General features: G+C 46.8%; 3 protein-coding genes across 3 annotated transcripts; 2 read left to right on the forward strand and 1 right to left on the reverse strand.

Annotated features, from left to right (window-relative positions):
• Positions 1 to 1,016: 1,016 nt before the first annotated feature.
• LOC132330290 (rho guanine nucleotide exchange factor 17-like) lies at positions 1,017 to 46,624 on the forward strand. The gene is made up of 7 exons (XM_059852354.1): positions 1,017 to 1,023; positions 1,650 to 1,962; positions 40,933 to 41,107; positions 41,826 to 42,030; positions 42,447 to 43,069; positions 43,962 to 44,107; positions 44,928 to 46,624. Exons 1-7 carry the CDS (start codon positions 1,017 to 1,019, stop codon positions 45,721 to 45,723), a joined length of 2,265 nt encoding a protein of 754 aa, XP_059708337.1. The 3' UTR covers positions 45,724 to 46,624.
• Positions 46,625 to 51,906: 5,282 nt separating this feature from the next.
• Positions 51,907 to 58,313, reverse strand: TSN (translin). Its single transcript, XM_059852737.1, has 6 exons — positions 58,156 to 58,313; positions 57,982 to 58,075; positions 55,513 to 55,609; positions 54,569 to 54,684; positions 53,855 to 53,934; positions 51,907 to 53,521 (listed from the first exon to the last, which is right to left on the reverse strand). Exons 1-6 carry the CDS (start codon positions 58,219 to 58,221, stop codon positions 53,285 to 53,287), a joined length of 690 nt encoding a protein of 229 aa, XP_059708720.1. The 5' UTR covers positions 58,222 to 58,313; the 3' UTR covers positions 51,907 to 53,284.
• Positions 58,314 to 58,563: 250 nt separating this feature from the next.
• Positions 58,564 to 63,193, forward strand: NIFK (nucleolar protein interacting with the FHA domain of MKI67). Its single transcript, XM_059852739.1, is given in 7 exon segments — positions 58,564 to 58,729; positions 58,806 to 58,931; positions 59,604 to 59,712; positions 60,399 to 60,610; positions 61,306 to 61,386; positions 62,641 to 62,785; positions 62,788 to 63,193. Coding segments are annotated over 7 exon segments (861 nt in total). The 5' UTR covers positions 58,564 to 58,594; the 3' UTR covers positions 62,841 to 63,193.
• The last annotated feature ends 7,169 nt before the right edge of the window (positions 63,194 to 70,362 follow it).

Here is a 70,362-nt window from a genome sequence, read left to right on the forward strand (position 1 = left end):
AGCTCTGAGCTGAGGACAAGAGATAACCCTGATGCTATTTCACCCCTTGCCTCTGAGTCTTCTACTGCCCATTTCCATGGGAGCAGAATCTGGTACAAACATCTGCTCTCTGCTGCAGAGTATCATATATATCGAGTACCAGGAGAGACAAAAGCTTTCTCCGAGTAGCGGAATCTGGTCTATTTATAAATTAGCACGCAGCGGAAAAGGAGGCAGCTCATTGCAGGGGGAGCTGCAAAGACCATCACAATAGATCTCCAAGTTCTCCTTATCATCCTTCTTTACAGGACAATAACACCAGATCATCCTCCAAGCGTCCTTGTGTCCAGTGAAAAACCCTTTAAGGAGGAGATTGTTTACTGACACGAGCAATATATGGGCCCAGATTGACGAAGGGGAGCTAAAGGACAGCTGCCTGCTGTCCCCTCTCCCCTGCTCTCCCTGAAGGTAGGGCTTGGTTTACCCTAGGTGCCTTCTTGGGACAGAATGGCAAAGTCTGGTGGATGAAGACCAAGGACAAGACACCACAGCTCTGGCAGTTTTCCCCAGTTGAGCCAGAGAACATCTCTGCAACCTTGAGCACATTCTGTCTCTGTCTTTTCCTCTGACACATGAGGCTTACTAAAGAAGTTTCATATGTTTTATTCGTAATTTAAGAGCCTTCAGTGGAGGATGCCGTAAGCCCAGTGCCACTGAAATCCCTTTCTACTAAGGTTAAATAGGAGTTTGACAGACCCCAGAAAGAAAAAAAAAAATGTATAATCAGGCATTGAACACATAGAAAGAGTTCAGGGTTGCTATGCTATTTATTTCTCTCCACAATCAACTTTTCTCTGCAGAATTTAGGTTTTTTTCTAATTAATGTCTTCAAACAGAAACAATGCCTTTACTTAGTCTGGATCGCTTAAAAAAACTCATGAATGTGAGCAATTCTGATCAGCGACCTTCCTTTTAACACGTCTCACCAGTCCAGAGCCTGCCTGTTCAGAATGAGATGAACACAGGCACACGTGTACATGTCCGGTAACAAGACTCAGCTCAATCTAGCATTACATGATAGAGCCAGTGAACTGCAGTACATAATCCTAGAAACAATCAACATAACTATTAATTAGCCAAGTCCTTACTGACTGAAAGGGAAGAGGTTCAAGCTGTCATGGTTATCCCTAAAATGAATGGTAAATAGTTGTAAATTCAGGATACAATTCGTTCCTCGCCCAGGAACAGGGATAAACGAAGGCGTTACCATTGCCTTGGCTTTATTCTCACAGCAGCTCCCCTCTTTCCAGAGAGACTGCCCGTCACGTGTAGAGCCTGTAGCGGCTGATGCAGGAAGATAGTCAGGAGAGTCACCAGAGCCGTGCTTGCTGTAGGACAAAAGAACGTGCGATCTGTGACCGGAGATAGGGACTCCCGAGGTGGCCAGTCTAAAGAAAAGCTACCGGATATGGAAAATGAGGGATCCCAAGCACCGTAAGAGGAAGCCGAGGGCTAATCTAAGCCGCGCTCGGAACTGCCCGGCACTCTGGGGAAGGAGGGGCGCAGGGCTGGGGAGAAGGGCGGGCGCCAAGAGACGAGCGCCCTAAAGCCGAGGCTGCAGGGCCGTCTCCTCCCAGCCCCGCGGGGACCCCCCTGCCCTGTCTCCCCAGCACCGCCAGCTCCCGGCCCCGTGGGGACGCCCCGCTCCGTACCCTCAGCCCCGCTCGGGGCGGGCCCTGCGGGGACCCCCCGCTCCGTCCCCTCAGCACCGCCCGCTCTGTCCCCTCGGCCCTCTCGGGGCGGGGCGCTGGGGCCGGTACCTCGCCCGAGCCGCGCCCGCCGTTGCCGTGGCGACGGGCTAAGCCGGGCCTGCGAGCGGCGGGCGCCGAGGGGCCGGGCCGGAGCCGACCCGCGGCTCGGCGCTGCCGGGGCGGGCATGCACAACAAAGGCGGCGGGCGACGCGTCCCGGGCGGGCTCCGCAGGTAGGCAGGTGCGGGCGGCGGGCGGGCGGGTCCCTCTCGGCAGCCAGTCCCGCAGGACGTGTCCCCACCGCCCTGCTGTGAGGGGAGAGCGACCGGGGCGCGAGCTCCTTCTTCAGCCTCAGCCCCGGCCCCACCTCACCTTGCGGGCGCGGGGCTGCAACAAAGGCAAATGGCTGCGTGGCGGGGAGGGCTGCGGGACTGCTCATGGAGCGCTCTGTGGTTTATCGGTGCGCTGGGTCTCGTTCCCCGGGTCCAGCGGGGCCCCTCGGGTCCTACCGGCAGCTCGGCGCCCAGCGGGGGGACCCGGAGCGGGGCGATACACGCGCTTCCCAAGCCCTTCCACACCTGCCCCGGCTGACACCTGCTCGCTGCCGGGGTCCCGCATGTGTCCGCACCCCGCACTCGCTCGCTCCTCGCCCCAGCAGCGAGGGCTCCGCTGGCGCAGCACGGGCCGGAGCGCTCTGCCCGTGAGCTGGTCCGGGCGAGCCCGGCCGCAGCTCTCGGCTCCTTAAACTGCACCCGCAGGGACAGAGAGCTTTGCAGTCGGCAGCAGAGAGCCTCGGAGATGCCTGGGGGCTTTTAGTCCTGTGCAAGGTGGGATATCGTGTGCTGGTACGGTTCTAGGCTGAGTTAAATCGTTGGGAAGGGGTGGCTGGGCAGCACCTGGCTCTTTAAATCTGCGAAGTCCCAGTGAGTCATTTCTTAATTAATTTCCATGTGATTTCAGCTCCAAGACGCGTTCTCCCAAATTCATAATAGGTTTTGATACCTGAGATGTTAGCAGGAGCATCAGTTTGAATACAGAGAGGTAGAAGTTTTACTGCATTATTGAAAACAGAATTCCCTTGAGGAAAATCTCAAAAATCTGCTCCTACCATTTACATTTACACTGCAGCAAGGCAGCACTGGGTGCATCTACACTTTTGCCTTTCCTCATTTCATAGTCATTGTGGCACTGAAAAGCATTGTAAACAGCTCTGCTTGTTTGTTGGTATTATAGTAAGGCCTGAGGGCTTGGTAGTGGTTTCTTTCACTCATGCGTCTCAAAATGCTTCACAGACATCAATTAAGACTGGGAGCACTACTGCAAATCTGGGGAGGTTTTATTGATCTCATTTTACAGATGAAGGAGCAGATAAGAGACCTAGAAAGATTTAAGTCAAATCCAGAACCTAAGCACAGATTCAAAATTCCCTATTTAGGGTGCTGTTCCCCACCTTACTTTAAAAAATTTTCTCCTAATTTCACTGGCTGCTCCCTAAGATGGTTTAGGCAGTGTCAGCCACGTATGCTCTGGAATTCTGAGATACTGCTCTTGTATATTGCCAAAAGTGATGCACCTCTAGTGCCACACTGTTGAGAATAATGGTTTCTGAGTAAAACAAGTCTCTCTTATTTGGTTTATGCTGAGCTAGAACCCAAGAGCTCTGTTGTGAGCAAGGATGCATTAGCAAGGCAGTAAAGCTTACACAGAGCTGATGAGCCAGATACAGAAAGCCTGGGTGTCTGCTGTGGTTTCTTTGGTAGAATCCCTTAAAAAGAGACACAGTCTCTCCTCGCTAAGGCTCTTTGAAGGGTATATTGCCAAAAGCAAAATAAGTGATTCCTATTGTGCCTGAAACTGCAAAGACTCCTGATCCTAGCCTGGTTTTTGAGTCTGTCCACTTGCTTTCATGGCCCAGACGGGAGATGGACTGTGTTTGAGATCTGGTTCACATCCTTAGGCATTGCTTATATTGATCTGTTTTAAGGCCTTTAGCCAGAGAACCCCAGCTGTAGTCTCAGATTTAAGGCTTGCCTCTATCTGTAGAGCACTGTACAAGGTAACAACGGTAGCCCTGAAGCATTTATAAAGTTTTAAGCTCCTTAAGCTTCATCTGTGTAAGAAAAGCCTACTGTAGACTAGGTGATGATGCACAGCTCCCAGTAGTCAGTGAGAAAAGGGAAAGGATTGCTTTTATGGATTTTCTGAGTTTATTATCCATTGCGGGCTTGCTGAGTCTGATTTAGTCTCACAAGATAGTCTGGAAATCCTGATTTCTTAATATCTAAGTTTGTAGGAGATCACGTTGCACTTCAAATACAGCTTCCCCAACTAAACAGTTACCATCTAACCTCAAACACCTCAGTGATGCAGGTGCAAGAAGCTTTGCTTGCATTGCAACTCTGATTGATGGCAGGCAAGATATAGCATCACAGTTGGTTTCCTTTCCAGTGTTTCAGAGGACAGTTCTTTTAGAGGAGAGACAGCAAGCATAGCTCCAGGGCCTCCATGGCTGGGCATCAGCCAATTACTGTCATATCAGATTAGCTCTATGGCACATCAGTGCACATTTATGTTAATACAGATGCAACATGACTGTTCCATAGTATTGATGGAATTACTGTGTTTACAGCCCTATAACATGACTAATTGAAAGGGAGGTTCTGATGACAAAACCATGGACTTCGGAGGTGATTTCTTCTGTAGCTTTTGAATGGGCCAGTTTGGAGTTAAGAAATAAACTACTGGAGGACATAACCCAGCTTTTATTTTCCATTGATGCAGTTACCATTTTGGCAAGCTCTTGGAGGAAAAAAAAATCCTCTATCATAAAAGAAACAGGAAGATCTTAACGGGATTTTTTCCACCTTGCCAAGATCCTGTTGCAGTATAACCTGTGCTGCTGTTGCTGTTTCTTGGCCTACAACTAAAGATCTAACCTGCCTGTGCCCTGCAGGAGTGTAGCCCTTGGAACCAGCCTGGACATTTCCTCAGCTGCCACTGCAGTGAGCACATTCTCCTTGTCCAGAGCAGCTTGGCAGCAGCAGTCGTGGGTGTTAGTGAGATGAGGAGGCATCAGCACTCCATAGCCAGGATTGGAAAGCTGTCCACAGCTTGATGACTTTTCTGCTCCCATGTCACCTGCCAACATTCAAAGGAGGTACCTGTTTGTCTCTGGGAATAAACTGGGCACCTCTGCCCAGCATCTCCACAAGTTTTGTAGTCCCTGCTTCATAATTAGCCCAGTCTCATCTTCCATCTGTTTTTCAGTTTGCAGTGGCCCTCACAGCTGGTTCCTGGCAGCCATTATCACCTTCCAGCACAGGAACAGCTTTAGCTCTGAGTCTTGGGAGGATGGACAGGGTCGTCAGGATTAGTGAGATAAGGAAAAATAACAAAGAGGTAGAAAAACAGGTACATGGACACAGAGAGGGAAGGTGGGCTGAGAATGTGTATGACAGTGAGGACAAAATGAAGTGACAGGTGGGAGGCACTGCAGATCTTGAGTCTTTGTGGGAGTCACAGACAAAGTGGGATGTGGAGGGAGTCAGCTTGTAGGAACAGGGTGAGAGATCTCTGCTGCCAGAGACAGATTGCATTACAGCTGCCAGCCCCTGCCCAGGCTTCAGAATGTTCAGCCAGCCTGAGCCACTGCACAGGGCTGTGCAGCATTTGTTATTTTCCAGACATGCTCCTGTAAGTTACAGCACCAAAGGGTGAGTATTTCTGGGAACTGTGTGGGGGTCAGTAACCTTGTCCACAGCTCTGTCCCTGCTAGGGAAGGGCCCTGGGAAAACCGGTGGCACCACAGCAGGCACCAGCATCTGTTACATGAGGAGGAGTGATTTGCTGCTCAAGGACAGAAAGGACAGTGGAAAGTCTGTGATTTCAGGAATTAGTTGTGAAAAGCTGGGATCCTCGGGCTGAGGTAATAAGAATAGCTGGAGAATTAGGCAATTCCCATATTCATGAGCTGACTGCAGTTCCTTTGCCAAGGCTGTATTAAATACACCAAGGGGCAGAGGAGTTTTCTGGCTTTGCTGACAGCTGCTTCAAGGTGAAGCACAAGGGGAAAAAAATCTCCACTGTCTGCTGATATCCGCTTTGCCATGTAACATCTCAGGGCCCTTTGCAGATCTTTTGGAACCGGTGTTTATTTTCACATTCTAGAAATAACTTGTTTGGGAACTCAGTGGTACCTGTCCTAAGGATTTCTCTCCAGAAGGGGACTAAAGGTTCTAAAGCTTTTGAAAGAAACCCTGTCCTAAATGGGAAGTCAAGGAGCAGCAGTAAATTTTTTCTTACAAAGAAAAAACATGGCTTTGTGTTTTTAGCTAGAGAGAGTGTCTACGCCCTTGCCTTTTCTGCTGTTGAAATGCTTAAAGATACGTGTAAGCAAAAATCCATTTTTCCTTTGGGATATGAAGCTTCAGCAGATGGTGGTGGGAGTTTGCAGGCTCGGTTCTTTGTCAGTGCTTGCAGAAGCAGCCTGACACTGCACTAGCTGTGGATGCAATGCTAGAGCTGCTCCAGTCAGACACTGTGCAGCCCATCTTGTGGCTTCCCTGACGTCTGGGAGCAGTGCTGGCAGTCTCCTGTCAAAAGTCTCCTGTGGTAATTTGTTTACCACACAGCAATCCTACTGTTTCTGTAGGCATGTTTAGGAAGCCAGTTAGCAACTGAAAGATGACAGTGGCTTTGACCACAATCAAGTGATTCACAAGACTCAGAGTACACACAGCTGGACTTTTCATGCAAGGTTCTTCCCTGAGGAAAAAGGGAATTAAAGACCCTCAGACACTGAGCAGAGACAGCTCCATTCAGACCTAGCACAGAAATGATACACATTAATTTCTAATATCACAGCCTGTTGGAGCTGTTGTGTCAGATTTATTTGCTGGCTTCCTAGCTTATTGAAAGGACAACTTCCCTACCATTCCCTCTACTCAAGTCCTTGCTTATCTTAAGGATCATTACATCTCAAGCCTTTCTCAATGAACAGACCTTGCAGAGAGGTCTAGAGACAGAGCAGTGGTTCAGAGTTTGGCTGGAGCAGAATTAGCACTAGCCATGGCTGGTACTGGATTGAAGCTGAGCCCCCTTGACCAACAGGGTGTCAGTGCCTGGAGATATCACTCAGCTCTGTGCTGAAATACTGCTCTTGTTTGTGGTGGTGCTGTTTGTGGATCCTTCCAGCCTGCTTCTAGGAGTACACAGAAGCAACCCCTTTTAAAAGGAGGTCTGTCTTGAAAGAGCCTTTCCAAGAAAGTGCCTTGTAAGAACCTGGGAGGTAACTGCTTCTCATAAAGGATCAATAGAGTTTCACTGCTAATCTGTGCTGTGGTAGTTTAACATGAAAAAAACCCCTCAGGCCTGAGCTGGGACCTCTCAGTTACAGGCAGATGAGAGCACTCCCTCAGGAGTCTTGGTTTGCAGTGCTTAACTGTTTTGCACTGATGTGCCCCCTTTTTTACCACAGCTGTTGCAACAGCTCTGTTCTCTGTGGACAATCAGGGCTCAGGTTTCCACAACACAAGACAACCTGTCAGTAAGCCCCAGTGTGGCACTTCTCCTATTTAAGGGAGAAATAGCTTTGGAAATTGGTGCTTTATGATTGCAGAAGCCATACCTGCTGTGGGGAGACCACACAACACAGTACTTCAGCTTCCCTAAAAGCTTGGTATCACTGAAAAAAAGCATCAGCCAAAGTCACAGGAGAGAAAAAGAAAGAAAATCTGGTTTTGAAAGAGGAATGGGTAGGCCATGGACTCCTTTGCACTGATAAGCAGCCTCTGAGCTGATCAGCTTTTTAAGATTGAGGTGCAGAGCTCACTTGTTTGTGAGCTCTGATCTGCCTCTGGAGTTTTTGAGCACCTTCCAATAGGAAGAGTCGATGTCTCATTCCTGGCTCTGAGAACCAGATCTGCTAACTCAACCGCCAGTCCTGTCTCTCAGTGAGGATCTTCTACCCTTTATTCTGGGTTCTGTTCTTACCCGGGTACCACAGAGTTCCCAAGGGTGACAGTCATTGCTTGTCTACACAGTGCTGTGATATTTCTGGTCACATGCAGACAGTGGAGCAATAACTCTGCAACACTTTTTATTCTGGCTCTCAGCACACTACTCAGGCTATTCTTCATTACAGCAGTAGCATGAAGTAAATCCATAAAACAGAGCTAACCTGGCCAGAAGCAGCTGCAGGCACTAGCACAGCCCACAATCATATCAGCAATCCTGTTCATGCTTACAACAGTGCAGCATACATTAGTACATACCTTAGATGTTTTTTTCATTTAGGATGGCTTTTGACCTCCATAGGAAGAAGATCCCTACTCCCCCTGGCCTGTGCAGAGGGATGAGACTCAGAAACTTTATTTCCTCTTTGCCTAAAAGCTATTCTTCTACCTGTATCTCACCTCCTATAAAGACCATCAGAGCACAGTCCCTTTTGAGTGAAGTAATATTCAGATCAAAACTCCAGTTGTACCTCAAGCTAACACTACCTTAAAGAGCAATCCCTTTGAAGAATGTATAAATATCATACAAGTCAGCTCCAAGTTGTTGTAATAGGAAAGGCAGATGAGATTTATATATCTGGAGAGAAGGTCTGCTATTTTCAGGTGGAAATTAGAAAAATAAGGGAGGCTGGCCACTAGATAGGTGCTTATTAAGGGGCAGATTTCTGTTTGCTTTCCTTGCTGGATTGTTTTGAAAGATGCAAGCACCTGGTTTTGGTGAAATGTTGAAGCACATATTGTGATAATATGGCTGTGACTTTTAAGGTGCTGAAGACTTTTAAGAATGAGGCTTTTGTGCTGTTCATTGATGAATCTGAATATGGTTACAGATGTGGATATGTGTCAATAAAGTGGTTGAACTTCTGAAAGGCATACTAAGACCAGGTCAAGTGAGACCTCCACTTTTCCAGACAGTGAACAAGATCATGGTATATCTGGAAATACAACTCTTAGTCCATGGTTCCACCTGCAGGACCGTAGTACACCAATTTGTAAAACGGCATGAACGATTCACTTTGGATTATCTCTGTAGATTACCATAATTATTATATGGTAAACATGTCCATGTGGAAGAGCCCTCAGCAGCACTCTATGTGTGCAGACTGGTGTTTGCCACACATTGTATTTAGTAGCTGCATCATCCTGCTGACATTGGCATAGCTTCCATAGGTGGAAGCCACGCACAGGGTGGGGTGACGGGAGATAAGAGGTTCATAAAGGTGAAAGATGGACAAGCACACTGAGCTGAAATCTTTTGCTGCACACCATCTATAGGACTTCCCCAGACTGATTTTTTCCATCCAGTGCCTCTCTCTTTTAATGGAAGTTTTCAGCTCCTAAACCCCATGAACCAAACTTTGCATGTGCAGCCCCATGCCACTGGCTGTCACCATCAGTTGCCTCTGGGTGCCAGTGTGGCAGCTGCACTGCTGCTTCGTGCTGCACTGTTGGGTAGTTGGACACAGTGCTGTGTGCAGTGATGAGGAATGTGCTTCCTGTGCTTCTCACATCTCCTTCCACTCAATGGGAATCAGGTGCTCCACTGAGTCACGACAGTGCCTCGGCTGTGGGGCAGTAGGGCCTCGCACAGAGTCAAGGTATCAAAGTTTGGGCAGTGAATGCTGCTTCAAGTTGAATTCCTGTCTTATAGCACAGCTCCTGCTTATAATTAACACAGGACTAGAGCAGAGCTGTAATAGGAGTGCAAGTGGCTGTGGCTTTGGGGCAGGTGGTAGTCCTCCTTCAGCTTCTTCGTCAGGGATGTGTGTGGGTCAAAGGATAAGAAGTTTGTAGGAAAACACAGAAAGATGGGTTGAGAGTCTTATCAGGCAACAAGATAGCAGAATGTGCTCTGTGGCAGGAAAAGGCATTTCTTTAGCACCTAAGAGAGCATGTAGCACAGGTGGCTGTGCTTAGGAGTGGAGAGGAGAGAGGAGTGCGAAAGCAGCAGGATAATGCAGGGGAGCATGGAACAGACAGGATGAGGTGACAGCCAGAGTTGATGAATGGAGGTTGTATATTTGCTTGGGAAGTCCTTGAATGGGAGCCCCACATACAAATGCCTGGAGCTTTTGAAAGTCAGCACATCAAGCACCAAAGCAGCAGGTGTGCAACATGACTCCACATGAGGAAGAGCGAGCAGCAGAATGCCTGGCTCCTCAAGAGGTTGTGCTCTTACTCTACCCTGTCCACTCTGCCCATTTTACCATTTCTGCTGCTGTTGGAAATACATAGCATCTGGAAAAAGCAATGCCCTTGTACAGTGCCTTTGGCTTCAGGAGAGTTCCTACAGCGTTGAATTCGCCCCATAGATTTTAATTACTCTCCACTGTGTTAGTAATGAGAGCCAGTGGAATTGTACTGATTTTATTTCCTTTTAATTTGTTATGATGCTCTGGATGCAGATTAAGTTTCGCAGCTCGATACATATTATTGATTCGTCCTGCCTTGTGTTGCAGTAAATGGCTTGAAGAAGGGTGGGCTGATTTCACTGTAGCTTCTCCTGGTAGCTCTGTACCCCAAGCAGTGTCCTCCTCACACTGGCAGTAGCAAAAATCAAGTATCCTTGCTTGCTTCCAAGCAGGTTGTTTACATCTATGCAAATGAGGGTAAACACTAGCCTGTGGTTCTCTGTATGAAGTAGTCTGAGTCTCCCAGCTGCCTTTCTTTTTGGTGTACAGACTGCGAGGACAGATGAGTGGTCATCAAAGCTGCTTGTGTGGGACTACACCCTACTGAGGGATCCTCCTCCACTTTATTTGGAAAAAGACCCAGCACTCCTTGATGCAGAGTATTTAATGTCTTTTTTCCTCTACTCTTACATCACTGAAGTTGTAATGGGGATGAGAAATTGAGCCTGTTTTCCCTTAATACAAAACCCCAACAGAGGTTGAGATCAGGAGGCTGAGACAGTGTCTTGCTGCTTGTAACAGGGATGACTACAAGATGATCTGCAGTCTCATTAGCAGGAATTTGCTCCACAGATCAGTGACACCCCTGGCTCAGTGGAGCCAGGCTGGGCGTGCCCATGCACTGGTGCAAGTGCATGACCAGCCCCAGCCAGGAACCACCTGCTATCTCTCCACCACACAAACTGCTGCTCCTAGCTGCTGCTGGTTTTCTGGGCCTGGCTGCAAACCTGGTGCTCCACCTAATTGAGTCAGCTCACAGGGCAGTGCAGTGCTTGGAAGCAGTAGGGGTGTCTTCTGTCCCCCCTGTGGTGTTCCTATCCTACATCATCTTGGATGGGAGAGATTCAAAGGGGAAAGAAGTTGGACTCAGCAGTCCTGCATCCCTCCACATGCCAGCCCATTGGCACAGACTGCAGCAGGAAACCTGGTGTTCCATGGCTCATCTTAAAAAGCTTCCTTATCCTCAGCCATGCTCAAACCACTACTCTGTGGTGTTCTAACTCTGTGTGTCCTTAGAGCACGAGACCTCTGCGCCCCTCAGCAAGTCCAGAGGGACACTGACTGCATTGCCTGAGTGTCACATCACCAATCTGAGGCCATTGGGTGTCCAGATGCAGTCATTGCACTGCCAGTGAGTAGCCCAACAGGTCAGTGATTATTGTCTGGCTGCTGATGGTTATCAGTGCCTTGGAGCCATTGTTGGAGCAGAAACTGAACCTAGGCCAGAGTAGCTTTGCCTGAAATTAAAGTCTGAACAGTCCCTTCAGATGTGAAATGTTACTTGCTTCTCTTGCAAAATAATCCACCAGTTCTGTGGACAACTCTAATGCATAGGAAGATGTGCACTGACCCTGCAGCCCTGGGCAAGATAAAACAGTGAAGAGGTAAATATCAGTTGGTTGTGTCACACAGCTGACTTCAGGACTCAGAAGCCTATATCCAGTTAAAGCAGACAGGCAATTAACATCAAAAAGTTGAGTCTGGCCTTAACCTAGTGCATGTCAACATGGCTGTTGTAGCTACAAAGGAAGACTCAAATTTATCTCAGTGGGTTTGCCCTTGCACCCTTTATCTCCATCTTGCAGAAGATGCATTTCCAAACTTTTCTGTGTGTCCTTTGTCCATAGAAGCATGGTGGCAGCAGTCTTCTGTTTTCCTTGATCTCCAAAGATACCCTGTGCACCTTCCTGCCAACATCCTGCATATGTGGGCCCCTGAACAACGAGGAACGTCTCTCGCCAGCTTCACGGAAGATACTGGGCAAAATATTTGGCAAATGCATTATAGAAGATCAGAAAATAGCATTAAGCAGAAAAACGGAGGCGAATTGGGGCACAGTGAAAAGTCAGATACAAAGGATTAGATCCCAAACCTCATCATCCTAGGGAGTTTGGGGCAGAATCCTGCAGACCCTCAGCCATGGACACCCATCATACTTTAGCACAGCAGTGTCACTATGTCCTTGTACCTGGCAGCACTTCCCCAGGATACTTGGCATTCATTTAGGAGGAGTAAAAGCTTTGGGGCCTAGTGATTCACCAGAGAAGGTTCTTATGCTGCCTTAGGCAGAGCAGTACAAATACAGGTTTTTGACTTAGTTCCACGATATCCTTAGAGAAAATAGAAAAGCATTTAACATTTCTTTTTCTTTTTGCTGTATAGACAAAGCCAGGTTTCTCACTTAGCTGGGCCATCAGTGGCACTGAGTGTACCTTCAGCACACGACCACCAAGGACAGAATTGGGAGAAAGGCTCTTTTACTCCCTCCCCTTTTACCCCAGAGAAACAAATGTGTCTCTTCAGGCAATTAACAAACTATTTAGTGAACCCTGCCACTCCACTGTCCCCAAAAATCTAGCCAACTCAATTTCATCTATTTTATATCTCTTAGGTTAAAAAAAAACCCAAAACAACAAACAAACTTTAAGAAAAACATCTAAGTTTTCCTACTCTTGATTTATATCATTTGCCTTCCTTTCTGCCTGGAATAAGAAGTAGGTTGCTTTTTGCCCTTCTCTTAATTTTTTTTCACTGTTTGGGCTGGGAAATGAACTCTATCCCAGCTAAAACCTGGTGTATGTTTGAACAGGCTTCAGCTTCCACCCTTCCCCAGAAGGGTTTGCATTGAAATGGACTTTTAATATCTTCCTGAAAACAAATGAGATTGTGTTAGAACTGGTGAAACTCTTGCTTCCCTACTTCTCTTGCAGTCCCTACCTCACAGAATCACCTCAAAGGAAATGGCATTTCCTCCAGGATTTGTGATTTTGTGGTTTTTGTTGTTGGTTTGGGTTTTTAAATAATAAAGTCCTTTACTCTCACCCCCCCAGTGGGAATTCTCTGAAGTACACTCACCTGAGTGTACCTCAGGGATGATGCCTTGCTTAGAGAAAATGCTATAAATACCAGCTGGTCTCCTGCAGGAATAAAGCAAAGGAAGCCATATAGTAACTGCTGTTGTCTGGCAGGTCAGAGGGGCACTGTGCCTCCTAAACCAGCTCCCAAAGCAATTGCGCCTAGTCAGGTCCCCTTTCCAGAAGAGAACAGATGACTCTTAAAAAAATAAAAAAAAAGAAAAAGAAAAAAAAAGGCAAGAAAGAAGGAAAAGGAGAAGAAAATAACAATGAAAGATCAAAAGCAGCTGCAAAGACAGAACTGCACACAGAGTTATGCTGGGTAAAGAGAGGCATGTATGGGTCATGGACTGTTCCTCTGAAACCATAGTCCTGTCCTTGCCTGGACTATGTGTCTCTGGGTTATGCCAGCTTGTGCTCAGACAGTGGCTTGGAGCTCCTACACCTGAGCACAGGTCTCAGAATTAGGTTAATTTCAAGTAATTACACTTCAGTTTTAGGAAATCTTACCTGACTTTCCTTGGTTCTCAGAGACTGCCAGGAGAGTTCTTGCAGATGCTGGAAGGTAGTTTTATTTTGGCCTCTTACAGGTAGTGGAGCTGAAACACAGGAATTGGAGTGTCTTGTCTCAGGAGATCGGGGAGCAGGTATCAGTCTCATATGTTACCAAGTTACAGTTTATTCACAATGTCTCCCACTCTGCAGCTGTGAGAGTTACAGTATTTGCTTCATTCACACACTTCAGGGTGAGAAGTCACAACTTCAGTTTGTGGCTTCTTCAAATGATCTTAACCTATGTCCACAAAAAGCTCAGGAGTGTAAATCAGTGTTGTGTGACCTCCTGCAGAAAGGCTATTAACAGACAGCAGGAAGAGAAAGTGCTGCCTGCATTTCAAGGCAAGGGCGAGTTGGCTTTAATTTTTAAAACACTTTCACAAGTGATTGATGCAGCAGTATTTTTGGAGAGGAGAGGAAACGGACAGTCTTCTGGTGCTATGTAAAATGTCTCGTTAAGCCCATGGTACATCAGAGTACCTTTACCAACATAATTCAGACACTGGCTAAAATCATCTGCTCTGGCTGAAGCAGGAATGGCATCTGGGAGTAAAATCTGGCTTGAGGAAATCAACAAGGCATCACAATCTCTGTATTCATTAGGATCTTAAGTCAAAGGCTGTCTTGTGTTCAGCTGTCTTAATGGTCTAGAGGCAGAGTACCATCAGCATGTCACAAATTCCCAGGTGGAGGACGAAGGAAGACAATGCAGAGCTGGAGCTGAGAATAGTACTGGCTGTGAGGCCAGTTTCCATCATCACCATCATCAGCTGAAAGAGAGAAAGTGTTGGACTTCAGGGAGGGTCTGTAACTGTGGATAGTGGACCCCATACCAGCAGCTGGGAAGCAGGAATATGTCCATTACATCAGTTGGTTTTTCCTCTTTGTTTATTAACTACAATTTCTCTGACCTCTGCAGGACGACATACAGGAAGAGGTGTATCAGCCATTTTATAACAGTGCCTTATTTTGCTGCTGCTTTACATGTTTATCAAAGGTTTTACCATTGACATCAGTGGAGTTAAAAAGAGCTCTTGGTTCATCAAGTGTCCCAGATTAAGTTAGCAGGATTCTGTTCTAGGGCTGCTGACATGCTTCCAAAACCCAGTCCAGCCACTGCCCAGGCTGTGGGTAATTTGATTCTGCTGGTGCTGACAAAAGCCCTGAGCAGCAGCAGAGATTGCACCTCAAAATCTGTGTACTCAAACAGTAGTGCCTACTTCTTAGTGTACCAGGCTGATTTCTTTTCAAGCATAATGATCAGAAAAGCCAACCAGCACCCTCAGACATCCCTAGCTTGTGGTGAATATTGAAAACTTAACTTGATTCCAGTAAGAATTGGGAAAAAATGGAGCTATTATATTCTGCAGAAGTTGATGGCTGAGGCAGAATGTTTCATGCCCTGGCAAATATCAGTGACATTAGCAGGCTGGCTTCCGTTTGAGAGACGTGGGTGATTTTCGCAGCTGGATGACCTCAGCACCAGGAGCCAGGGCCTCTCACTTCACATGGAGAAAGCCCTTCAATCTTTAACTAGCCAATCTTTGACTTCATCTTATTTAAAGATTTTAGGCACTGTGCAGTGCTAAAGAGGATCGTGCTGAGCTCCTATTACCTCAGCAGCAGCTGATATATAATGAATTATTCAAGACTTGCCAGTTCCTTCATCAATTTTAATAAATCAAGTTTTCCACCATGTCCTCAGCAGTGCTGCCAGCTGGGATATGATGAGGTAAGCCCATTATTTCTTGAGGCCTGTTTCATTTGGTCCAGGTTTTCATACCTGAGGGCCTTGATAATAACCAAGGAATTAGCAGCAGACAGTGCTAACTTGGGGTAGATCTACAGGGAGCAGAAGAGACAACAGAACTCCCCTATCTCTCAGGAGATCACAAAGCTCTGTCTTTGCACAGGGAAGGTGACTTTGCTTCTACAGAAACAGACTCAGCTGCTACATGCTGACCCCCAGAGCAGAGTGTCGCCCTTCAGGCAGATGGCCTGGACACCACAGCAGCTCAGGGGCACTTCCCATCTTTCACACAGACTCACTCTCATGGCATTGTTTCTACAGCTCTAATGTTTCTCCAGGGCAGGCACACTGTGATGTTTATGAAACAATCCCGTTTAGGAAGCACCTCTGTGGATCAGCCATCAGTGTAACACATGCATGCATTGCCCCACAAAACTATTAATGTAAACACAAGCAGCACCTCTCCTACACTGCAGACATCCCATCCAGGCTGCTGATAAACTTCTTCACAGAGCAATAGTTCCCACAGCCAACACTGAGCTGAGCTGGTGGCTGTTGTAAAGTGTCTTTCCCTGAGCTTCTGCTCAAACTCAACAACAGAAAATGCTTCCTGACACTGAAGTGCTTGTAGCACTTTCTGTACATCTCTTGAATAGACAGGAACACACTTCTCTGTGTTCATTATCAACCTCAATATTGCACATTCTGTTTTCTGCTTCTCTCCTGACCACATAGGAGCCAATTTCATAAAGGAGTCAAAGGCAAAAAGGTGCTCTTTGTCCCCTGCAGAATTTTTTTTAATTACATTGTGCTGCATGGCATAAAGAGGTGAGAAAAGAAGAAATGGGTCTATTTCTTCTCCTCTGTAAACTGCAGGTTACCCAGGGTAGGGTATTTCTCCAGCCCAGGTCTTGTAGAGGATTTAGCACTTAGGGTCCTTGTCCCTCCTGTACAGAAGCCATGCAGTTTTTACTGGAGAGGAGCAGAGCATTCAGCCCAAACCCATTTCTACTGTGGCTGCATCCAGCTCTGACTCTTCCTGTATTCAGAGAACTTACATTGTCATGAGGACACAATCAGATAGCTGCACTTTACAGCACATGCAGGGAAGGCAGAAATCTTCATACGTGCTTTTATTATCATGTATTTTAGGAGAGGGAAGATGAACTGCTGAGGAGGAGAGAGGCTGGACACAAGCAATGCTCAGAATCAATTGTTTACAGTCCTGGTGATAAATTCAGTGCATGGATTAGTCCATGAGTATCTAACCAGCAGCATCTCTGTGGTGCATCCTCTCATGAATGTGCTTCTGGTGAGGTATCCAAGCAGAGCAGTTTATCCACAGAGCTGGCACCAAAGTTCTGTTTGATTGATAGATGAAAGACAGACCTTACTAAAGAAAGGTCAAAGTTATGAGAGATTTATTGATTTGCTCTTTGGGGATGGACCATAAAAGAATAGTACCTAATTGTGAGAAGTATGAGGGTGGTTCCTCACAGTGTATTAAATAGCAATAGTCATTTATCTGTGTTTCAAGAAGTGGGAAGGATGTTTGCAGATCCTGCAACCATTGCATCTGCTGGCTCTCCAAGTCTGCCTCACAAAGACATAGGGCTGTTTCCCATGCCTAAGCCATTACCCCTAATCACCACACCCCTCACTTCATTTATGGAGTTACACCATGCTGGTTTTTGGACCCAAAGTATTTCAGCTCCTTTATACCATCATTCATCCTGGAGTTCTTTAATTCTCCCTATGTCTTTTTCACCCACTCAGTTTTGTGCAATTCTTAGCTTGTCATTTTTATTTACTGCTTTCTACTTTCCCAGTGTTTGCAGACATAACATTCTTGGTTTCACTTTTCCAATAAACGAGAATCCTATTTTTTTAAACCAATATATTTACTTTCCTTAGCCACAGGATTGTGCCTATTTGAACATTTAGGGGGAAAAAAGTTCCCAATTATCATTTGTATTTTTCTACTAAAATTTCCCTTCATTACCTGGCTCAGTTGTTTTCAGCTCTCTGAAGCTGACATTTTAGACTTGTAATGAGGGGTAATTGGTTTGCACAGGGCTCTGTTTGCACACAGCAAATGTAACCGTGTAGTGATCATTGGTAACTAAGCAACCAGTTATGTTTTATGTCTGTGATCAATTCCTTGCTATCTGTCAAGATTAAGTCTAACACAGCATGTATCCACAAGGGATACAACAATTTGTGGAGTTAAGAACCCATCATCTAAAAGACTAAGAGCAACAGCAGCAGAAGTCCCCTGACTTACTGCTCTGACTGCAGTCTCTTAGAGACACAGAACCTTTTTCTTTCAGTGCATGGGAAAGTTTAATGGTCTTAGAGTCTTGATGGTTTAAGTAGAAGAAGTTCATTGGCTGCCACATTTTATTCCTGCAATTCAGGCAGTGACAGCCAACCTATATTTACCCTTTATCTGTTACAGCGAGTTGTTAACATTCAGAGGCTCTCTTTGCTAGTCAGAAGGCCGAGTGGGACAGGCTTGAATTGCTTTGCTCCTACATCCTGGAATGTCACCCAGCAGTGGTCACTGCAGCAGAGCTTCAAAAACTTGATTTTCTTCTCACTCATTTCATGGCAACATTTGTTTCTTCTATTTAACTGTGGATTATACTGACCAATTTCAAGGGCTTGGAAAACTCCTTGTCAGGAAGCAAGTAAGGGTGGGCATCTTCCTTCCAGGAAGGAAGGTGAGGTGGAAGCCAGACAACAGGGCAGGTTGAGACAGGAACCTTGGAAAAGGGGCACAGTCCCACTGCACCTAAACAGGGAGGGTAGAGCGGGTCCCATGATTGGATCCTTTTTCACCCAAAAGGCCTGAGAGAAACCTGTAGTTCCAGCACAGCTCTGATGTCACCAAAGAAGTAAAGCAGGTCAGAACAAGCACACGCAGCACAAGCCATGTAAGGGCCTGGGCAAGGGCTTAAATGCAGCTCCCAGGCCAATGGGTGGCAGGAGCAAGGGTGAAGGTCTCACATGAGACTGGTCAAAGTAGTTAGTGGCAGCTGTACAACACTCCTCAGCCTAAGCTTGGATCTACCCTGCTACCCAAATTCTGTTCCAGAGGGATCACTAGGAGACATTTCATAGAAAAGAAATCCGTTTTAGCTTCATGCAAGAAAGAAAACATGGTCCATCTGGAGCAGTTTGTAACAACTCTTCCACCTCTATCTACAGCAAATGTTGTATGGTGCTTAGAAAGAAATATTTAGAAGCTCCATCTCCAGACTCAATTTGCAAGTTATCCTTGTTGCTGCTTGCTGAAAGGAGCCATATGGATTTAGTACTGAACGTTGCATAAATGCTAGTATGCAAGTATATTTAGAGGTGACATATGGGCAGTAGTAAATGGAAGTGAGTGAGGTTTTTGGTTCAGATTACACAGGCAAGTTCAGTGAAGCAGCTGTGCCAGTACGTTAGTTAGGAAGCTTCATTGTCTGGAGTCCCAGGTTCAGATCTTGATTGGGTTTTTTCTGCGCCTGCTCGTGCTGGCTGACTTTGTCAACAGTACTAATGTTTGCCAGCAGATGTAGAAAATCTTGAAGACTTCAGCAATTGTAAGAAAAATCCCACAACATACAGTCTGATCTGGGTTATACTGTAGACCAGTCAGACACAGCAACCTTTATTCTTTGGGGTCCTGTAGGTACAAAGGTACAAGTCACAGTTATTTGCATCAATTTAGAAAAGTTATGTTGTAGTCTAGTAGCTGACAGAACAGCCTGCTATAGCTAGTAGGTGTATGAGATTGTTTTACTTTTGTTTGAATCCTTGCAGAAAACCAGAAAGTCCTGGGTGTGTGGGAGTTTTTGGGCTTCAGTGTCCTTGGTCAGGGAGGGTGGCATGATTCATACTGGCACAGTGTGTCACAGCTCCTGTTGTGCCTGCCCCAGTCAGGGAGCAGGAACTTCTCCTGTGCTCAGGAACAGGTATTTGAGCTGAAAGTTCTGAACTGAGACCAATCTGGAATCAGATGAGCTGGTATCTGCATAGTAACTGGCTGTGTTGAAACATCTCCTACTTCACTCTTTTTTATTTTTCTGTGTTTGGGGAATTTACTCATAGAGCCTCAAGCAAAAAAAAAAAAAAAAAAAATCCAAGTTGAGCAGAGATGGAAATTTTCATGAAGCTGTAGATAAGGCATTCCCTGTGATGATAATACCACAATTTTATCTGCTCTGATTAAAAGGTCAATTAGATTTAGACCTATTATGCACAAAGAAGAAAGGACAGCATCCTGACAGATTTTAGCAGCTTGCTCAGATGTTGTCATACAGCTAACCCACTCTGGTCACTACAGTCCCCTCTTCTGTCACAGCCGGATGCCTCTTTTTTACAGCCTCACCTGCACATTAAACAGCTGCCATAAAGCATTTTGCCCCTGGTCCTACCAGCTGATGTGTCCTTTTTAAAGCCTACTCATTGCACCACATGCATTTCTCTTTGCATAGGAAAGTAGTTAGCTTTGAATGTCACCCAGTCCTATGGAGGCAAGTGGGAAGATGGATTATGTTGGCAGCAATCCATCCATCTGTTCATCTGCCAACCCTAATGTTTAGCTATTCAAGCTCCCAGTTGTCTTAAATAATGCTGACCTACAGGGTCTGGGGTGGGAAATGTCACATGGCTCATTTAGTCTTCCATTTCTTAAGTGGTAATTAAACTTTCTGAGGTATTATAGATACATACAGGAATTGTTGATGGACAGCACTTATGAGGTTGAGATTAAATTCTTTCTGAGATGCTGTGTTGCATGAGGCTCTTACCACAATGTTGGCTGCAGCATCTCCACTGTATCTTCTCAGAGTACTCTTTAAAAAAGGTGTTTACAAGGGATTCCTGCCTGTTTCCCATGAGGGATTAGATGTCTGCATGGACAATGTTTCCTTTCTTTTGATTGGTATTGTGAAGTTGTATCAATGATGTGGTTTTGCCTCCTTGCTATGCAGCTTTGGGTAGGTGTGTGTACTTTGTGACGACCACAAAGGCTGCAAACACTGAGTGCTGTGTTATTAAAAAAAAACCTGGCTGGTTGCCTGCAACTCTGCCTTGATACTCTTAGTTTAGTTTTTAGCACTACTTTGGTAAAATAAATGTACATGCAAGAAGTCTTGTCAGCTACTATGATCTATGTCTTATTTTTTTCCAGTTGTAAAAGAAAAGGAAGGTTCACAAGAATATAGTGACCTTCATTAGGCTCTTGGAATATTTTGCGAAATGGCATGGAAGTAATGATACCTAACTCAGGCTGTGAGAACACAGAGCTGGTTGGGAACTGCCAGCTTCAGACCCTGCAGCAAGTTACTGGCATAAGAAGTGACATGGAGTGTCTTGTGATTCTGGTTCCAGGGTGGGTCTTCATCACATTTAATGTCAAACAGGCTATATGATGTAGCAAATATTTAACACCAGCAGCACATGGAGAAGGAATCTGATTCACTGTCCTTCTCCCTCACTCTCTTAGGAAGAGCTGCAAAATTGCTGCATTTATTTTTTTCTTCGCCATGTTACAGTTGCAAACCTGCACTGCATGAAGATGCAGCTTGCACAAAGTGTCTAGTACCTCTGAGCAAATAAAAACATTTTCTTACAGCTGGCTTTAAACAAAGGGCTTGTCCTGCCTCCTCTTCCATCATCTTTCACTATAGCGTAGGGTCTGGCAGAAAACCAAAAAGGATCAGTCCCATGGCAATGTTGATAAGCTAGAATATATAGATGTGGTTAGGAACATCCCAAGAGTATATGTGTTGGTATTAATCAGTCTTAGAATTTGTTTCTTAATGATGACTTTAAAACATCTCCAGTAAACCGTGACATGATGTGTCTAGGGGAGATGTGTGTGGTGAGAAATCCCATAGATCTGTACTGCCTCCAGTCTGATCTCTCCAAATGCTGTTCCTGTGGGGTCATCTGAGTGTTAATGCCCAGCTGGTGTCAAAGACAGCCTAGAGTGATTCTCCTATCCTGAACATATCTGATGTGTTTTTAAGTCTTGATGTTGTAATCTCAGACACCTTTGGTGACCAGCTGTTTAGGGCAAATCATACTTGGAAAGCTGCCCTGTGGAATGTGTGCTCCTCGCAGCATGCTGGGATTTGTGCCTAAAGACATTTATCCATGCACCTCCACGTGGAGGAACCCAGAGCTCCAGCCAGTCCAAATGCCATTTCTACTCAGCCCTAAGCTGCTCTGGGCAGTTCACTGCCTGTTGTGTCTCTGCAGTCACAGAGTTGTTTGCAGAAAAGTAATAGCTGCAAATGCAGCAGAACAGCAGTTCCCCACAGGCAGAGATCCTATTTCAAGAAGCTTTTACATTCCTATCACCTTTTGTCTTCCAGTGTAGTACACCAGTTCCTGTCCTTGTCTGTCCCTACTGGTTTGTGGTGATACCTCCTTTCTTCCATCCACAGCACTCACAGCCCTCCATCCCCTTGCTCTTAGCTGGGGAAAAGGCAGGACACTGCAGCTGGGTCTGTGCTCTCCACCCTGCCAGCAGTAGGTCAAACAGAGCACTTAGATGTGCTAATTGAAAGTCACAACATTTCCTACAGGGAAGACATCAGCTGGAGTTTTCTCCAGCCATCAGTGTTCCTAAAGCCTCTTGTATAGACAGGCAGGCAAGAGGAGATAGAAGAAGAAAATCCAAGTAATTTCCATAGCTAATTGAAATGGAGGGGAAGGGAAGAGGTGCAAATCCAACTTGAAAGGGCAGCCTTTGCCTTTGATAATCAACTGGGAAAAATAACTTACTGGAGCATTGAAGAATATGAAACAAAAGTAAATAAATGAAGTTGTCAGTCTGATCAAAGGGTTGCTATACGAGAGAGACCCTCTGTCAGTGCTGGTCCAGCCTCTGTGTGCTCAGGAACCTTGCCCGGTAAATTTGATGAACAGCTACATGTAATGTAGAGAAAGGAACTGAATTTTTCTCTTGGGATCTGTTCCTGATGTAAAGTGCTTTCAGACTCTGTAGGCCATTAGATCTAGGGACATCAAAAGATGCAAAAGAAAGGGGCAGGGTAATTTTGTTTCCAGTTCCTGAGTTCATATGGAGGCAAAGGATCTGAACACACTGAAACATCCATTGAATCTGATCTGCACTGGGGCATTTACTGGCAAAACTGTCCATGTAATGGTATTGCTATAGATAATGCTCCCCTGTGGATATAAGTCTTCTGTAATATCAGATCCAAATGAATAAAAACTTTCTGGATTAAGAGTGCCCGTCAGGTGATGGAGTGATACATGCCTGGAGTGGTACTACTGTTAGGAATAAAAGGTTCTTTAGTAAATTTGTATGTACTCCTAGACATAAAATGAAGCAGAAAAGATGAGAGTCTTTGCTTAGACAAAAAGCATAGTCTAAAATTTGTTAATCATACTAAAATCTTCCCCAAAACAAGGCATCTTGCAGTTTGTGCACTCTTTGGTGGGCTTAGATAAATAGCACCTAGAGAAATAAGGAGTTCCACTGGATCTTTATCACTTCTTCATTGATGTGTCACCAACATGAGTTAGGAATGATTTTCCCCGAGAAAGCAAGGTCAGAGAGAAGTGTTATTTTAGGAAGATGGCTCCTGTGCCCCAAATCCCAAGAACACTTGTGCAAGGTGAGAAGACCCAATTATGACTGGAGCCCAGCCTGTCATTTCCAGTGGTCACTCGTTTTGGATGAAAGGTGAAAGGTTGCTCTAAACTGCACACTGCAAAGTAGGAAGCCAAGAGAGAGCCCATGACACCACCTTCAAAGAGAGCACAGCACTGAGCCTCAGCAAAATAGAGCAAAAAACTGCAACAGTGGCATTTCCATGCTTGAAACAGCTCTGGAGAGGCAGGGGGTTCCCAGTGGCTCTCCAGGCAGCTGAATGAAATTGTCACTTGCGATATGGCATCCTGGGAGCTGGGGGAAATCCTGGCTCTGTGCCCTCTGGCACAGGTCCAAGTGATTTCACTGGAGCCAAGATTTTTATTCTGTATGTGAAATGAGTTGCCAGGGTGAAGCTGCAAAAGTAATGCCTAGTAATGAAATCCACTTGCAGCACTGCACCTCTGCACCAGAGGCCCTGATGCGAGCAGGAGGGTTTGCACTGGCTCTGGGGAACACTGTGCTGTTCTTGCAGGAGGCAGGAGGAGGCAAGAGGTGTGAAGTGCCACTGAATTCATCAAGTATGTCACATAACTGCCCATTTGTAGGCAAACTCACATTTTTGTTGACCCACTTCTTTTTTTTTTTTTTGTTTTGCTAGCTTTCACAGGATTCCCACAAACAACACAGAGTATCCATCAATATCACCATAGCAACAAGAAGTCATTAATGGTGTCCTGCCTATTGGCAGTCAGAATCTACAGGGTGCTGATCTGGGTGGTAAGCCATCACCATCAGTTTCAATGAGAAAGGAAAGAGCTCAGAGTCTCTGTGGAATCAATCCTTTCATTCTCCATCCTCTGCATCTCCCCAGAGAAATCCTGCATTGTGTAATGGCAATAAGGGACATATTTCTTCCCTTAGCAAGTTCTGTGCAGTGTGTGCTTAGGGAACTGCTGCCAGGAAAAGATGGGGTTGGATTTGTTGCACAAGTAGGGATAAATGTGCCTCTCTTGGGTTTGTTTGCACGGGGCTGTGGTTCCGAGAGACACTTTACATTGCAAATAAGCAACTTATCCTGTAAACCTCCAGGGAGTTCAGAGCAAAGCGGGAGGCTCGGGGGCCAGGAAAGGGGAATGGCAGGGTAAACTGTGAGAGGAGATAAAAGACATGTCATATAATTCTGCTAAATGGTGAAGGAAGGGACATTCTCAGCAGGTGTAAATTAGCATTGACAAGCAATACTGATTTACACCCAGCTCATGGTCTGGTCCACAGTTTAATCAGCTGAAAAGCATCAGCATCTGAAAGGGAGGGCATAGTTTAGGGAGGCCTGTGGGAGGAGTTGAAAATATGTGCAAAAGAAGCAAATAAATTCTTTCTGGTAGGTAGGGAAGAGCTTGTGATGTTCTTTGGGACTGATGCAGAGGCGGAGCCTGGCCAGCTGCACCAGCTCCCTGTCAGGACTCCCACTGCCTCGTAGTGGGCAACATGCAGTGCTGGACCATCTGAGGATACATCCCTCAGCTGAGACAGGTGGTGGGCACAGTCCTGCCTGGTTTTCTGTAGAGGCACTGCTGAGTGCCTCCAGAGCCAAAGGAACAGGAAGTGTTACTGCCTGTGGCCGTCCATGCCTGGCCAGGACTACTGGCACTGCTGTCATGCACATTTCCTCATGGCAAACCTGCCTGCCAGCAGTATGACACAGTGCCTGACAGCTTTGGGATGTAACCAAGCAAGGTGTAGGATGGGATCATACATGTCCTTCACCGTCCTCAACACCCCCTTCCTCCCCCAAGATCTCTTTCTGATCTCATATGTGCTGGCATGGAAGAGCTCTGCTCATCCACCTACCCAAAGCTTTGGGGAGCGCTGGAGTGGCTTCCAGTGCAAAGTTAACAAACTGGGATCAACAGAATTAAGTTGTGGGGCTTCTTTCCCCACTAGTAAGATGGGAGCCAAGGTTCATATTGCCTGGTTGGAAATAGTGATGCAGTGAGTCACTGGTGCACTCAAAGCTTAACATTTGTGGCTGTGCTGCAAGAAACATTTTCCTGGTACAAGGAAGGGAGTAGGAACTTTGGACGTGCAGCTTATTCTTAGAATTAGGTTGTGATTTCTTTCCTGTGCCCTATGCATTTTAAGGATTAGGCTGAGACTCTTGGGACAATTGTAGAACAAGGAAGAAGCAATACCTTCAGACACCCTGAGGAAGCCAACTGCATAGGACTGGTTTTCTGTTGTCCTTGGACTGGTGGAAGCAATGTAATAGGGCATGGGAAGTGCTGTTTCTGTGTGCCATGACGGTCTTGTATTGCTAGTTCAGCCAGGGGTATTTCCACCCTGAAAGAAATCCAGCATCATGACTCAGGCCCTGCAAATCATGAGATTAAGTCATGAGTTAAATGACAATATTAAAAAAGGACTTGATTTTATTTTTCCCAGTAAGTGTGACTTGGCTTTTTACTTCTTTCTTGCCAGAAAGTGAATGAAAATGGTGAGTTGAAATGCCAGTTTTAAGTGCACAAAAGATGACAACACTCAGCTTAGGTGAAGGCTCTGTTGATCCTCCTCACATGCTGCAAGGGGAAGGGAGCAGCCAGCCCTTTCCTGCTACTGACTTGTTTTACTTCTCCCTGTCAGTTCTCATACTCAACTGACCCATTGTGCCCTGCTTTTTTTGCACTGTCCCTTCTGCCTTCCTCAAACACATGCAGAGAGGATCTAGACAGTTTTAGATGATCTGAGGTGTAGTTTCCCACCTCATCATTTTTCAGCTGCAGACGTGCTCCATCTGTGTTGCTCTTTCCAAAAGGATGTGCTGCTGACCACAGCTGGAGGCTGAGCTCTGGGCTGGCAGTACTGGGCTGCCTCAAAGCTGTGTGAGTCACTGACTGAGCATATCAGGGCTGGGCTGGGGCACACCTCTGGCAGGGAGCCAGAGGAGAATGGTCTGGAGCTGGCACTGAGAAGTCACAAATGATGTTGGACCCTTTGCTGGGACTGAGCTTCAAGTCACAGCCTTAATCTTTTCTTCTCCCCACTTCCCAAGAAATAACAAATTCACTTGTAGCCACATTGGAACCATTTTCTGCAGTTAGTGCTGATGTTATACCTATGCAGAGTGGGAATTTGAAGGAGAAGTGAAGGTGCCAGCTTGTAAAGTGAGCTGACATATGGCTTTATAATTCCCAGATCTCACAGGGGGATGGGTAGGTTTTCCTGGCTCAGGTTTGCCTCTGAGAACTGCGTGTGTCTTTGCCAGGTATGGAGCAAGGTCAGAGCCTGTGCTCAGATCATGTCTGTTTCTTGTAAGGCCAATAGTGAATGGATGTGTGTGTGTGCCACATGAAGGGGGGTGGTCGGTAAGATCTGCTCTGCCTGACCCAAAGGCCTGGGAATGTTTGGTTCATGGTGTCTGCACAGGTCAGGGGAAACCACCTCGGTCCTGAACATCAGCTAACTCAAGCCTGAGCATTGTCTCTGCAGGTTATAACCCTGTGGACTCCCTCTCCAGCTGTAAGAGGGGAGCAGAGTGGCTCACAGTGTTACAGACGAGGGCAGCATCTGTCAGTCAGATGTACCCTGCAGATTCATAGGTGCTATGGGGGATCTTCCCATGAGAAGACTTCATTGCAAATGGAACTTGCTTCGCCTGAGAGGGAGTCATCCAGAGGAGCTTTGTGGTCAGCCAGGGTGTTGAGTCACTGAAAGCTTGGCAGATGGTGGATGCTGCCATCTCTTGGGATGCTTCACAGCTGACGATGACAAGCAGCTCCAGCTGGGACACTTGATGGGGGTGTCACACTGATGTTTCCAGGAGCATTTGCTAAAGAATCAATCTACTCAGCCTTCCTTTGCTGCAAGATGAATGTCAATCCTCTGAAGCTCCAGTCCCTCTGCTGCATCATCAGCAGGACTGTTGGAGCAATATCCTGTGTGCATCGCTGAGACAAAAGGAGGTACCCTTTCCCAAAGCAGGGAATCAAGAGGGAACACAAGTCACCTTGCAAGTAGTCTATGTGAAATCAGTGTGCTGGAATGCCTGCCCTTGGAGGTGGGATGGAAGCATCATCTCATCATAGACTCTTTGAAAGAGGAACAAGTGGAAAACCATAACCATGATGGGTGTGATGCTGAAACTGAGAGAGAAGCCAGAAAAATTTATCAGAGGCTCTGCTGCCAAGTGCACGGGTGTGTGGAGCTGTGGGGCTTCTCAGGTGAAACCTTTTATGTCAATAAAAATAGTTCCCAAACAGCTTAAAAATCCTACAGAAAAGGAGCCAAGAATACTTAAGTGAGTCAATAAAATTTTGAGAGTAGCTTTTGCACTGCCTTGAGACTATTTCAGAGCCAGTCTGGCCCTAATAGAAACTCACATGAAGTTATGGTGATTCCTACACTCTCCCTGTTGGAACTGAGCTGACCCATAGCAGGATGTTCCTATGGTGATCAACAGATACTGTGGCCAGATTCTCCTGTGACACATCTGCCTGGCACATGTGTGCCCTTTGGGCTGCTCTGACCAGCCAGCCCTGACTGTGGCTAAGACCAGTTTTTCTGGACAAGTTGTTAACAACAAGTTGTTGTGTTGTGTTGAGTGCAGTGGGATGGAGGAAGACTTGGAGAAGCATGGAAAAATCCATAAAAGGATTAGGAAAAGAGATGTGAAAGGAGTAAAATGGCTAGACAATACCACTTGAAGCAAGCAGCTCATAACACAGCAGAATTTAATGCCATTGCCTGTCCTCTCAGCACCCTCTTGACCCTGGGCTGTACTCTGTCTTCAGGGGTTCCCCATGCCAAGCTGTCTCTGAGACTTTGTGGTTGTTGCTTGTGCTTAAGGTGAGAACAGAGGGACTATAAATCAGTGAGCAGACTATAAAGTTATTGTTTTCCCATTATTACCTGGTTTTGAAATCAATCTGGCAGTTGTTCCTCTTGTTAGCCCTCCTGATTTATGCCATGCAGAGGACAATGAAAGTGATAACACCGTGAACTCAAGGAAAGTTATGTTTACCGTAGGAAGGAGAAAGAAACCCAGGAAATTGTGCTGTGGCTGTACCTCTCCTGCTGCAATTAACAGACACTATATAAGCTGTGTTCCTGTTTCAGCTTCTACAGCAGACAAAAAAACCCCCAAGAAATTTAACTGCAGCCACTTTATCTTCATCAACCAGTTTCTGTAGGTTAAGAGAGCAGCTAAGAAAGCAAATACAGCCAAGGCACCTTTCTTTTTCTTGTTAACCTTTAATATTAAAAAAATAAAACATCTGGCATTCTTTCCCTTGAGACTGCTGGTGCTCTGCTAGGCAGCTGAAGTGATGTGCATGACGTGTCAGTAAACAGATCATGCTGTGACCATGAGGTTTGCTGTATCAAATAGCACAAAGCTCACAGCAGTAAAATAGCTTGCTAAAATCCTTTAGCTAGCTCTTTGAAATGTGCTGTTCACATCCCTCTAGCTGGCTGGATCTCTGAAATAAAAGGGAGATTGTAGTCTGGAATAAACCAACCTCTGTTCAGTGCTGCAATTTGCAAAACCTAATGCAGAGACATTAGAATAAAACCTGAAGGTTAGTGTAATCTCTTATTTCAAGATGGAGTAAGAATCTGCAATTCCCCTCCCTTGGATGCAGGAGTTTGGTGTGATGGCCATGACTCGGAAACTCATTTGCTCATGTCTGAAATGTTGTAAATGTGGAAAGTGGAAAATGTACCAGCCTAACTTGATGTCTCTGATCAAGCAGGAGATGCCAGACAGATGCAAGCTGCTCTCCACCATTTCATGGAACAAATGTCCATGTTTGAGAAGTCTATAGAGTAAATCTTGTGTAAACCTAGTAAACCAGTAAACCTACTCAGCACTGCCATATTTGGTGGCCTCTCTTCCTGAGGCCTTGTGAGGCTGTGTGATCCCTTGTCCTGGTATTCCTGGAGTCCTTGAATGTGTCTGGTCTTCTCCACAGTGTTTTTCATCCACAATGAGCTACTTACCCTGTGTGTGCCTGCTTCATCCTCCTGACACTTTGTCTCGTGCTTTGCTGGGAAGGTCAGCCAGGCAGAACAGTTCTGATGTGTTTTGGAAGAAATAATTTATCCTTCCAGCTTTAATCCTTGAGAAATAAGTTCTTGGGGGGGATTTTACAGGAAAATTAAGGTTAATGGCAAGTCTCCAAGCAGGCACTTATCGGAGTAGTGGAGAAGTTGATTAAACAGAATCACATGGTAGAAAATAAGCTGAGCACACATTGCCCTTACTCTTATGCTCACTTAAGGCATGAGGCTCATAACCACTAGAAACTTTTCAGTCCTTGAGCCAGGGAACAGGAAAATGTTTCACAGACAATGTGATTGAGGAGCAATGACATGCTGCAGCAACCCTAAACTCTGCTTTGCTATTTGGTCTGGAATAAGTGACCATTGGCCTGGAGGATTGCTGGTCTAGGATAAAGCCTGAGCTTTGGGTAAGTGTGGAGAAGAGTGCCTGAAGTGCTCAGGGGGGTAAATGAAGGAGCATCAATCCACAGTGCTCACACACACTGGGGAGTGACAAAGGATGGGCAACTCAGTGCTTGATCTAACTGGAAGAGAGCAGAGGATACATTAGGGCTGCTGTGCACCTTTAGGAGAGGGTAAATTAGGACCCAGAGTTGGGTCACCATGTAATAAATCAGCATTTTCTTCCTTCCTTCCTTCTGTTGCCTCACACTTCATTGACCTCTGCTAGTCAATGCCTGGAATCACCTGCTGTAGCTATAGCATGTACTTACAGCTCTGAGGTGGTGGGAGGACAAACTTTGAAATTGCTGTGGTTCCCAATGTTTCTTTGTTGGTGACCATATAAGACTGCAGCTAAATACTCTGCATGTGCCATGGTCCCACAAGAATGTGCTCAGAGGTCATCTCTAGCTTATCAACCAGAAGCATATTAACTTGGTTTGGGTTTTTTTCTGTCTCCATCTTGTGCTCTCCTGCAGCACACTGCCTACAACAGGCTTGTGGCCATGGTACTTGGGAGCTGAGTGTGTAGGCACATGTTTTATATCATGGGGCGTCAATGACCTGGCAAATGCAGGCATCTGAGCTGAAACTATGATGCAGTTGCTGTGTGCCATGGAGGAGAAGAACAGGGGAAGGAGGGAGAAAGACTCAGTGTTTCCTGGTTACAAGCTTTAGAGAGACCACTGCTTTTCTCCTGCTCCAAGCATCCCTGAGCAGTGGGGGAAGGAGGCTGTGCCTCAGCCAGTCCCCTGTCCAGGTCATGACTCGGGCAGCAGCTGCCTTGGGTGCTCAGTGAAATTAAGCTTAGCTGCCTGACATGCTGTGCACAGCCCTCAGGGCAGTGACATGGAGGAACAGGCAAGATCACAAGAGTTCAGCTGGAAAGAGGTGGTCCTTCCAAGAGTGGAGTGATGGGGAACAAAGGTGCTGCTGCCTGAGCTGGCTGTTATGAGATCTCCACAGCTGCCCTGCAGGTGTTAGGGGGAACAGAACTCACTGATTTCTGAGACTCTCACTCCAGCCAGGGCACAAGACCCCCTTGCTTACCCGCCTGTGAGCTATATCCATGTGTACCTTTGCTCTTAGCTCTCCTGGAAGTATCAGAAGGACTGTGTTAGAAGTGTTTAAACCAAAAAAAATCACTGTTCAGAGAAAGAAAATTCACCCCCAATGGGTGAAAAATATTAAAATAAATTATTTGGGAACAAAATTCCCATCTTTCTGCACTTAATCCTGTAAATTTTGGTTCTTGCCTACATGTCAGCAAACTTTGTGCAGCCTCCTCTGGAAAGTCTCTGTCCCCTGCTGTCTCACAGCTAGCTCTGTCTGTTCTCTGCCTTCTCTGGCTCCTCTGCTCTGCAAACCTGCCTCTGGCTCCCACTCTCTGTCCCTCACTCTGCCTGCCCCACTGTGCCCACAGCAGGTTTCTTCCAGCTGCTCCTTCCCTGGAAGTGACTTTTGCCATCACATGCACATTTTCTGGAAAATCCTGCCTGACAAAGCAGCAGCAGGTTCCTACTGCCTGGCAGTGCTTGAGAGCACTGGTACCTTCATGGCTGCTGGGGAAATGGGCCTGTGCTGTTCTGCAGTGCAGAGGGGTACCCTCACTTGCTGGAGGGTTTGGGGCATTCCCCTGAGAAATGGAGGGGTGTAAAGCCCCCTGCATGGCCTGTGCTGTGCACTTGAGTGGGCAGGGACAGAGTGGCCCCTGAGCTCCCATGCCTGGCATCTCTGTCACTGACCTGCAGCCCACAGAGGGGTCAGCTCTATGAGTCCTGACAGTGAGCTTCCACCTGAAGAGAATCATGAGGACAAAAATCAATTGTATTCCCAATGCTGCCCATCTCTTGGTGAATGGAGCACCCACAGACAGATCCCACCCTGTTGTTTCTGTGCCTCTGCTTCCTTGCTCCTCTCCTGGCTGCTTCTGCCCCTGCCTGTGCACTTTCTCCTCTGGCCCCCGTGCTGTCACATGCACACATGCAGAGCCTGTGAGCCAGTGTCCAGCCCAGGATCCTGCCTCTCGTGGCCCTTGCTTTCTCTTCAGGCCTTACTCTGTGTAACTCCCTGCCTTGGCCAAGGGCAGCTGTATTCTCTGCTCTCACTGCAAGGGCTGTTTTCTCTTTCTTCTTGTTCTGAAAACATAGTGCCAAAAGTATGTGGTGGCTTTTAGTCCTGTGTCTGTGACCTGATCACAGACCAACCTGACAGGGCATGGCATCCTTTATTAACAGCACTTTCTCACAGGAGCCCTCCGGCACTACCAGGAGCCATGCTGTCTGCTCAGTGACTGGCTTTCACATCATATAATTCTTTCTTTCTTGACAGATTATGTTATAACCTATGAGCACAGAAAGTCCTGATCCTCACGTTTCTCTGCTGTCACCTGTGGGCTCCTCCAGAGCCGTGAAGAAGGGGGAGCTCCAGCCCCACCATGAGAAGACCGGGTGAGAAGTGCCTGTGACGTTTTGGGGAACAGCACACTTTGAGAGCTAGTTTTAGTTTTTATTTTTAGCAGTTATGAAGGATGCAAATTATGTTTTTCATTCAGTGGTGAACTGCAGGAGCAGTTTTGCCTTCCCTCTCTGGGATGAGATTAGACATAATTTCATTAATGCGGGGAAAATATGCTAATTTGAGTCACTCTAAGCAAGGGATGAATCAACTTCATAGTGTGTTAGCAAGATTATCTTCCAGGCAATACAGTACCTCAGACTTTCCCTCAGATAGATCTCTGTTGGTGCATCACATGGCTAGGTGCCTGTGGTGCCTTCAGGGAGAAACAAACCTCTTCATTCCCCTCCTGATCAAGGTGGCTGCACTGCCTGAATAGTTGGCCACATGTGGGGAATCCAGCTGCACTACAGAACAGTCTGGGCTGTAACTGGTTCTGTCTTGCTTTATCAAGACCTCTTCCTGTGTGTTCAACCTGGTTGGTTCTTGCCTGGCTTATTATTAAAGATTCATGCCCCACCATCCCAGCTCTATCTTGCCCTTTCAAATCTCAGGCTAACCCCATATCTCCTGCCCAATCTTACTCTCCTTTACATATGGCACTCACTCATTCCCTTTGCCTCTGATTGCCAAGGAAGGGAGTGGACTGGACTGTAGCAGACACTGATGTGTTGTGTCTTGTGTGACTGCTGGAAAGTCCATGGAAAATCTCTAAAAGAAATCTGGAGTCTCTCCATTCAGTGTAAGGAGGCTCTGTCCACTTCCAGCAAGGACTTAGCCACTTAGCCTTCATCCTGCTGGCCCAAACTGGAGTTCAAGGATTTAATTCTCCACTCCAAACATGTGATTTAGTCACTTAGATTCCCTGAACACAGCTCATAGGAGGAGCCTTGAAAAGCACAGCTTTCTCTTTTGGGGCTTCTGCTGAGCTGTCATGGGAAGATGATCATTTGAGCCTGTGGCTAAGGAGTCAGGAGGGTGCATTTGTGAAAGTCTGTACGATACCTTTGTCTCTGCACTGGAAAGGCCTTGGCAATGCTTGGCTACCATATGCAGTCAGTAAACCATATGCATCTTCCTTGTGAAGGATGAATCAGAGCAATAAGGGGCTGTAATGTGACTGTCAAGCACAAAATCACGACCTGTCAGCCTTCTTCTTCCTCCTTGCTACTTGAGTCTTCAAGGACACCACAGTTATGTCATCCTTTCCCAGCCCCAGCATCCCCCTTAACTCATACACTCTTGTCTGCACCCTGTTTTAGGGAAGAAATCTCACTATCTCTTATAAATCTGCTGTTTCCATAGTGCTGCTGTGTGAGTAAGCTGGGCCTGCAGCAAGCACTTCTGAGCATTTGTCTCTAGAGCTGAGCAATGTTATTGTGAGGGGGTTGCTGATGGTAGGTAGGATAAACTTCTCCAAATTCAGACAGGTAGTGTAAGGCCACTGTTGGCTTGGCTGGAAAAGAAAAACTTCCCTGCCCCAAGCCCCATGGCTCATCGCCCAGTTACGCTGCTCTGCTCCTGCCCAAGCTGTTGGTGTTGGATTCTGCATAGCCTGGAAGCAGACCTGCTGCTGCATCCTGCGAGTCAGCACCCGGCTGCTTCAGTAACTCATCTTTCCTTCCATTCACAGGTCTTCTACGCATGGCGACTCCACCCATGTGAGAGGTCTCTTATGTGAGTGCCCAGCAGCACACTTTGCTGTCTGTGGGCTGTGGACATTGACTGGCATCTAAGCGACACCCCAGCTCCCTCCTCTCCCCCTAAACGCCACTGTCCTAGAGCCTCCATGTGCATTTGCTATGACATACATCAGTGTTGATGAGAGACAGGAACACTGCCGGGTGATCTCGAGCTGCCAAAATAATCAGCTCTGTGCACAACATGGCTTAAAGGATTTTTCAGTTAGCAGCATGCATCCACTAAAGAACCTAGACACTCATATTTTTTCTGGGGACTTCCACACTCTTGCCTGCCACACAGGCAAGGCACGTTTGGCCAGTCCTGTGGAAAACCGGATGTATCGGAGTGTGGAAAACCTGCACTGGGCAGCAGTTGCTGACTGTGAGCTGTATTCTCACTGCCGGAGCCTGGATAACGAGATCATCTTTCGCTATAGAGGCACCAGTCAGTGGACAGAAGGCTGTGTGGATGTGGCCCCAGTACAGAGTGCATCAGACTCTCTGAGGAACCTTTCTCTCCGTGCTAAACAGACGTCTCGATCCGCACAGGATGTGCTCCTCCCTCCCTTTGCCAAAGTGCCTCAGTGGCTCTTCCCTTCCGCACAGGAAAGAGCCCTACACAGGGATGCCAGAAAAGAGCTGAAGGAGAAGCTGAGGCTGCACAGCAGTAAGGTGGCAGAGCCCTGTAAGCCAGTGCGCCCACAGGTGGCCCTACCTGAGCTGATGGTCCAGGAGTGCTTTGGATGCCAGGTATGCCGGCAGTGCAGGAATGGCTGTGCTGTGAACTGCTGCACGGTTCTGGTGGAACACACTGCTCTCAGGCACAGCCTCACAGCAGGACAAGGACTGTGCTTTGCACACAGCATCATCAGTCCAGAAGACATCAAGCAGGAAGCTCAGAGGAGGCTTCAGCTCCGAAGGCAGAATAGCTCCCCGAATTTGCCCCTTCAGCATGCTGGGGAAAGCCATGAGATGGGCAAATCCAGAACAGCAGAGACCGTAGAACAGTGCAGTGGGGAAACAGATGGCGAAGTCACACTGGGACAGAGCAAGAAAGGCCGCTGCAAAGGGAGACTCTACATACCCACTTTTGAGGAGTTCAAGCAAATGAGAAGTAAGGAGGGAATTTCATCTGACATCAGCAGTGGGCCAGCAGATTGCTTGAAAAGGGGTCTGGCTGCAAACCAGACAATGGAGGAGGAAAACAGTAAGAATGTCTGTCCAGAAGCTTTAGAAACCAAAGCTGTGAATGAACCTGCTGTCACTGCAGAGGAGGATGATGATGTATTTCATGAAAACCATACCTCTGCTGGCTTTTCCCAAAACCCAGCCACATGGGATGGTTTCAAGATGAGCAGTCTTGAGGTAAAGGACAGAACCTTCCAGACCTCCATCCCAGATACATCACCAGTCCCTATTTGTTCCAGTCCTATTCCACGATCACCTCTACAGGCAGGAGCAATACATAGTGCGGGGCAGGAGATCTTCAGTACTGAGCAGCAGAAAGGAGAGCCAAGACAATTAAATGATGTCCCCCACCTGGCAGGGCAGTCACTGGCTTCTGAAGCCCAGTCCTCTTGCTGTTCATCGCTGCTGTTAGAAGCCACAGACTTATCCAGCTATGGAGCTAAGCTACAAAAAATGAAGGATGAATTCATAGGTTCAGCCTTGGAACTTATTAAGAAAAGGTAACATGCTCCATGGGGTCACCTGAAAGCAGTTCCCTTGTTAATGATCTGGTCTTTCTCCTGATAGGTACATATAATTCCTGTAGCATAAATGTGCTGTTGGCAGAGCCTTTCATCTTGGAGTCTCTGATAGCCACATGGTCGTGTCTTTAAATCTGTTCAGCTTAAATTCCACCTTGTGGGGAATTAAACATCAGAAAGCATTTTCATCAAGACTTTTCCTTTTTGTGCACCTTAATCCTGTAAAGACAACAGCCATTAGTAGTTCTGACACCCAGTTTCCCACCCATTTTATTTCTATGTTAAATTGTCAGGATGTCTTTTTTTAATTATTATTTTTTAGCATCTGTTAAAAGTAGAAGATAACCAATGGATACAAAGTACTGATATGATTCCTTTGAATAAAGATGTAGAGTCTGTCCCACCACTGCAGGACATGAATTTAGATAGTGTGACATGCAGCAGCAAGTGCTTTCACTTGCTGCCTGATGGTAGTGAACAGGCACACAAGGGTAAGATGGCTGCTATGAGTCTTTAACCCCCTCTTGGAGACCTGCACAGGCAGTGAGTGAAAGTACTTATAAATACTGTCCTTCTGCCATCTCTGTGTAGGCAGCCAGAGAAAATACTTCTGTAGAGCCTTCCTCTTTCTCCATCCAGGGTTTTTTCCCTTTGGGTAAGATGTTCACAACTGGTTTCTCTATCCTGGAGGGAGGTAACAGGACACTGCAGTCCTGTTACCTCCCTCCTGCCTAAGAAGTGGGAATCCCTTTCTATGCAGGGTGGCACAGTAGGAATCAGCCAAGTTCTAGAAGCTCTGAATTTGGAGCAGTTATCACTGTCATATCATGAGGTGAGGCTGATGGGAAAAGAAGGAGTAAGTGTTTGTGTAGTGGTTTGTTTCCATGCACATGGCTTTCATAGCTGGATTTGCGAAGTATTGCATTAGACTTGGTTCCTGGCTGCTTCTGCAATCCACAGATAGGTGTGTGAAATGCCAGGGCATCAACCTTGTATGCTGTCTTTTTATTTCTGGAATGCCTGATCTGAGACTGGACTCTGGTTTTGGAGGAGATAGTAGTGACTTCTGCACAGGAATGAGAGTCATCTGAAAGAACTTAAGTGGGGCTGAAGCCTGAGTGACAGTAGAAATAATTCTGCAACTTTATAATCCAAAGGGAAGTAGGTGGTGTCAGAGCCCTCAGTGCTTCTCTCAGCTGTCCAGCCCAGCCTTAGTGCTTTTCTTCTACAGTATGAAAACCCAATGAAGAAGTAGATGAGAAAGTTATGGGATGCAACCATTTTAATGGATTAGGCTATTTTTGTCATGAATGTGAAATGAAATACACAGAATGACACAAGCAGTAAGGCTGCAAGAACAGCCGTCTCTTTGCAGATCAATGATTGTACTGGTATCTGGAGCCCAAGATGTATGCAGAGCAAAGTACAGGAAATGAGGAGTGCATATGATCTTCCTTCCCACTACTCTGCCAGCCTCCAAACACTTCCTGCCCTGGGCCTTTATGTGTGGTTTCTGTGCTTTTAATATCCACAGTGTTTTTTGTTTCTGTGAATGGATTCAGTTTCCCTAGTTGGATTTGTTAAAATCTGTGAAGCAATTTTTATTAACACCAAAATGATAGTTGATCTAAAAATGTGAATGACAATGATTCCAGTTTTAGAGAGGTAATTTTATATGTGAAGGAACCACCCTGGTCTTATTGTTTTCAGACTAATAACAATTAATGGTAATTGATATTGCCAAAGCACTGGTTATTGGGAAACTCTGGTTTCCTTTGTTTTGAAATTTATCAGTTTTCTATAATTTTCACCTGAGACCATAATGTCCCTGAATATTCACTACTTCGCTGACTTTCACGGCAGAGATTAGAGATTTTTGTCTGCATTTTGGGTGCGAAATTACAATCACTGCCATCCAGACCACATTCTTTCTAAGTCTCAAATGAAATCAGCTGAAAGCTAATTTGCTGATTTGGTCCTGTTTCCACAGATACTCAGCTCAGCAAGTCTCTGATAGATATGTTGTGATGGAGCATCACAGAGTAAAATAGCTAAAACTGTCTTCTCTTTCTAGTGCTTCTGTGTGTCAGTTTTACAAAGCAGTTTTGTCTGTAAGTTAGCAGTCGCCATAGTAATTAATTGTTAATTACTTAAGATTCAGTCAATTGACTTAATATTTTGTCAGTGAAGATTTGATGGTCAGTCTCATAATTACGGTGGCTTTAGCCCCCTCATGAGTCACTGGATACCCTTAATTTAGGTTATAGTCCTGGCTGGGAAGGGGTGTTGCTATCTAGGTGTAAGCTTGTCAGTACAATGTCCACTTTCTGAAATTGCTTAAGTGGGGAATTGTTTGGGATGAGGACATGCAAATACCTCAGATTTGTGTCATGCAGTGAGGGACATGGTGACAACAGAAGGCTGCACTGTTTAGCCAAGCACATGACTGAGAAAGAAGGCTTCCTGAAAAGAGTGAAGGGCTGTATGTGGGGTGACAACAGGACAGTGGGTACAATACCAGCTTCCCCTAGCAGACGACTGCCACCAAGTCAGGAAAGCAGGTGACAGCAGGGAAGGCATGCACAAAAATGTTTCCATTAGTCAGAAAGAGTCAGGAACGTTTGGAAAGGGCTGAGAACTGCTGGCTTGGACAATGATAAAACCATGAAGAGGCCCATAGAGACAGTGAAGGAAAGCAGGTGCATTTCCAGTTGCATACCATCCCCAGTACCTCCACTTCCATGAAATTCAGAGTTGATGGCTAGAAGTTTAAAAACACATTCAAAAATAACTGGTCCTCTCTATGTTGGCTCAAGTGCATCACCTCTCTTGGGGAGAACAGGAAAACCCAGGCACAATCTCCTGTCCCAATAAGTGATTTAGTCCAACAGAAGGAAAGCTGCTGGAGTCCCCCCTTCTACACCCCTCTGTGAGGGCAGAGGGGGCTTGACTTGCTTGAGCAGGCAGTGGTGTGAACCTGTTGGCAGCACAGATCTCTGCCAGGAGGAGGGGACTAGAGAAAGGGGCAATATGCTGTTTTCTTGGCAATGTCCCCTCTTCCTCCTAAGCCAGAGGCAAATGTTAAAGGAGCAGCCCTAAGATGTTGTTCCACAAAACTGCTTGCATCCTCCCTGTTTTGCCCACATCCCTCTGATCACAAACTGATCTAGTGGTGTGTGGAGCAGCACTTGCCCCAAGACCACGTGGCCAGTACATCAAGCAGGAAGGATCTTATCATGACAAGAAGTAGAGCAGTCAAACCAGGGATGAAGAAACCTCCTTTCACACAGTGTGGGCTCTGCATATCTGCCTTTTTTACCTCCAGATGATCAGCCACGGGTAGGTTGAATTTCTCAATCTTCAGTCATGTTTCCTTAGCTCAGCTCTCTGGGTAATATTGGCTCTTATTCCCACTGAAGATCATGTCTGGAGTTTTTTTTTTAAATATCCCTTTTGGACTATGCTAACGGCAATAAGTGGTGGCATCTGGTCTGTAGACCCTATCAGCAGAGAGCTGCTGTCAGCTTCACTTAGAGGAGCAGCAATACTCTGGAGTGCTTCCCATATTTAAGTGGATGATCTTGAAGCACTGTGAAAATGACAAATGAAAGCTCAGCATCTCTCATGAGAATATGTTCTGTACAGTGGGAGCTGGTGTGATCAAGAAGATAATATTCCAATTATGAGCTCTGCTTCTAACCTTGGGTGCATCCCGTTGCCTCTCTGTGCCCCAGCATGGTCCCTTTTCTGTGTTTTTTAACCAGGAGCTGTTTGAGCAGGAGCAGCTTTTGGAAAGGGTGGTTTTCAGCAGTGGCACATCCTCTTCAAGAGTTCTCTTGCTCCTTAACCTGTGCCTTCCCTCCCATGGGTTTGCCCAGTGGATCTGTTCATACTTTACACAAGTCAATGAAACACAGATGACATTATCTGTCTGAGAATACATGAGGGAGGGGTTTTAAACCCATATAATTTCAAGACTGGTTTTAGATCATGGCCACACAGACAGTTACACACACTTAAGGAGTGGTACCCCAAGCATGGTTGTGGGCAGGAGGGAGGAAGGAGACAGGAACCTCTCAAGCCAGACCAGGCCAGGCCAGTACCATGGGGAGGCTGCAGCCTTGCTGTGAGCTTTTTCTGCTCTTACTGCTGCCTTGTAAGTGCCACAGACTGCTCTGTGCCAGCAGAGATGTTGGTATCCCCTTTCTGCAGGCTGGGGAGTAGAGACCTGGAGAGGGACAGCAAAAAAGCAAATGCCAGGGGCCTGCTGTTGGCACCGTTGCCATTGTCATGTAGCCATAGCTAAACTCTCTTTAACTGGTTGTGTCAGCAGGGACCTGGAAACATAAATGGAGAAAGATGAAAAAGCATCAGCTGAAGAGATGCAAACCAACTTTTCTGGCCCGACAACTGAGCCAGTTTGTGTTCTGGGAGATTTGTTCCCTCTTCAGTCATTTTAGTGTTGGCTGATGGTTTGTTATTGGAGCCAACTGTCATTCACTGCAAGGAGAATGCCCATCTGTCTCATGTGTTTGCTTGTAGCTGACACTGTTGGAATTGCACATTAGCAGTGTGACCTACCAGCATAAGTTCACAAGTGAAGCCTTTAAGAAGAAGCAGATTTTTCTCATAGGAGATTATTGTTAAGCATAAAATACATGCAGAACCTGAAATATGTTCCCGACGCTGGCTTCCTGTATATACAAGCATCCATATTCAGTCCTCACAACCTTCCTTTTTAAAGGAATCCAAGTCCATAAAAATTAAGTAAACCAAAAAAAAAAAAAAAAAAATTCTTCCCAACAGTCTTCATTATGCATGGAAATAAGATGTCTTAGAAAGCCTGTTAAAAAAAATGTATCACAAATAGTATCACAAACAACAGCCTGTCAACTACTCTGTCAAGTCAGTGGTTTTGCACCAGACTGAGTCTGTCTGAAGAGCGATGCTGTCTTCAGAGGGAGGAACGTGGGGTTGGACAGGCTGCCTGTATCAGCCAGGCCAGGCCCTTGTTAGCACTGGACAGCCATGATTGAGGGCATCCCAGAGCTGCCAAGTGAGAGCAACAGACACTGCCAGGCTTTTCAGGTCTCAAGCTCTCCAAAAGGCCTGATCATGAGTTCACTGAAAACAGATAGAATCTTTCCAGTGACTTCAGTGGGCTTGGGATCATATGAGATGAAAAACAGAGGGAATACTCTTTTAATCCTCTAATCCCCTCAAAGTATTATGGTTTATAGCAGGTGATTTTCTTCCAGATGGGCAATATGGTTTCTGTGTTGGCAGCATCTCCTTAAATAGCAGCAGATGTGGATGTGGCCTACTTAGAAAGGAGTGTTTCTGGTCCCTGTGGAGCACCTCATGTTTTATGGACACAAAAATGCCCTGTGAACAGCCGAGACTTGATAACCCAGACTGATGTTGGCACGAGTGCAGTTACCCAGTTTGCAATGTCTTAACTGAGTAGTGCTTAGAGCCCCTGAAACACAAGCACAGCCGTCCATGCTGACCAGTCACAAATCCTGCCTGCACTTTTCCTGAACTGTTGCAGATCATTGTTTGAATCTGGTCTCTCTGCTCAGTTTCATCTGTGTCAGGAACAGCAGGAGAACTGCATCCATGACCTTCAATGGAGTCTTCTTCCCTTGCAGCTGCAATGCCGAGACTGCTGCCAAATCCCCCTCCAAGGGGCAGTGTGATCTGAGGGAAGCTGATCTCCCACCTCTGGAGGACAGCCAGCAGCCCACAGCGATGTCCATGGCAACAGAGACCTGGGAAGACAAGCCAAGCAATGAGACATCCAGCGACATTCCACCTGCAGGGAATGTAAGAGAGAGGAATTCCCCTCTCATGCATGTCTTCAGGATTTTTTCCTTGTTAGAAGCTCTGAAGGGTCCCTTCATTGTAGGAACTGGGCAGGCTGGGAGATGGCAATCTGGAAGACTCCCATGAGTGATGCTGTTAGAACGCTGTTAGAAGCATTAGAAGCTTTTTTATTACACTCAGTAAAACAGGAGTGACTTTTTTGCCTCTGCCTGTGCCACTGCATTTCATGCAGGGAGTTCAGCGATAACCCCTTCATGGCTTCCAGTGTTTCTGGGGGTTCAGACAGATTCCCTCCTAGTGCCCCCTTGGGCAAGCTGCTAGTGCAGATGGGGCACAGAGGCTGAACTTCCTGCCCTGCAGTGCTGAAACCTTCACAGAGCAGCTGCAAGCGAGCTCAGGTCCCTGAGCACACACAGCCGGGGCCGTGCTGTTGACATTTCACGCTTATTTGACAGCCGTGATCCAGCCACCTCAGAGCTGCTGTACTCAGAGCTATACAACAGCAAAGGGAGAGGGGTCCTTACTTGTTAGGGCTGAGCAAGACAGAGGGACTCAGGGGGACAGATTTCTTAATCATCATGTAGCAGAGCTACATTTACCATCCCATTACTGATGAGTTTCCTTTTCCCTTCTTTGGCAGCTGAAGTCCAGTGAGTGCAAAACCAGGAGCTGCTTTGAGCTCAGCCTTGCTCCAAACCCTTTCCTGTCTTTCTTGCAGACCCCCAGTCCTGCCTGTCGCCGATCCAACTCCGACATTGTCCATGAGAGCACGGACGGTGCCAAGGCCCAGCGGGAGTGCCGGCTGCGGCCGCACTTCAGTGACCCGATGCCGACAGACTCGGTGAAGAGGAAGCAGCTGGAGCTGAAGATCGCGGCTGCAGCGCGGCAGCACGCGCAGAAGCGCCGGCAGGAGCGGGACTGTGGTACACACACTGCACACGCAGGGGCTTATGGGCCAGATGCTGTGCTGCTCTAAATGTGGAGTAACTCTATAAAAGTAGGGGAGGGAAGCATCCTGGGTTGTACCCAGGTGTGCGGGAAATCAGGATCTGCTCTGCTCTGTCTCTAACTGGTAGATGGCAGGGGAAGATGCAGCCCACATTAGTTCACAGGTATGGGCAGTGCAGGGATGACAGATCCCAGACTTCACCTGGGAGCTGTTTACTTCTGACTCCCACCCCCAGTCTCAGCAGCAAAACGGGAGGCATTCACAGCCCTGCTTCACCAGAGCCAGCCTGTCCCCCCAGGGTTCCTGCCATTCATGGCTGTGCCAGCACGAGTTCCTCGGGTGAACTCTGTGCAGCTGGCAGTGCCTGTAATGATTTGTGTCTGTTCTCAGGTCCAGTGGTAGCAAAAGCCAACCTTGGCTATGGTGGCAGCTTTGACGAGACCCGACGCACCCCACGGGGCTCCCTCCGCTCCAGACGTCACTGGAGCAACGTCAGCAGCCTGAGCACGGACAGCGGGATTGTTGGTGTGAATGATGCCCGGGATGACCTGGATCCCACTGCGGCCACCCGGACCAAGTCAGCGGATGTGGAGAGGGCAGATAGTGGCATTGGCCAGATGCCAGCCAGGAAGTGGAGGAACAGGGCATCTGAAACGCTGAGCTCCCTGCAGGCCTGGGAAGCCCACCGTCCCTGCACCGATTGTGGAGAAAGGGACCTCCCGGTGGAGACAGATGTCCAGAACTGCAACCAGAGGCGGGCTGATCTCTGCGAGAAGTGCCGCAAGCGCAGGACGGAGCGCAAGGAGTCTGTGCTGGAGTTTGTCAACACGGAGGCCAGCTATGGAGAGGACCTGCGCATCATCAAAGAGGAGTTCTACCTCCCCATGCAGGCAGCTGGCCTGCTGAGCCAGGAGCAGCTCCAGGGCATCTTCAGCAACGTCCAGGAGCTCATTGACCTCAATGAGAGTTTCCTGGAGATACTTCAAGAAGAGATTGATCAGGCCTTTGATCAGGTATGATGCTGCCTCTGCCCTCAAAAGGGGCTGGACTGGGCAGACTGGAATAGGTTTTGTATTAGGGGGGGCAGCATAGTTGGAGCAGAGGAACAGGAGGTAGTTCTTCTGGGTTATGGTCAGCTATCAGCTATCTAGGTCCTTACTCTCTTGGCTATTCCTGCAGATTTCAGGAGCTCTGTGCCAGGTTGCAGGTGTTGGACTCACTGTGCTATGATGATGCCACTGACATCAGCAGTCTTGCTCATTTATCCCATTAACAGGTATTAATGGTCTCATTATCAAAGTTAGTTTTAAGCCAGTTGGCCTGAACGCTGGTAAGATGTGACCATGGGGGCACAGAGCTCAGCTTGCTCTGTCTTTTAGGCTTTGCTCTTGCAGCTCTGAGCTGGCTGGCTTCATGCTGGCTTGGCTGTGTTTGCCTTGGCTTGCAGTTTACTGCAGCTTGGCTCTAGGCTGTCTGTGGGACCAGGCAGTGCAGGTTGCTCCCTGCTCTACAGCTGTGTATGGCCACTTCTACTGATACACCTTGCCTTACATAAGGAGCTTTCCTGCCCCACAAGCATGGGCACAATACACCCTCTTGACTAAGAAGCTCACTCTGGCCTTCAAGCCCTTGTTCTGGTGAGCTGGCTGAGACCACAGGAGGAGAGAAGCCCTCTTTGCATGTAGAAAAGCAAGCAGTTAGACCAGCTTTCCTTCCCCTCCCCAGGCACTGACTCCCCCCAGACCTTCAGGAACAGCCTTTCAACTGGGAAGGGTGAGCCCAGCTCCACATTTGGTCTGGTGCTCAGCTGATCCTGCAGCAGTTCATGCTGATAGGACTGAAGGCAGGCCCCTTGTCTCTGCCTCTCCTGAGCTAACTGAGCAGGGCCCTATTGCATACTTGCAGGGGGACGATGACCTGATGACCGTGTGCATTGGAGAAATATTCCTGGAATTTGTGAACATGCTGCCAGCCTTTCAGACATATTGTCTTCAGCAGTCCTCCTCTGTGAATATGCTCAATGCTCTGGAGAAGGAGAAGGAGTTGCTCAGGTGAGAAGGGGGATGAGCACATTCATCCTTTGGGGACAGAAAGGCAGCAGGCTGAGGGTGAAGCCTTTGCCAGCCCATCTAGATCCAAGTCTGATGCTAGTGTTCTTCAGTTATCGCTGCTCCCTCTTGGGGTGAGGACAGTCATTTATTCTCAAAAAATATTTAATCCTGCGTATCTCCACTGGTATCAACCAGTTGGTCCCCAGCTGTACTCTGTGTTTTGTGCTAGCAGTATCTGCCCAGTGACCACTGCACTGAACTATCACCAAATAATACTCAGCTGAGATCAGTTCTCAATCCCTGTGCTGGAGCCCAGGTTGGGTTTCCACTGCAGAAAGCCACTTTGTGGCACACATGACTGGAATTTGGTTCCCATTCCTAGCCTTGGTCTATTGGGCAATGTCAGGCAAGTAATTTCTCTTTCCACTACTCAGCCAATTTCTTGTTTAATATGCTTTGTAATCTAATGATGAAAGGCATAACAAGTTATGCAATCTGATATAAACTGATGTATCTGCCTCATGTTTACGTCAGTAGGTACCAGAGAAAGATCACACCCTTGCTATTTTATGATTTAATAGAAGACTGTTAGAATGTTATGTGCAAGTATCCCAGGCACCTCATCAGGATTCTGCAGCTAAACACAGCTGCAGAAATGGTTGTTAGTCTTTAATAAGACAGAATTCACAAGGTTGCTAAAAATGGGGGGGGCTGCAGTGCCCAGCAGCTGTCAGCACCATGCTGTTCATTTGCATTTAGGATTGCAGCATCTGCCGGCAGAACAACCACCATTTCATCCTGTCTTCTTAAATCCCTGCAGAATATTCCTGAATGTCTCCCAGAATGACAACACAGCACTGAGGCGGATGAACTTGAGGTCCTTCCTGATGGCCCCTTTGCAAAGGGTCACCAAGTACCCGCTGCTGCTCAGCAGAATCATCAAGGCCACCACCGAGTACCACCCGGACCACAGCAGCCTGCGGGAGGCCAAGAGCCGCATCGAGTCCCACCTGGAGCACATCAACATGAAAACCAAGCAGGAGGGGAACACGTGGACCCTCCGATCCTTCCGCCAGGACAGCAAGAAGAAGAGGGAAGTCATCAACATTGAGATGAGAGAAACCGCCCTCAAAACCGTCGGTTGGCTGCGGGAGGAAACGCGGTTTGTGATGGAGGGGTCTCTGCAGCTGGCCCAGCCCCCCGACGGCCAGTGGGTGAAGAAAGGCAGCAAGACCCTGAAGTTCCAGAACATGCAGGTCCTCCTCCTTGTGAACATGAAGCGTGTGTCCGAGTCCAGTCTGGAATCAGCTGAGCCAGGGCCTGTGAAGGACGCAGTGCTGGTACTCATCAGGGACAAAAATAACGGGAAGTTCCATTTGCTCAGGGAGCCCTTGAGGCTGAGTAATTGCATTGTCTCCACTGATCCCGACTGCGACGACACCTTCGAACTCATTGAGATCAGGCGGGAGGCGTTTGTGTTCCGGGACAGCGACCGGGCACGGACTCACCACTGGTTCAGGCAGATCAGGCGCTACTCCAGGGAGCTGGGCTCCTGGAAGAAGCGGCGGAACGCGCTGCCCAACATCATGATCAGCACTCCTCACACCAGGCCCTGAGTCCTGCACCGGCAGGTTTGGCTTGACCAGTGCCACATGCAAAGACCGTCGAGAGCCCCAGTGGTCTGAACTTGCTCCATGGACAACACAGGGAGGAGCCTGGTCCCCAAAGACTCTGACTAGCACTGGAAGCAAATGCTACAGCCTGGTGCTGAACTCCAACCCCTGGACTCACAATAGTTTGTGGCTCATGTACATACAGAGATGGGCTCCGCTCGAGATCACCGAAGGATAATAATTTGACTTGGTAATGTTGCACTGCAGGAGAATGATATATGATGCTTGCCATTGCATGGATCGTGTTGAAAGCCAGTCTTGACAATGAGAGAGGTTTCCACTATTGACTATATTTCATCAGCATTAGGTAAAGTCCGGGTATTCAGCAAAATTAGGTGCAGTATTATGCAACAGAGAATGAAAGCTGGAAAAAATTGTTTTCCACCACTACTCCTAAGGACTGTGTTTCATTATTCACCTCTGTATATTCAGTCAAAACACTTGTTTAAAAAGAAAGGCCTTTCATCTTTAATCCAAATCAAGTAGGTATCAATTTGCTCAGATTCAGCTGCATGCACACAGCAAAAAAAAAAAAAAAAAAAAAAAGGAAAGAGAAAAAAAGAACAAACACATAAACCCCATATATGTGTAGAACCTGTGGAAGAGCAGCACACTCCCAGTGAGAGTCTGTTATTTAACTGACTTAAGGACTGGAACATAATGCTGCATGTGAAATATCTCAGAAGTATATGTAAATACAGCTCTGCTACCATTGATAGTGAATTTAAGAGTTTGCAATTATTTAAATTATGTAATCTAGTGTATTTCAAAATTTAATTGAAAGGAACAATTTACATTGTAATGTAGAGTAACATAAAATGTTTTAATAATTATGTTTCAGTTACTTTTGGTGGATATTTTTTAATATTTGTATTACGGAGTATGTGTTTCACTTCATATGGGTGGCATTCAGATGAGCAATGTGCCTACATCTGCTCTGTGGACCCCCTGAACAAAATTCAGGGCTACTCCAAATCAGACTGGGTGAATGGTACTGCTACTCAAATTCTCACTAGGCCACAACAGATTGGCACAAACCCTTTTGCTCTGGAGCCAAAACTGAGGCCACAAATAACTGCCCCAACTGAGGCCTGCCCCATAAGGTCCAGCCTCTCTCCGTTGCTCAGCAGGGAAATGACTCAAAGCTGAACAATGGTAAAAAAGCAAACAGGGGTTAACCTTTTCAGCCTGACATTAACACTGACCGCTGCTTTGCAAAATGTCACGCTGTGACTTACACAGCAAAGGCCAGATTTCAGCCTGGAAGCTAAAGGAGCCTAAATTTTGGTCCGTGGATCTGGGAGCACAGCCTGTAAATGTTCTTTTAGGCCCTCAGGGTAAAGACAAAGCCAATCAGTTTTATTCACTACCAACAAAATGTTTTTATTACAGGCATTTATTTCACAGGAGGATTCACACAAGCACATTTATGTATTTCTCCAGAGATCAACCAGTATCAAAGGTCACCACTGAAGGTAGACAGAAGACATCTTCACAAAGGTATCCCTAGTCTTGTAGAGTCACCACTGACCCAGCATCTGATCAAGCCTCAAACTGTTCCCAGTGCTTTGTCCTCTGGCCACAGCTGCCAGGGCTTGTTGCACTGCTCCGGGCACTGCGGCAGACACCACTGGTGTGCGCCTGCTGGCTGTATTTTCTCTCATTCTGCACCATCCAGCATTTTAGTGCTTCATCTTGTCCTTGTGGAAATGAGAAGATTTGCATCATCTGGAGGGTACCCAAGACATGAGCATGACCGCACACAGCTGAGCTCTGTAGCGAGCAATAGCTGTCAAAGTGATTGTCAGGGCAGCAGCCTGGCTTCCTCAGGTGAGCTGGAATTCTCTCCAGCACTTTCTTTCTTTAGACAATAAACTGTTCCCCCAAAATATGCACTGAGCAGCTAGTGAAGAGCACAAGGCATTGCTTTTAGTTTGCCATTTGTTTTTCACAGAGACAGATGCCTGAGCAGAGCAGCTGCTGGAGGAAGATTTCTCTTATGCTGTTGTGACAGATCTCATTTAGCCTTCAAGCCCCATTCACCTCACATGCAAAAAGCAACAGCTTGTAGCAGCTTTGTCTTCTCTTCCAAGACCACAATGGCACAGCCACTTTCTCTTCATTTCTCTGGGGCACCTCTGACAAGAGAAGGCACAAGTACAGTAACAGCCCAATTTATCCAAACAGTGAGTAGCTTTCACAACCACAAAGCTTTGCTTGCTGGAAAGTTTTCAATTACTTTCCAGCACAGTGATTTTCTCCACCTCAATTCGTGCTTGAAACCACTAGTGGACTGTTTGTACACTCATATCTTTAAATCAAGATACTTTCAGCCAGCCTGGCTGTTCAAAAAGGTTAGGGAACAATAAGTACATAAAAGGTCTGATATTTAGCATCAATCTTATGTTTGGCTGATTGTTCAATTTGTCAGATTCAGGGTTTTTCTAGGTATCACAGGAAGCACCTGCCTGCCAGGCTCCTCTAATCATGGCCTGTTTCCTCTGAACCAAATCTCCCCAGAAGAAGGTCCATGAATAATCACCGGGTATTGAGTTATGAGCAGGACATGTACTTGGTGCTGTAGCCCTGTTCTAAAGAACCTGTGGCCAAGGAACAGTAAGTACAAGTCCTTTGATCTGGGACAGCTATGGGAAGTGACAGTGGGGTTGCTGAACCTGTCAGACTGGACAGAGGTTGTGCTTCCAACACAGGCTACTTTTATGTACCTGGTGTGTGCAGCTGCTCACCTGCCTGTAAATTACAGGTGTTGAAAGGGGACATAAGCAGGGAACAATCCCTGTGGCTGCCTGTGGTGTGGGGTGAGGCAGCACAGGAAGGGCAAGAGTGTCAGTATACTGACAAGGCAGTAGATTTCCATAATCCTCAGGCACCCTTCTGAACCAGATGATCCCTCTCCTGGGAAGTTCCAGGTCTTTCAGTATCACATGTACACATCTTACTTGGCAGCCATGGAGATTAGTTGTGCTGTATTTTTCCATTTCTGATTAACAAAATGACAAAATGCTATTATAACCCCAAGTACTTGGAACAGGGTTGTCTGCAAGCCAAGAAAGCAATTATTTATTCCAATCTGGCCGTCCTCCTAGGTCTCTGTAATATTTTTATGCCTTTCATTGTCATGACTGACAATACTAAGATTACTTTTCAAGACTCCTGCCTACCAAACTCACACAAGTAGTACAAGCAGACATTTCTGGAAGTACGCCTTGTCAGGGGAAAAAAGAAAAAGTTGGTTACTCCCTTGATTTACCAGAACTCATAAATGACCTTTGAAAATAATTTTGTATAAGACTTACTGGTCATTTACCAGGAAAACAACAAAAGACAGTCTTTATTTTTAGAGTCCATATAGTTTTGAATTCTGAAGGCAGACACACAAGATGACAAAACACTGGACTAAGAGGCCTCTATGAGCTCAGGTCCCAAGGAAAGAAGAAATAGCTCCTTTATGAGTCACAAGGCTGGGTGGGAAAGCCTGCAGAAGACATGTGGAGATGAAGAGCAAATACTTCAGAGAGCAGACACTTCTGCTTTAGTGAATGGAGATCCTCTCCTTTATGGTGTTCTCATACTTTCCTGGTCGTCATTAAAGGAGGTGCAGATGGGGAAGGGGTGCTCAGTGTGGGTCTCACTATTTGATCAAGAACACATCTGAGAGGGAGAACCAGCTTTGGTCTGGCAGCACTTGGACAAGAGAAGATAGACTGCAAATGGGTGACAGGTCAGGATCCCAGAATCATCCACGTTCACTTTCTGCTCCCCTTAATTGCCTTGGTGTGTAATGACCTTGCTGGCTGAAAAACCTGGGTGAGGCTCTGTAGCTAACTTGCTTTGCAGTGAAATGAAGGCAAATTATTTGTTCAGAGAGAAAATCCTTTGCAATCCTCTAAAAACGGGAATCAGTTAAATTACTGCAAGAAAAATCTAACAATTTACCACACAGTGGTACAGCTCAGAGAATACTAAAAGCTGGCACCACTGGGAGAGGAAGAAGCCTCCTTCCAACACACTGGCACAGCATGGAGGGGGGACTGTGTGGTGCATCAGGTCAGGAGCAAACACTGCTGAAAAATAAAGATGGTTTCAGCTAAATCAGTTCCTCGATCCAGCTCAGTGCACAGACACCAGGTTTGCTGGCACCAGGAAAGGGCAGCCTGGAGGTGATAACCTGTCCTCTGACAAGTGCCAGTTTAAAGAGGTGGCTGGGCTGGCTGCAGTTAATCATTTCCAGCAGGCAGAGCCCAGTTCAAGAGCCAGCCCCAAGGTCTATTGTGCATCCTGCTCACTCCCGCTTCCCAAACTGTTTCAGGTCAGCACTTTCATTGATCTGCTGGGCTTCAACAGGCAAGGCTATAAATAAAGAGCCATTAATCAACTATTTAAGTACCCTTTTTATTGAAATAAAGAAAACCCACAGAAAGGACATCAAAATGTGAAAAACCCAAACAAACAAGTTAGTGAATACAAAGACGATCCAAGAGAGCACTCCCAGGGACACACTTGAGGCTGAAGTGGCTCGAGGAACAGCCATGCTGGGTGTTGAGTCAGCCTCTCCAGTGCTTCTGCGTCCACTCACTCCCCTCCCAGCTGCCAGCACACACTGCACAGTCTATTCAGTACCAACAGGAGTCACTTGTTCAGAGTTTAAGTGCATCTGATTCACCATGAGCCATCAAGCTTCTGCAGTCCACTGCCATTCCCTGCTCCCCCTTCCCTACTCAAGTCTTTCTCGGTTTTTTCTTCTTCCCTCCACTCCCTGCTCTGGGACAGGAACACAACTTACTATTTAGGATCAGAGAAACGTGCAGATTCCTTGTCAAGGTGACAAGGTCCTACAGGCCACTGCGGTGCAGAGGAAGCTACAAAAGCATCCCCATCTTCCCCTGCTGCTGCCTAGGGAAAGTTAGTGGTTTTCTTTTCTCTCCTCCAGGCCCACGCTGGGAATAAGCTGTGTAGCCTGGCTCTTGCAAACAGTGCTTTTCCAGAGGATGATGCTAGGCTCTCCCCAAGACTTAAAGGATGAGCTGTTTGCTAAACACCCTCCAAGAACACAACACTGAGTGTTTCTTGTGCACTTGCTCTTCACAGAGCGTTAAACAGAAGGATCCCACACCTTGCACCTCTGTAAGCCCCAAGTAAGGACCTTGCTCTTCCAGGTGTTCCTCCCATGGCACCTGCACCTGTGGCACAGCACTGCTTCCTCTCCACCAGCTCTCAGAACCCACCAGCAAGAGCGGGCAGATGTGGGATCTAGTGGACAGCTGTGTTAGGCACACAGGATCTCGTGTCAGGAAGCAGACCTGCTGCAGGACCAAAGGCAACTGGAGCACCTGAGATGCAAGTCAGTGCAAAGCCTTAACCAGCAGCTGCCCTGTCATATGGCCTCACATCCCAGTCCCACATGCCAGGAGTCCTCTAACCTAAGACACGCCAAACTGATGCTCAGGTAACCCTTCTCTATTTTCCTGCTCCCGCAAATTTCCTGCGTGACCTTGAAGTGCACAGCTGTGTCTGCACAGCCTTAGGGTGTTGGTTCACCCCCCATCTCTGGTTTGGACAGTAAAACTGGCTTAAGGTCCTTCCTTCCTCCCACTGCCACAGCATTAAGTTGAGAAATGAGCAAACACTGACACAGAGCAAGAACAAAAAATACTTTGAAAGCTGTTACATTGCCACAGGGCTCAGGAAGTTACACCCTCATTTTCTTCAGCTGTGAAAGGGGAATATTGCCATCTCCCCATGTTAAGTGACATAAGATACAAAAGATGAGGACAAACAAGAAAGATTATGAGATGCACTTAAAATAGTCTTGCCACCTCTTGGGTTGGTAAGGATAAACTCCATAGCTCTCCTGTTTTACTTGGTAATCGCTCGAAGTTAAAAAAAAAAATTTAAAAAGCCTATGAAATCTGTTTGCAGCTTGACTTCGCACTTGGCAGTGTTTAGAAGTGTGCCGCTGAACAACTACAGCCAAGGGGAGGAACTCCATTATTGTCCAAGGACAGCTGAAGGATGAGCTGAAATGCTGGTATTCCAGAACAGGTTCCCAGCAAGGGAAGCAAATAACAGCAGATGATCCGACAATAGGCAGAAGTACCAAGTGGCCATAATCAAAGAACAGCTTTTATTGGCCAAAATAACCAAGAAACCATTTTCTTCCAAAAAAACAAAACAACCCCCTAACTCAGTGGTAAATCTTCACAGAGAAACCAAAATGCAAATACACTCTGCATAAACTTGACCGTTCCCATTCATCCTCTGAAGTATTCCACCTCCTTCTCCTCCTAAGTCAGCTGTTCTCCTTAACCCTCCTGCACCACGAGAAGTAGGAGAATGGCAAAACTCAAAGTCATTTATGACAAGAGAACAAACACATGGGGAGGCATGAGTCTGTCCACTTACACACATGAAAGAGGTTGTTGGTGTTTGCAAACATCTTACATACTTACCTGAAAGCAGTAACCTCCTCACATTTCTGGAGATACAAACATTTTACAACACAAACTATAGTTTTGTGGTGTTTTTTTTGTTTTTAATCCCAGGATACAAGTACAGCTGTGGCCTGTACAGGTTGTTATAACTCAGACACCACCTGCAGTTTGTCAGTTTACACTTCTCTATTCAGAAAACTTGGAAGTTAAAAAAACATAAAAATTTGTTACACTGAGTTCTCAAGGCAAATCATCATTGAAAACTCTGCATTTACTCATGCCAGTAAAACAAATACCAGACAGAGAAATCAGGTATCTAAGAAAACCTTGCTCTCCCTGGTAACTGAAATCATGGTGGAAAGAAAAAAAAATATGAGGGAGAGAGAGAGAGAGAGAGAGAGAGAGAGAGAGAGAGAGAGAGAGTGAGGGAGAGAGAGATGCCAGGGTGCAAGACACCAGTTCCAATAGAGGAATTCTCAGGAGTATTTTCACTAATTTCTCAATTACAGGATCTACATTATGAGAAACCATTAAAAAAGAGATCAGGTTCATAAACAGTTATTCAAATTTGTTCAACTTACATAGGTGAAAATTTAAGCAACAAAAAGGAAAAAAAAAAAGTGTCTTAAAAAAAAAAGTTGGTATATACACACTGTGTCTTTTTAAAGATCCCACGTGCCTGCACTGAGCTGAGTGCTGTGCACACACCTCTGAGGGTGTGCGAGCAGAGACAGCCACAGCACTTCCCTGACAGCAGGGAAGCAACACTACAGAACTAATGGGAATCTCAGCTCATGGGAGTTACTACTATTGCTGCTGTGCAAAGAACAGCACCGTGTGTTTGACAGAGGAATTCCACTGGAAACAGTCTCCTGTCCTAATCTAGACATGATTTTACAAAACATCTAACACCTGTACTACACTTTTTGTAAGAAAATAGAGAGCAGCTTTGAGCTGCAGTTCTTCTAAACTACTGTAGGAAGGTTTCTCTAGGTACTTCCTAAATTGGCAACCATCTGAGGTAATGGATGATGCTGTTCCACGAGCATCCTTCACTTCTCCCCGCCTGCACCGACTGTTGCCTCCTTATTGAGTCCTCGGATGGACAAGTCATAAACCACTTCCTCAATTTTCTTGACATCGTATTTCAGGCCATCATAGCGTTTCCTCAGGGAGTCATTCTTCAGGTTGAGGAGGCGGAAGCCAGAATCCAGCTCGTTGATAAAGGTTGAGATGCGGAGAGGGCGAGAATAGTCCCCAGCTGTGACACTGTTCACTGCCAGCCTGGCCTGCCAGAGGAGACACCGGAGAGCACAGCACACACATCACATCACATCACAATCCCCAGCAGTTACTGAACCAAATGAAGCACTTGTGGTCCTGGCAGTCAGATTATTTGTACTTGGATCTACCTTTTTGTTGAGCATAGATCTGGATTTTCAATCAAATCAAAATTCAAGTTTAAATCTTAGAAGTATCACTGAGGAACATGCAGAGAAGCATCTTGCTTCTGAACAAGTTCACATCAAGGTGTTGTGTATCGTAACTGCCAGGAACAACTCGGGGAAGCTAAAAAACAAGGTCAGTTTCAAACCAAATACACACATGTATATCTTTCTTACCAGTTCACTGGCCAGAGTTAATACACCAGAAAGATAATCTTCAATGTCCAGGTGAAAGCCCCGTTCTCTATCAGCTTCAACTGAGACAAAAACAGAGCAGTGATGAGGTGGTGCTAAGCATGAGCAAACCCAGCCACCTTAAATTGCATTTGTTTACTGGGGCTAATTTGAAATATCAAATTAATGAAATACTATTACAAAATAAAAGTCAGTCTTTTCCTGTATGTGATGTAATTACAGCCTCTCTGTTCTTGATTCAGCATCTTGTACATCCTCAACTGTACATCCAACAGAGTAACTGGATTTACATCTATAAACAGGATGTATTTTCCTTATTTTTTCCAAATCTTTTGCTCTGTGAAGATACAATTCTTTCATGGCAAGAATTTAATCTGTTTTACACACTTTTAAATACCAAAAGCAAGAAGTTAGAGAAACAAGCTCTCATCTTTGTGTTATGCTTTTGGTGCACTTACACACTTAGAATGAATGACCTTCATTGATGAAGAACTTATTAATGACTAAGTACTTTTGTTAACATTAGGTTTGCCAATTTCCGTCTTCTGAGAAGTTCTTGTTTACATAATGAAATCAAATACCAGATAAACTATGGAACTGATTTCTCAGGCAGAAATGAAGTTCTGCTGTTCGCCTGTACCTCTGAAAGCTACAATGTCTAAGGTTACAAGCTTTTCAGTTACAGCATTAACTTACTCCCAAGTATTTCTGCAACAGCTTCTCGGGTCACTAATGTTTCTGACTCCAAGTAGACTACAAATGCTGCCAGGAACACCAGCCGCTGCAGCACAAACCTCCAGTGCTCATGAAACCTGCAGGAGAAACACCAGGTCAAGGTATAAATAATTAATGTTTATTACTGGAGCGTTAGGCAACAAGCACACATTCTGTGTGTTGTGTTTTCTGCCTTAACATGTGCACTTTGCTCTATTTTTGGTTTATCAAAATGACACCAGCGAAAAGACATCCCCTTGGTACTCCAGAACTCCTCACCCAGGTTACCACACCAGACACGGACATTTGCTCACCCCTCTCACACACCTCCTCAGCTCCCACACTTTTCCAGGCTGTATTGCCCACAGACAGCCAGAACTTTTCCTCAGCAGATCTGAGCTGACAAGACTCTTGTTCTTTGAAATGTTCTTGCCAGGCACTGTCCCCTTCTGGCAGCAACAGAACACAAAGGTGACAACTTCATTTAGTGTCTGCAGAACCAAACAGCCATTTCATGACAGATTTAGAGCTCTGCTTCCAGGAACGCCCCAAACCAAACAAGTTAACTGAAATTAATGGAGCAGCAAATGCCCTGCTCCCAGATACAAGGGCATCTCCAGCAGAACACCAACTTCTTAAACTTCTCTTTTTCTTTTTAAAGAAAATTTCTAGAAAAATAATTCAATATTGAGTATTTTTGGTGAAAAGTTACATAGTTTGAGCAAAAGCGTTTTTTATCTCTGCTGATAAAAACCTCACACTTGTCTACCAGTATTTACTTTTCAAAGAGATAGAAGCATTCAACCCATCAACCTTTACATCATTATTCCAAAGCAATGTTGCCAAAGGCCAAGCAATTCCCATATATATATATATATATATATATATGTGTGTGTGTGTGTCTGGCTTTATGTGATCCTGCACACCTGTAATACTGATCAGCAGGAAACTTGGTCTTCAGAGACTCCATCTGTGTCCTCACTGTACCAAAGTGCTCACGAGCCTTCTGACACTTCTTTGGAACTGAAAGAAACAGCACAGCATTTGGGGAATGAATAAACTCAGGAAATGGGTATTTGACAGGCAGCAGAGGTTTGTAAACAGAGTTTCCCTGTGTAGACAGTGCTATTTACACTTCTTTCTTGTTCAAGATAGGCTACTGACACTTGAAATCAATCTGAGAAATATTTCTGGAGACACCACAAGCCATGGAGGTAAAGCAGAAAGACTCTGGAATTCCAGGCTGTCTCATCTCCTCTGGGCCTTTGTTTTGAACTTGAGCCAAGATGTCCCAGCAACAGCCAGATCCCAAGCAATGGAACAGCACCGCACACAGCAGCTGGCCCCAAAGGAAGCACACACCAAGCACTGCTGCCAGGCAACACCCACAGTCAAAGGAAAAGCAACTTTTATTTCTCTATATTAAAATCTTATTCTATTTTATTTCTAATCCATCAGAATTTGGTTACATGAGGTGCAACATCCCTTCAGGAAACTGCATTTCCTGCTTTTTACGATGTATTTGCAGAGCCTGGGTTCCAGCCTGCCCAGTGCTTGTTACAGCTCTGCAGAGGAATGATCTCTTGTTCCTGCAGCAGCCACTGCCACCTCCCGTTCGCCGACAGAGTTACAGCCCCGCTGCACCTGCAGTGCCAGCGGCCCACCAAAGGCTCAAGCCACTTCACTGCAGCCCTCTTGCACAGCCTGGTCACAGCCCAAGGAAGGACAAAGATCAACCTGACAGGCCCTCCTGCATCTTTATGTGCAGAAGCCAGGACTACTCACAAAAGCTACATCTGAAAGCTGGGGTGGTTTTTACCAAAGAACACCTACTAGGAGTCCCTCAAGTGAGATTATAAAACTTCTGTTAATAATGCATAATTTCTGTTTAAAAAATAAAGAAGAGGGAGAATGACATGCAAAAAAATGAAAGCTTCAGGAAGCAGAATGTGGGAGTGCTCCATGTGGCAGCCAGGATGAAAGAGCTGTGTGAAGCTCACTGAGAGCTACAGGGCTGCCTCAGTCAGTGAGCATCACTTGGCTGGGGAACAGAGTAAGGAACACATTCATGTTTGGGTTCTGCCAGAGGCACCTGTGACAAAAAGAAATAATCCTTACTGCAAAGGCTCAGACAATGCCCAGTGACACACACACAACCCCAAATTCAAACTACCCTTGCAGATCCCCAGGTGCCACCTCTGATGTTCTGCAGCTGCAAGAGCAAAGACAGAGTTGGCTCTGGGGCTGCGGTGGCCCCACCTGTCACCCTGCCTGCCACCAGGCCACAGCAGGATGCAGCACAGGCTGCCCTGCCCGGCCTTCCCAGCAGCTCTCCAGCTCCATCTGGACAAGCAGCCAAGGAAGCCTCTGCAAGATGGTATTTTAAAAGCCATTGGCTGGTACAGGAAGCTGTCCTCCATCAAACTCCCACCTATCCCAAGGTTTTACTAACAGAGCTGAATTTGATGACAAATTCACAGGTTTGCTATCACAAGTTAACTCTTGACCTATCAAGCATGAACTCATTATTATTGCAAGAATTATAAGATGAGGCTTTGGGTTTTTCATCTGTTTGGTTTTTTGTTTATTTGTTGGTGGTTTTTTGGTTTGATTCTTTTTTGTTTTGCTTTTTTTTAGTTGGTTTTGTCCTTTTTTTTTTCTTTAACTATTCCAAATGTCTTCTCAGACTCCTCAAGTTCTGGGACCAGGTTTCTCCAGGAATTAAAAATCAAGTGAAAATACACTGAGTTGAACATGGGCCTCTACAACTACATGCTTGAAGGTGACTCTGAAGTTGTTCCCCACACAATGACCATGGATTTTCCCAGGTTAGAGAACTGAGCTTGTGCAAATAACCACTCAGCAGCTCTGATTTCCAGCACTGCCAGTTTCCCAGCAGATGGAACTTGCACTTGTCTGCACAGCTCAAACCTCAGGTGCTGCTCATTGCTAAGCACAGACCCTCTCTGAGGCCAGTGGAAGCCCAGGCCTCCAGCTCCAGCCCAGTGTGCTGGGGAACCTCATCAGGCTGAAACCAAACAGTCAGCTCTGCAAGGGAGTAAAACAGCACCTGGGGAGGCGGGTGCTGTTTCCCTTCAGAGGGTGGCTTGTGTTCCTGGAAAAGAACACATTGCCCTGCACCGAGGCAGAAAACCACCAGGCTAGGGAGGGAGAAAGGGACAGAACGGTGTCCATAATGCCGAACGGCAGCTTTACTACTTGGGCGGCTTGGAACCTCCCAGCTGCGCTCTCCTCTGCCCCGCAGCCTCCGGGAAATCCACGGTGAAGGCCCCGGGAAAAACTGTACCCTGGAAAAGGGGCCGCGGGACAGGGCACCTGCGTGCTCTCGCCCTCCGGCTGTTCTCCGCTGCCCGGGGCGGCGGCGCGGAACTCACTGTGCTGGAAGCCGGGCCCCTGGTGCACGCCCTGCAGTAGCGTCAGAATCTCCCGCGCCGTCTGCTCCAGCGCCTGCACCACCTTCCGGATCTCCTGCGGGCATAGCGCGCCGTCAGCCGAGGCACGGCACCGGCACCACCCCGTCCCCGTGCCCGTCCCGCCCTCCCCGGCACCTCTCGGATGTCCTGGTCCTGGCCGAGCGCTCCCTGCAGCGCCGCGAACATCTCGCTCACCGACATGGTGCCGCCGCTTCCCGCCCACGGGGCCTTCCGCGTCGTCGGCGCGCGCCTGCCCCCGCACCGCCTGCCCGCGCCGCGCCGGGCTGCCCTGCGCACCGCCTGAGCGGCCGGAGCAGCGAGGAATGGACGGAGGGGCGGCTGGGAGGGTGCCCAGAGAGTGCTGATCGCCCCGGGGATACAGCTGGCCGCTCCCAGGGCGGGGGTTTGTCGCCCCGGCGGTGTCCGTGTCCCAGGTCGCCCTCCCGGTGCGGTGGGGCCGGACCCGGTGGGGCCGCGCGCGGGCCCGTCCGCCCCGTTGCCGGGAGACGGCGTCTGGCCGCGCGGCGCCGGCGCAGGGGTAGTGACGCACTTCCGGCGGCCGCGCGGAGGCAGCATGGCGGCGGGGGAGGCCATGGCGGCGGAGGTGCCCGCGTCTGCGGCCGTGAGGGCGGCTCCGCTCCTGGCCCTGGAGCCGCGGCTTCAGCGCCAGTTCCAGCAGAAGGTGCAGCGCACCAAGGGGACGGCCAAGGTGAGCGTGGCGGCCCGGCGGGGCGGGGGCGGCCCGGCGAGTCCCGGCCCGGCTGACGCGATCTCTGTGCCCGCAGGAGGAGCTGACGCCCGGCGTGGTGTTCGTGGGCCATCTCCCGCGGGGCCTCTGCGAGCCGCAGCTCCGCGAGTACTTCGGGCAGTTCGGGACGGTGACGCGGCTGCGGCTCTCCCGGAGTAAGAAGGTGAGGAGCGGCCCCGGCCGCACCGCGATGTGGCGGAGCGCCCGAGGCCGGGCCGGGCAGTCTCCGTGGCCTCTGAGGCTCCCCCCGTGCCCAGCGAGGGCCCTCGCAACGCGCAGAGGCCGCTGCGCCCTGAGGCCCTCGGGAGTCCCCCGTGGGAGCGGCGGGGCCGGGGGCTGTTCCCGACTGCCAGGCGGCGGCTGGGGCACGGCTCTTGTCCTTTTTTCCGTGAGTAAATTCACTCCAGTGGGAAGTGCCGGAGTGCGCCAGTTCAAGGTACAACTGAAGTGCCACGGTTCTGTTTTAACTTACTTGTTGTGTTTGAGAAATCTAATTTCTTGTCACTTCTGGGTTTGCTGTCGCATTTTAAGATTACTGTATAAGCATGGAATAGCGGAACAGCAGCAAAGCAGGGCAGCTTTGGTTTTTTTTGGCAAGTAGATACCTGTGAGCAGTTTGTTTTGTGTGCAAATATGTGTTTTACAAAAAATGTCATACCAATTTAGGACTAAATTTGTCTTTTAGGATTAAATTTTGTTTTTCACAATTTCACTGACCTTTGTGAAATTAGTTGTCGTTAGCTGAGAATGGGCTATGACTTTGGAAGAATAAAATGATTTTAGTAGAGCTCTTCAGGTACCAAAGCATTTGATGTTTCTCTGTTGTCACACACAGACTGGAGCCAGCAAAGGCTATGCATTTATGGAGTTTGAGTCTGATGATGTGGCCAAGATTGTTGCAGACACAATGAATAACTACCTGTTCTCTGAGAGACTGCTGAAGTGTAAGTATAAGCTGCAGTGTAAGTCCTCTAGCATGCAAAGGAAACTTGTAGGTATTTCAGTTATCTTTTTCAACTGTGCATAGAATCTTAGGGGTTTTTAAATGAAGTTTTGTACCAGAAGTATTTTCTGTGGGGCTGAGCTTTTCATCACGTGTAAAGGTTTTCATCATGCATAAAGACATGCTCAGCAGGCTTTTGGTCACTAGTGCTGGTTTTTTCTCTGGGCTGATGTTGCTCTTAGTGACTGTGTGACATGAAATCTTAGGACAAAGTTGGGTTTGCTGTAGAGATAGTTCTTTTCACGTGGGAACTCCTTGGCATTTGTAACTGCTGCAGTTGTTGCCTGTAAGGTTGGACAAAAGGGGGTTTTTGAGTAAAAGATTGATGAAGTCACTGAGTTTCTCAGTCATAGTAACAGTAACACTTTCTTTGTAAAGGATTATGAGTTGATGTGTTGTAAAACAATTTTGTCTGCCCTTTCTGGATGAAGCTGGTAAAGTGTTTCACCCACCCATCCACCGACCCACCCACCCGTCCATTTCTCTGACTGGCTGAGGTTGCAGTGACCATTCCTGCGTTCCTGACTCGCTGCAGCAGCACGGTGTTGTGGCCGTGAGCTGTGCTGTGTGAGTGCCCTTGGCAGGAAGGGGAGCCCTGCTGTAGCCTGTGTGCTGTGTTTGGTGCAGGTCAGTTCATGCCCCCTGAGAAGGTCCATGAGAACCTCTTCAAGGACTGTGACAAGATCTTTCGGAAGCCCTCTCAGCCGGCCGTGCGGCGCTACAACAGGGTCCGCTCCCTGCTGGAGAAGGCCAGGATGACCAAGCGCCTGCTGCGGAAGGAGAGGCTCTTACGGAAGAAGCTGGCTGAAAAGGGGCTGGACTATGACTTCCCAGGATTTGTAAGTTTGGCATCGCTTCAATGAGTGTGTTAAGCAAGATGTGTTTCTAGAGTTGTGCTGAATGCATGGAAATCATATGTTTTGTGTGGAACTGGCAGGAGAGCTGGAGCCCCAAGGAGGCTCACTTGTGTTAGGAACTGTATGGAAGCACCAGGAATTCAGTGTGGTGCTGTTGCTGGGCTGCACTCTCTGTGCCTGTGTGTTTGCTTGTAGAGAGGTAATAGGTAACAGCAAAGGGCAGATGTTCCTTTTCTTCTGTTGGTAGAAGCAGTTTGATATTCAGTGGTTTAATACTGGATCAGAGGTGGTGCAGATCACCGAAGAGCTGAGGGGCTTTGCCTGGGCCCTGTGGGAGGCTTTGGCACAGTGGAGGTTTGAAGGCAGGTCTCAAGGCCAGAACGTCCGTCCACAGCCTGTGCATGTTCCTCCTCTGCAGAGTGCTTGGGTCAGGTACTTTAGTTAGGAGCAGTTAATGCTGTTTAACATAGAATGTTTTAAAAATGCAGAGTAGAACATTTTTTTGTGTTGCTGTCGATGTTTTTGTTCAAACCAGATCACTTCTGTGTCAGTTTATTTCTTTAAATCTATTTGCTGTAGCAAAGATTTTGTAGTTATGTAACAAATCTATGAACTGCTAAGTGACTGCATCTTCACACAAGTGTGTAGTGATCCACCTGATCTGTCTTTCTTCCTAGGCTGCACAGGCAGTTTCCAAAAAGACAAAAAAAGTTAAAACATCCAAGAAATCAAACCTGAACGTTTCTTTGAGCAGCCAGGTAAGACAGACCAGTCCTGGTGGTGACCAGTACCACCACTCACGTTGGGGTGAAAGTTTCAAGTCTTCATCTGGCACCTTAATACTGATTTCAACACACAAAAACCTTAACATTGTTTGCCTGAGAGATGTTTGTGCCAGAAGTAGCTCCTTTGAGATGTATTTACACTCTTGAATTGGGGAGGGTGATAGAATCTTCGTAGTTCCTTCTCCTGTGAGAGTATCCAGCAGCAAAGGCTTCTGCTCAGCATGCTGTAACCAGCAGTGCCTGTCCCTCTGCTGTCAGCCTCTGCTGTTCAGCGCTCCCTTGGGGCTGTGGTAGTGCAGGGTGCTGGGGCCAGCCACCTGTAAACCCCTCTGCACCTGTGCTTTACTCTGGGATGGCATGATCTCCTTGATGGAGTCATTCTTTTGGACCATGTTTCAATGCCTGCCTGTTTTGATAAAAAGGGAGTTGAACTGTTGATACAGTCTAGTGCTGTCTGTCCCCATTTCCGTACTGTACTGTCCCTCCTACCCCATGCTCTCCAGGCACAGAATTTAGTGTTTAATGCCAGGTAAAAGTAGCAGCCGGATGAAAGGGAAGTTCAGGTCATCAGGACTGAGATTTGGGAAATTGACAGTCTAAAAAGTCTGTAAGACATTAACATTTCTGTTCTATTTCATCATTGTTGTGAGTTGGGGAGGGGGCGGGGGAGTGAGTGTTTGTTTGGGGATTTTTATTATTACTGTTTACTTTGTGATAATTGGGGAGTTTACTTGGGGTTTATTTGTGATAATTGGGGCATGGCTGGTTGTGAGGAAGACAAGATAACTAATACATTCTGTCAACTGAGTTCTGAGGGCTTACTGAGGTAACAAAGCTGAGATGTTTCAGCTCTGTTGTAAAATTGAATGTGGCATTTCTGTATGCCAGTCTAAAATACACTCCCTTACCCCCCCGCCCCGTTGCCCTGATAGTGTTCCACTTGACTTTCATGATGCTTTGAGTCAGGAAATACAAGGTTTAGAAAGCAAATGTGCAAAACAACACGTTAAAAAATGTGAATTAATTTCCATTTGCCTTTCTCATACACTTCTTTGAAGGTGATACTTCTGACTAAAGAAATAATGTCTACAAAAGTAGCTAGTTATAAAATGTAAACAATTTTCTGAAGGAGAGGTGGACTGAGGTGTCTTGTGGTACCACAGGGGCAGTGACAGCTTTTTCTGGCAGATGGCTTTGCTGTGAATCCTGTTTTTCTGATCTCTTCAGGATCCTACTCCAGTGTGTACTCCAGCAGTGCTCGAGCGCCGGAAAGCTGCTCGGATGGACGATGACACAGAGGACAATGAAGTAACTCTCAGGCTTCCCTCTGACAGCAGTAAGAACGCTGTACAGAGACCAAAGAAGCAGCCAAGGCAAAGGCCAAGCCTCAAGAAACAGAAACAGACATAAAATTTTTATGCCTGTAGCCATATTTTTCTCAACTTAAAAACTTTTGAGGTGGAGCTTCTACTGGGTCTGCTGCCCTGGCTTGGTTCATCCTGCCTAGACTGTTTCAGGCTTCTTAGGCAAGGACTGTGTTCACAAATCCTGTCCCTGTGGTTTAGCCATCAAGGAACATATGAAGATATTCTTGACTTTGTGCTCACAAATGCCTGTGCTGTGACACAGCTACAGTAGTCCAGAATCTTCAGTTAATTTTATAACTCTATTTGGAAAGAAAATATGGGGCTCTCTCTTCAGAGTTTGCTAATGCAAGCAACTGTATCTTACATTTATAATTAATGACAGGTTATTAAAAAATTACCATTTTTCAACTTTCTTTGCTCTTGGTAATGGTTCTTCTGTTTAACTGAATGTCTGTGTTTTGTGAAAGTTCTCATATATTTGCACCAATGGAAGCTCTCGAGAAGATGCACCAGTAATCAGAGCAGTCTGAGTTTTGCTGGCATTTCTGTTGTCCTTTGTCACTGCATTTTAGTTTCACAGCTTGCATGAAACCAAGCGTGTCTTCTGCTCCAGGGGGTGATAAGCACATTGAAATACTGTAATAACCAGGAGTGCAAAGGCAGGTTTTTGTCAGCAGTAATATGAGTTCAGAGAATTGAGTGTAGCTTTTTGTAATGCATTAAGATTCATTCTTGTTCCAACTAGCTTGTCATTGCAGATGGCAGGTATCCAGTCCTGCTTGAACAGGCAGTTTGTGCAGTTAGAATTTGGATTTTAATGCAAGTCTGAGATGTGTAGAAATCCGAGATTGGGTTCTGTGCACATACTTAGCTTTCATCTTTTGTTGTCTTAAACACTCTAATGCTGCTGGCTGCTGATCAGGCTTGGCAGAAGATTTTAGAGGAAAGCCCAGATGATAATAACCAGCTAGGTAGGTGGCTGGCACTAATTCCTTGACTACTTTAGTTGAAGTCCTGGCAGAGAAAGATTAATCTTAACCGTTGGCCTTGCTGATTCTGATCTATCTGGCCTGATTACTGGAATAATCGTGGGATCATAATGACATTGTCTAGGTGACTCAGATTAGGTCATTCTCCTTTCTTGAGGAAGCCACTTGGATGAGTGCATCTTCATATCAAATGCTTGTCACCTTGGGCAGGCCAGGGGAATCTCTTCACCAGTCCCAGCTCAAGGACAGTCCTTGCCTTTCAATGGAAGTGTTGCTGCGTACATCTGCAGGCTTCCTTCCCTGTGAACCCCTGAGAAATAGGCACTCAGTTGAGGTTTGAGATACACGACCACTACAGTTTTTGGCAGAAATTGCTTATCTGTATCTCATGTGCAGCTCTGAAAAACTTCTACCTTGACGTCATACAGCAGGGAGCAGCAGAAAAGAAGCAAAATGCATCTGCCCAGAATAGACAGTTTTCTTTTGAAATCCATGTTCCCGACTTCGTGTTGGGCACATAATGATGGCTGTTGAGTCAGGATGAGCTAGAAATGTGGCTGCGTTTCTCCCGGTGGGAGCTGAATCTCCTGACACCGGGGGGCAGCACGGCTCAGCTGTGTGGCTGTGCCGCAGCGCAAGAGTTCCTGGGAAACCGCCTTTGTAAGGAAAGCCTCTCCAGGCAGTGAGTGGCTGCACCGCTGTGACTCACGTCTCTAACATGGCTTGAGAATACATGAGAAACCTGATACTGATCTTAACCAAAAATGCCCGTTTCTGTGGTGCTGCCAAAAGTGCTCCTTCCTAGGCTGCTGAGTTAAAGCTGTTCTTTAGAAAACTTAGTTTATCCAGAGAAACTTCTCTGGTGCAGTTCCACATTCCCCAAAGCCTGAGCATCTCCATTCCTGTGCTTCCCATTCCAGTGCCATGGCTTGCATTTTGAACATGGAGTTGCTTTCTTCCCACCCTGCTTCGGTTGCTGTGCTCCTCTCTGTGCCCAGTGTTCTGCCCCTGCCTGTGTCCACTTGCTGCTTTCTTCCATGTTTGACTCAGTGGCTTGTCATGCTGCTTGCTGTGCCAGGGCTGTCCTGTCTGGCTGCACGAGCTCCTGCATGTCCCCTGCGTAAGGGATTTTGGCTTCTAGAGGTCTCTTGGAAAGGTTTGTGCCTTTAAGCTAAACCCCTGGCTGCTGCTGGCTCTCCAGAGTCACATAGCAGTGGGAGCCTCGATGGGAAGACGTTCAAGAAAACTGCTCACAATAAGGGTTGCTTCCTGCTGTAATTTTCCTTTCCCTTCCTTTTGTTTGTTCATCTTCCTTCAATTGAGATCAGCTTAGATGGCAACTCTGAACAGCAAGGAAGCAAAATTCTGTGTTGTTTGAGGAAAGCACAATACCCAGGCTACAGCAAGGAGCTCTTGGCAGAAGGCAGCTTTTCTTGGTGATAGCTTCTGTTTTTAGGCTGCCTGTGTTATTAATACACTGCTGTCCAGGGAGATGTACGTAAGCAGAAATTCAGACACCTGATACTTGCCAAACATAGTTTCCGTAGCAAGTGGACAGATGTGCTGTGTCATGAGTTATGCCCCAGTCCCTGCACTGATTTTTGTTTCTCATTTCTCCAGTAATTTGTTTGTTCATCTTGGACAAACACAAATCTCCTGGCCACTGATTTTAGGATAGGCTCCAAATTGGTTTTACTGGGATGCTGGGAGTGTTGGAGCTGTGGTTTCAAGGCATGACTTGCAAGAGCTCTGCCTTTTAGTTATGAGTGACTTTGTGGAGCTGTTTTGCTGAACACTCGTATGTATTACTCTTTGCAAGCTTGAGAAACTTAGGTGCTAGCCAAGCCTGCTAATTAACACTCATTTATTACAATTTCTCTGTTTTGGAGGAGGGAGCAGGGTTTAAGAGTGCTCACCATTTCCTGGCCCAAGAAATACTCAAAGTAAAAGAAGAATGTGGGGTAGGGAGGGTGGGGGAGAAAAGCAGAATTGGCTGCAAGATAAAGGGAAGAAAGGAATGATGAAGGCAATGCTTACCTCTCAAGACAAAGATACTGGTGAATGTGGCAGGGTTAAACTGCTCAAAATTAAAGATGCAGTTTTATGTTTTCCTGCTACTTATTTTGCCTGTTGGATGTGCTGTGGGATGCCCAGGCTGCACAGTCCAAGTGCTGGTACTTGCTCATGAGCCAAGTGAAGGAGGAGAGCAGGCTCGGCAAGTGACGCTTGCTCTTGCCAGTACCAAGCCTGTTTGCTTGCATACCTGGCTTTGGAAATGGCTGCAGCCCTGGGGAGCAAGGTTAAAGCCTGTCTGCAAATGGCTCATGGTGCAAGGGAGGACTTTGGTATGGCTCTGAGGGGTGACATGCTCTCCTCTCCAACTAACCAGTGAGGCAGAGGGGAGCTCCAGCAAATTCTGGTGTTGAGTGATGGGAAGCTTTTCTCTCACTTTGCAGTGTGATGCAGCTGGCTGGGGTGGGCTGTGCTGTGTGAGATGCTGTGCACATCCCTGCCCTGGGCAGGGTGCTGCAGGTGAAAGCTGGGCGAGCAGGTAACAGGAGTACAGTGAATGTGATCTCCATTACATGTTTTCCAGGAATATCCACAAATCCTCTTGGACCAGACTCCTTCATTGTCCAAGATGCTGTTTAAACACATCCTTTTCTCCTGATTTTTCCATCTAAATCCCAGATTCTTGAAATGTCTAACTCTAGGCAGCAATAATCTGCACTTCTTAGCCAGAGGTATGCTGGGGACCACCCCAGGGTGCTGCTGGAACGGTGGGGAGGCCATTCTGTGTGTCAGGCTGTTGCTGGCACTGCTAATGCAGGCACATCCCTCCCTGCCCAAGGGCAGCAGCTGTCAGAGCAAACTGAGGAAATGGTTAACTGTGTGAGTGAGAATTCCTGAAGTGAAACGCTTTCTTCCATGCAGGGTGCAGCAAGGCCTCTCATCACTTCTGACACCCAGCATTAATTAAACATATGGCACTAACAGAGATCTTGGCTGTCCTGGGAGGCTTGGAGTAGTTACACACCTGTGTGTCTATGGCCAGTAACCATGTGGTTCTCCTGTGCTAGGAAAGGAAAAGGCAGAGAAGCTCCTACACAAGTCTTGGCTCTGATCAGGGAAGAAAATGCTGGTTGATGATAGTCCTCATAAGGAGTGTTGTTGAAGAGAGAACTGTGAGGACTAACTCTGTGGGACTTTGTGACAGCGAGGTGGGGCCTGCAGTGAGCCACAGGCACTGGGGTCGCTTCCTTTCCCTGTCTGTCCATTTGATACATCACATGGAGACTGGGGCTTGGCCTGGATTTGAAACTTGTTGTTTTAAAGAACAGAAAGGAAAGAAACAAATCTCATTTTTATGATAGTGATTTTGGAAAGCCCTGTTCTTTTCTGTGTTTTTCCAGTGCTGGCTGAAAGGAGCCTTGGTGAGCAGGTGCAGATGTGGAAATTGGGCTGCTTGCTCTGCAGTGAGGCATTGCTGCCAGTTTCCCACAAGGGCTTGCACAAACTCCCAGTTTGCTTGTGTACTGTTTTTTTAAAACAAGCAGGGAAGTAGAGTTACTTCTGTCAGGGTGGCTTCATAAGGCTGAGAGCGTTGCAGCATTTGGAGGGTGAAGGCAGGACTTGCCTCTGTGCTGTGTTTGCTCAGTTACTGTTTCTCACACAAGGCAGCCCAGCGGTGGGGAGTGAGCAGGGTCTGTGCCAGCTGTGCAGCAGCAGCAGCAAAGCTGCTTTGTCACCTGCACTATTTTTATTTCTGTTGATGTGAGAGCTGGAAGGGCTCTGGTGTGATTTTCAGGTGCTGGGCTGCATTTGCAGGTCTGCCTGTTAGAATAAAGAGTTGGGTTCATCTGCCCAGAGGGGATGGCAGAGGGAATGTAAGACAAATCTATAGTTTTCCTTCAGCTACCCCACACAAAGACATGCTGTTTGTGGTTTATTAACAGGGCAGTGCTAAAAGTGTGTACTATTGAACTGTATCCTTAAAAACAAATTCCAGGTTGGAACTGCTGGAGCTTTGTGACTGGTCTGGCAGGAGCTATGTAAGTGCAAAGGACTAGCTCCAGAGACAGTATGGAATCTCCTAAGGCAAATGTGTCTGTTGGTGTCATGTCAGTGCGACTCCATTAGATGAATCACTGCCTTAAGTTTTTATCCTGAGAACTACTACCTCATCTTTTTTCCCCCATCAGCTCATAATTTTACAAGATTAAATCCTGCCTGTTAATATATAGTACAGAATCAACCAGCTGGTTGTTAAGACTCATTTTGAGTTAGTGATTTGGACACTTGGGATTGGGTGGGCTGCTAGTGTATGTTTGCTGTATTGCCATTCAATGTCAGCCCTCCCATTGCATTCTGTAAGAGCTTCCATTAATTTCAGTAGAAATCTACATTTGAGGTGAAGGGTGACCTAATCTTTAAAAAGGATCTTAATCCACTTAGCCTCTATTGCAAAGCTCAGCATTTTTTCCTTGTCAGGAGCAGACTGCATTCCTAACCTTGATGTGTCACTTTCCAGTTGGTTTAATATTTGAGTGAGGACAAAAGGAAATGTTTTTCAAATAGTGAACCCATGCTGGTAAGGTATGTGCACGTGCAATGTGCAAGTATAAAAAAAAAAAGGAGATATGAGCATAATTGTGTTTGGATGGTGGAAAAAAGATAAAATAGTATCAGCAGATGACCATAGAGAACAAGCACAGGAAGAGGTAAATCCATTCAAAACAGTGTAACTGGGAAACAATGAGGGAGGCGGAAATGGGGATGAAATGTCAGTTAATGTAAATTTAAGTGCAAGACAAAATAGGACTCTTGTAAGTTTGACCTGTAAATGTCTCTTCCCAAAGGCCTGAGGACAGCCAGGAAAAATACAGTCTCTGATGCAAATATAAGACCTGGTGCCCATGCCTTGGTAAGGCCAGAGCTGATCTTCCAGGCTACTGCATTAAATCTAGCACAGCTCAGAAAGCATGGAAAACTGTTGCCAGTAGCCTGTGTTCAGTTTTGGGGGGTTTCAGCTCAGGCTCTGGTCACAAAACAAAGAACGCCACAATTAACACTAATTGGTACCTTCCTTGATGTTTGGTCAGGGAGAATGAACCATTCCCTGCCTTCCTGGAGGCAGTCACTCCAGGTCAGGGGAAGAAGCCTGTGGGGATGTTGCATGGCTCACAGGACCTTCCTGTCAACGGGAAATCTCGAATCCAACCCAATTCACACTGCCTGAGGACTACCTGCTTTGTACAGGATGTTTCTCCTTGGGTGGCCAAATGTCTGCAAGGAGTGAGCACATGTAGACGAGCCAGTGTGCACTCCATGGGCCTTAAAGCCATTTGCTCATTTCCCTTTAATCAAAACCTTCTGCTCTTGTGTTTTCTTTTCTGTTTGGTGACTGAAGCGAAGCTTCATGTCCCTTCACGTGGGAGTTAAGTGGGTCAGTGGGATGCTTTGTTCGTGGCAGCTCTCACGTGGAAAAAGTCCGATGCAAAACACTGAGGCTTGGCAAGAAAGTGCCAATTAAAGATAGCGGTGCGGGAGCACATTGTGTGAGCTGAAAGTGCTCAAATCTGGGGCTGTGACAACTGCCATGTGCAAAGGGAAGAACGAGGAATTATTAAATTGCACATTGATCTGAAGTACTTGTCCTTTCCCTGTCCCAAGTGTTGTTCTCATGCAGCATGGACAAGGAGTTTATTCCCTGTTTCCCAGGTAAGTGAAGGGTAGAAGAGGTGAGTCACACAGGGGAACCTGTGCCAGAGTAGGATCAGCAGCACTCAGAAGTTGGGTACTTGGACTTCACCTCATGTTGGCCCATGGTATTCATGCCAACAGCAGTCCAGCCTTCTCCTCAGCATGGCACAAGGCTGTGCAGGAGATGTAAGCGCCGGGAGATGGCAAAGGGAGAGATCCATTGCTACATAGAGTCAAGCGAAGCTGTTCTCCCCCTTAGCCATGCAAGCAGTCAAGTTGGGACAGCACATAAAGGAAATGTGGCTAAGGCTGCATAGCAGTGTGCTCAACTCTAGGGAAGCAACCCAAGGACAGCCAGGCTTTGACACTGTTGTCCTCTGCTGTTATGGCCAGCTATATCATCATACTGTCATTCATAAATAAAAACATTTCTCCCTGAAGCACCAGGCTCTCAGATTCCTGAGCAGATGTTGTGCAAAAAGGCCCTGAAGGAAAGCAGAAGAGCAGGTCATTCAGGTATAGTCAGTGTTTCTGCTGAAATAGTCCATCCATCTGCTTCCCACTAGTTTTATTGATGTGTTTTTATTTGAAAGAGAAGTGTTGTTAATTGAAAGCTAGACTATCCTTACATTTCTTTATTTAAAAAAGCTTTCTGACTTTGTTCTGCCCTTACTTAAAGCTTTTTGTGCCCTTGCTGCAGATGTCCTAAGTTCATCTCTTTTTTCACCTTGCAAGATGGGCTGTGCTTTGTTTTGCACATGTATAAGCACACAGCTCCTTGTGTCCAACCAGACTTTTCTCAGCAAACAGGGAACAGTGTACTTTGCAGTGGTCTGATTAGAGAGATGCCTGCAGCTTCACTGGGAGCAGTATCCTCTCAGGAGACTTTT

This window comes from Haemorhous mexicanus, chromosome 8 (genome assembly GCF_027477595.1).
Source record: "Haemorhous mexicanus isolate bHaeMex1 chromosome 8, bHaeMex1.pri, whole genome shotgun sequence".
Classification (NCBI taxonomy): domain Eukaryota; kingdom Metazoa; phylum Chordata; class Aves; order Passeriformes; family Fringillidae; genus Haemorhous; species Haemorhous mexicanus.

Bases quoted from the DNA above. Each gene is read 5' to 3' on its own strand.
- LOC132330290 (XM_059852354.1), top strand. The intron at 42,031-42,446 runs GTACACACACTG...GTCTGTTCTCAG, and splicing joins CCGGCAGGAGCGGGACTGTG to GTCCAGTGGTAGCAAAAGCC. The intron at 43,070-43,961 runs GTATGATGCTGC...GCATACTTGCAG, and splicing joins TTGATCAGGCCTTTGATCAG to GGGGACGATGACCTGATGAC.
- TSN (XM_059852737.1), bottom strand. From the start codon at position 58,221: ATGTCGGTGAGCGAGATGTTCGCGGCGCTGCAGGGAGCGCTCGGCCAG. The intron at 54,685-55,512 runs GTGTGCAGGATC...TTTCTCCTGCAG, and splicing joins CCTGCTGATCAGTATTACAG to GTTTCATGAGCACTGGAGGT. The intron at 53,522-53,854 runs GTAAGAAAGATA...CTCCTCTGGCAG, and splicing joins TAACTCTGGCCAGTGAACTG to GCCAGGCTGGCAGTGAACAG.